General features: G+C 42.5%; 2 protein-coding genes across 2 annotated transcripts; one reads left to right on the top strand and one right to left on the bottom strand.

Moving 5' to 3' along the window:
- Positions 1 to 18,845: 18,845 nt before the first annotated feature.
- Positions 18,846 to 54,059, bottom strand: LOC147437738 (chaperone binding / ATPase activator). The gene is made up of 6 exons (XM_086487223.1): positions 53,792 to 54,059; positions 53,408 to 53,461; positions 53,249 to 53,329; positions 53,094 to 53,163; positions 52,928 to 53,007; positions 18,846 to 19,188 (listed from the first exon to the last, which is right to left on the bottom strand). Exons 1-6 carry the CDS (start codon positions 53,966 to 53,968, stop codon positions 19,054 to 19,056), a joined length of 597 nt encoding a protein of 198 aa, XP_086343349.1. The 5' UTR covers positions 53,969 to 54,059; the 3' UTR covers positions 18,846 to 19,053.
- Positions 54,060 to 67,012: 12,953 nt separating this feature from the next.
- On the top strand, positions 67,013 to 68,410 carry LOC147437737 (uncharacterized). Its single transcript, XM_086485991.1, has 8 exons — positions 67,013 to 67,020; positions 67,110 to 67,320; positions 67,480 to 67,611; positions 67,699 to 67,740; positions 67,901 to 67,919; positions 68,017 to 68,024; positions 68,271 to 68,277; positions 68,358 to 68,410. Exons 1-8 carry the CDS (start codon positions 67,013 to 67,015, stop codon positions 68,408 to 68,410), a joined length of 480 nt encoding a protein of 159 aa, XP_086342117.1.
- Positions 68,411 to 72,089: the final 3,679 nt, after the last annotated feature.

Genomic DNA, 72,089 nt, shown 5'->3' with positions numbered 1-72,089 from the left:
CGACCAGCTTTTGGCAAAGCTTTTTGCAGATGACTCCCTGCTCTTTCTCAAACCATGCCCCCAGGTTATTAGGAAGGCTCTTGAAATTGTGCAAATGTATGCTATAGCATCAGAGTCCAAATGTAGTATTGAAAAATCAAGATTGATCTCTCTCTCTCTCTCTCTCTCTCTCTCTCTCTCTCTCTCTCTCTCTCTCTCTCTCTCTCTCTCTCTCTCTCTCTGTGAGAATGACTCATTTAATCCGTCATTATGAACTGGGGAGATGGTATCTAAAGGGAAGATTTTTTGGCACCTGGGAGCTCCTCTAGGGGTGATGTAAGTCACAAGAAAAGATTTTATTGGGTTATGGAGAAGATCAAAAACTAGATGCGGAGATGGGAGTATGTGCTCCTCCCCTTTTTGAGTAGAGTGAAGGTAATCAACTCATTTATGCTTCCTTATATAGCTTTTAATGGTCTATTGCTTAAGCTAGCCAAAAGCAACTAGAAAGAGTTTTTGAAACCAGTGAAGAAATTTCTATGGAAGAACGACACTAAAGAATCGACACCCTGGAAATGGGCTAGAAGGGAGATTGTTGCGAGACCTATGGAGCAAGGCGGCCTTGCGATTCTTAACCCTAGCACCCATGCAGAAGCCCAATGTGCCATGTTTGTGGTGGCACTCACAAAGCAAGACCAGACTTGGGCTATTATGGCTAAGGCTATGATGGATAATTCTAAGTTGTGCTCGCAAGGTGGTCAATGGAAAGGGCTCGAGGTGCACGATAAGCTACTTGCTCCTTGATTGGCCATTCTTAAACTTGGGGGGACAGTAGGTGTGTTTGCTTACAAGTGCAATAGGGCAACTGAATCCTTGGAATGGGGAGAGATGTTAAGGTATTTTCACAACTCTATAACTCACTATGTAACATTTAATGCTCTAAATAGCTTGTGAATAGTGGAAATTAACTTAATATAGTGAGCATTTCATTAAGAACAAGTTCCTAATGAGCATAGAAGAGTGCTTGGTTGGAGATAGAAACATTAGCATAACACCTAATTAGTTTGGCATAACAATACTTGAAATAGGAAGAAAAATAGAACAATTGACAACTATTAAGGACCGGATTTACATGGACCGGTCCCCCCTCCATTAGACATTTGTATTATAGCTTCTCCCATTAAGAGAGACTTTGTCGACCCCTATTGCAATTTACTCATGCTGGCTTCCTATTGGCCCTTGAAAAGCTTAGCCAATAGCATTTGAGCAAGCTTTTTACTCGTGCTGGCTTTCTATTGGCCTGTGAAAAGTTTAGCCCCAATAGCATTTGAGAGGCCCAGTCAAGAGCCTTGTGACAAGTGTCCATCATTTTCCCTTTTGTAAAAGCTCAGATAATTAATTTAATTATATGAATTCCTATTGGACCTTTTAATCTTCTGACCAATAGGAATTAAGCAAATTTATGGGCTGCTTAATTCTCATTGGACCTTTTGACTGTCCAAAAGTATTTTAGGGAGACTAATTCTTATTGGTTGTTTTTTTAAGCATTTATAAAATAAGAAATTTAGTTTACACCAACTGAGCCTTCATTGGTCCACCACCTCTATGTCCATCCAATAGGATTCAGGCAAGAATTGGGGGTTTTTCTGCATGCCTGACATGTGTCATATTTGCTTTGTGCAAAGGTAAACTGATGTGTCTGTGTGTGAGAGAGAGTGTCCTATCTCTTTCCCAGCTTGCTCACACTTCTATCCTTTCCCTGTAGCCACTTTGTTGACTTTAGCATTCAGCACTTTAGTCACTAAGAACAGTTCCCATGGCCTAGTACTTTTAGAGTAAAAATTTGTAACTTTAACCTTTGGAAGCCTTAATGAAGTTAAACCTAAAGGTCTTTTAAACTACATTGATGTACTTTTCTCTTTAGCAGACCATCCCCATCTGGATCCCTATTTCCCCTCCTTTGGATCCCCTACTGAGACAAGTCTGGCAGTCTTTCCAATATCTAGCCTTTGCTTCCCTTGGTATCTCCCCATATTAAATGCTCAGTTTAATATGAGAAAATCATTTGGGAAAGTAGATATTAGGTTTTTATGACATTACCTCTCTCTTGATATCATAGTTGTCCTCGACTATGAGGTAGAGAAGATAAAGCCTAATCATTAGTATGTTTGCTAGCAGGTAGAGGATCCCTATTTTACCCTACGACATCATTCCAGAATGGATGACTAATCCATTTGGTGCTTGAGAGACTTAGCTTCTACAAGCATGTCTCCGCATTAGTCCGTATCAATCTTTCATAGTAGAGTGACAAGCTCTACTTGGTGTTTGGGAGACGTTGTCACCACAAACATGATCCTAAGCATGCATATTTCTTAACATTTGTGCACAATAAAGAAAAAGAGAGTCTTATAAGACCAAAACATTGATCATTTAGAACATATTTACATTTGCTTACTCTAGGGAATCATTGTAAGCATTGACAGGGTTTAGGTTATCCTTTAATTGTATGCCTTGCATCCATCTAGCATCTTCAAAAGGATAATTCTTAAACTTAATAAGATACCTTTGGATAATCTTACCGCCTCTCAATACCTTGTCTTTGTGTCGGAGAATGGACTCGGGCTGCAGTACCTCGTCTTGGTCTTCAATCTCCGGTGGGTCTTCTATGGTTTCTTCTTGGGGTGGCTCTCCTTGGTAAGGCTTTAACAGGCTCACATGGAAAGCATTGTGTATGAGCCAGTGGTTGGGCAACTTGAGCTGATAAGCCATCTCATTGACTGGCTTAAGAATTTGAAAGGATCCATAGTACCTTTTCTTGCCCGTCGTGTGCCTTAACCGAGCCTTGGGAAATTTAAGCAAGACCCAATCATTTTCTTTAAAGGTCAGGGCTCTTCTATGCTTGTTAGCAGCAGCCTTTTGCCTTTGATGTGAGATGGATATAGCATCTTTAATCTTTTGGAAATATTCTTGTAGGTCGCGGTTATATTCATCTGCAGCAAATATCTTCCCATGTACCTTAAGTAGACGGGGACTTTTTGATCTTCCCTCAATTACCTCAAAAGGTGCTTTTCTCGTGAATTTATGTATTGTGTTATTGTAAGCATACTCCACTAAAGGTAAGTACTTCTTCCATTGGGACCTTTGATCTACTTCAGTGACATAAGATTTTAGTAGATCAAGAATTGTTAGGTTAGCTATCTCACTTTGGCCATCCGTTTGCGGGTGATAGGCCAAAGAGAAATTTAGCCTTGTACCTAAATTCTCAAAGAGACCCTTCCAAAAATTGTTGGTCATTCTAAGATCTCTATCCAACACTATTGACTTTGGCAAGCCGTGGTACTTAAAGATTTGTGATATAAAGAGGGTTGCCATTTGATGGGCCTTAATAGTGTTTTTGTCAGGTATGAAATGCGCTTGTTTGTTGAACCTATCTACTATTGTCCATATTCCCGTATTTCCATGGATAAACTTAGGCAATCCAAAGACAAAATCCATGGATATGCTCTCCCAGGGTGAATTAGGGATTCGCAAAGGCTGAAGCAAACCAGGTTGCTTCCCTCTATCAAACTTCGTCTTTTGGCAAACCACACATTTTGAAGCATACTCTTGTATGTTCTCTTTCATGGTAGGCCAATAGAAGTACATTTCTATCCCTCTTAGGGTAGCTTGAATACCTCTATTCCCCGCATAAGGAGCATGAGATTCATACATTACTTTCTCACGTAGTGAGTTGGTAACGCATAGCCTATTACCATAGAGACGATGACCATCTTGTAGGGTAAATGGTTCCTCTTTCTTTCCTAGTGCAAGGACTGACATCACATTTTTAAAATCGGGATCGATAGCATACTCATCTATCATAGAAGATAGATCATTGTGAGTTGCTATGGAAACCGCATTCACTCTCGGTCGTCTTGAGAGTGCATCGGCTACTTGATTATGCTTGCCAGCAACGTGAGCAATATGAAAATGAAATTGCAAAAAGAAATTTTCCCACCTCATTTGTTTGTCAGGGAGCTTGGTCTACGTCATGAAGCACTCAAGGCTTTGGTGATCCGTTTGCAGAATGAAAGGAGTCCCCAATAAATAGTGCTTCCACATATCTAGGGCATGTAGAGTTGCTAATAGTTCCTTTTCATATATGCCTAGAGCTTGCTCAACTGGGTCAAGCCTTCGACTTTCATATACTATGGCGTGCCCTTCTTGGAGCAGCACGGCTCCAAGGCAATCACCACAAGCGTCGCATTGGACCTCAAATGGATTTGAGAGATCCGATAGTGTAAGCACAGGTTGAGAGATAAGCTTCTCTTTAAGCTTTTCCAAAGCAGTGTTCTCCTTGGTAGACCATGCATACTTAAAGTTCTTTTTTGTTAGGTCATCCAATGGTCCTACTATGAGTGAGAATTTTTCTATAAAGCGTCTATAGTATGCACACATACCTATAAAGCTTCTTAATTCATGCAGATTCTTTGGATTAGGCCATGCTTTTATTACTTCTAACTTTGATGGATCCATTTGGATGCCATCTTTAGAGATAATATGACCTTAATATTGAATCTCTTGTAAGAAAAATTCACTTTTCTTTTGATTTATGTAAAGCTTATTCTCTCGCAGAACTTGAAAAATTACCTAGAGGTGATGTTTGTGTTCGTCCACAGAATTGGAGTAGATGATTATATCATCAAAGAACACTCTAGTGTAAATGTGGTGTGGCCTAAAGAGCTTCTCCATCATGCGGTTGAATGTAGCTGGTGCATTGGTCAAGCCAAAAGGCATGACAATAAATTCGTAGAGACCAAACGTAGTGCAAAATGCGGTCTTTACAATGTCTTGATCCACTATCCTTATTTGGTGATAGCCACTTTTTAGGTCAGTAGGTCGATCCTTGTAGCTTATCAAATAGGTCTTCTACCCGTAGAATGGGAGACCTATTTTTGATAGTGATCCTATTTAGTGCTCTATAGTCGACACACATACGATATGTGCCATCTTTCTTTTGCACTAATAAAACTGGTGAACAAAATGGAGATGAACTAGGCCTAACCATTCCTTTTTCAGCCAACTCATGCACTTGCCACATAATTTCCTCTTGTTGAGCTTGAGAAACTCAATAAGGAGGTTCATTAGGCGGTGAGTTTCCTTATAGAAGTTCAATTGCATGGTCATCATCCCCTCATTTTGGAGGCAATTCATTAGGGATGTCATCAATAAAAACATCTTGGAATTCATTAAGGAAATTAGATAACCCTAATTCTTTTTTATTCCCTTTATTTTTATTTGGCAAAACATTAGGTTCATTTTGAGAGTCTTTTACAAATATCATGTACACAGAAATAGAGCTCTTTATTGACTTATCAAAAGCTTGCTTATGTACAAGAGGTATAGTGTTACCTGACTCATTAGCATATATGTACATGTCTTTGTCCCTAAAACTAAATTTTCCTTTCAGGAAACTTGATGTTGGCCACCATGAGATCAAACCATGGTGCCCCTAGGATTACATCCTCATGCTTAAGGGGAGAGATGAAGAAATCTTCTTTGTCCACATAGCTTTGGATATGAAGCCTCAATTCCACAATTAAGGGAGTAACTGGGACTTCCTCTCCCTTGAAAGCACCATCGGCTGATAGGGTATCTCCCATCTCAAAGACTTGGATGCCTAGCTTAGTGGCCAACTCCATGGATATGAAATTGTGAGTAGAGACATTGTCGAAGAGAATGAAAGCATCATGTTCTCTTACCTTTCCCCAAGCATGACATTCGGAGGAGATCCTTTGCGATGAGCATCTTCTTCTTGAACTTCAACTATGGAAGCTCTAGGAGTTTCATTGCATGTGTTCTTTTGTGGGCAAGTACGATAAGCATGCCCTTGCTCCCCACATTTGAAACAACGGTTATCCTTGCAATAACACTCTAGCTCTTCAGGAGAGAGTTTGTTTTTGCCTTTGTAGACTCCCTTCTCCTTAGCTTTGTTGTTGTTGAAGTTGCCCTTGGGAGACTTTTGGACATGGTCCTTCCCCTTAGGCTCATTACGGTCTTTGCTTTCCATGGGCTTAAGATTTTTCTTAGGCTCATTACGGTCTTTGCTTTCCATGGGCTTAAGATTTTTCTTAGCCCCTTGTTATAAGTGGATTCGGGAAGCCACCATAGTATGGTGTATGACCACTGAAATAGTGCAAGGCCTTTGGGAGTTGACATACTCCGCCATATCTTCATATAAACCCGCACAAAATTGTTGAATAAAGGCCAAGACTTTGTCCGTACCACCAAAGGTGCCATCGTAGGTAAGAAAAGAGATACTCTTTCCTCCCTCTTTGAACTGTTTGAGCTTGGACGACCTCGTCCAAGCGGCATAGGATTTTCTATGGCCTTTCCTTTTGAGTTCTTTGGGAGTTGCACCATCACTTCCTTCAAAAGAGGAGGATGATGATGAAGATAGAGAAGAGGGTGACCTCTTTCTCTCCTTTTTCTTTTGATACTTCCTTTCTTCCTTCTTTGAATTATGTTGAGAAGGACTATGCAATGGTCTTCTCTATTTAGGGGGTGTTGGAGAGCATTTTGCCCGCCGTCTTTGTGGTGCCATCTTTGCGGAGGTCGCGGGAGATTCACTTCTTTCTCGTTCTTTCGGTGGGGGCTCTATCGTTGAGATTTGGGATCTCCTTTGTGAGGGAGTTGTCCCATCAACTTGTAAGCTTTTGATCCCTTTGTATGGGTCCTCCTCTTCTCTCAGCGTAGAGAGCTAGCAGGGTATGAGAGTTAGATCTAGAGGAAGAAGAAGTATTCTTATGAGAAAGAAGTATTTCTCCTCAAATAATCACTCATAATAGCTTAGCATAGCTTGGTAATTAGCATGGTAGAGGAGATGAGCATGCATTGGAGCTTGTCTCTTGGTTGGATTTGCATCACAAGCCAAGAGTTTGTTGGTGTAGGTCTCCCTTCTCACAAGCTTGGAGTAGATAAAGAGCTTTCCATTAAAGCTTGAGAAGGAGATAGACTTTCTTTACTTCACACATGAGCTTGTGTAAGTGTGTGGAATATACCTTCACAAATCAGCCCCCTCTCTCATATTGGTCGACCCCTATTGCAATTTACTCATGATGGCTTCCTATTGGCCCTTGAAAAGCTTAGCCAATAGCATTTGAGCAGGCCTTTTACTCTTGCTGGCTTCCTATTGGCCTGTGAAAAGTTTAGCCAATAGCATTTGAGAGGCCCAGTCAAGAGCCTTGTGACAAGTTTTCGTCTTTTTCGCCTTTCGTAAAAGCTCAAATAAATTATCAAATTATCTGAATTCCTATTGGACCTTTTAGTTTTCTGGCCAATAGGAATTAAGCAAATTTATGGGTTGCTTAATTCTCATTGGACCTTTTGACTGTCCAATAGTATTTTAGGGAGACTAATTCTTATTGGTTGTTTTTTTAAGTATTTATAAATTAAGAAATTTAGTTTACACTAGTTGAGCCCTCATTGGTCCACCTCTATGTCCATCCAATAGGATTCGGGCAAGAATTGGGGGTTTTCCTTCATGCTTAATATGTGTCCTATTTGCTTTGGGGAAAGGTAAATTGATTTGTGTGTGTGTGTGTGTGTGTGTGTGTGTGTGTGTGAGAGAGAGAGAGAGAGAGAGAGAGAGAGAGAGTGATGTATCTTTCTTAGCTTGCTCACTCTTCTGTCCTTTCCCTATAACCACTTTGTTGACTTTAGCATTTAGCACTTTAGTCACTAAGAGCAGTTCCCATGGCCTAGGTCTTTTAGAGTAGAAATTTGTAACTTTAGCCTTTGGAAGTCTTAATGGAGTTAAACCTAGAGGTCTTTTAAACTCCATTGCTGTAATTTGCTCTTTAGCAGACCATCCCCATCTAGATCTCTATTTTCCCTCTTTTGGATCCCCTGTTGTTGAGACAAGTCTGGCAGCCTTTCCAATATCTAGCCTTTGCTCCCCTTGGTATCTTCCCATATTAAATTATCAGTTTAATATGAGAAAATCATTTGGGAAAGTAGATATTAGGTTTTTATGACACACTGTTCCCCTTGTCTCTCTAAGGCTTGAAGCATGCTTATGACCCCTTTTTGGAGGGAAGTAGTAAGAAAGATCAATAACAAAGGCATCAGGCATATAGGCCAACTTTGGGATCACAATAGTAATGATTCGAAAGTAACGGACCAACTTGCCCTTTAATTTAACCTCAGAGGGACTAAAAGATAACTGCTCAGTAGAGCCCTAGAGCAGCTTAACAGGTGGAGTCTACGGAATTGTGGGTCCAAGTTTGAGTGGAAGGCATTGTGAGTGCGCAAATGCAGTGCGTGAGCACAGAGAGAGAGAGAGAGAGAGAGAGAGAGAGAGAGAGAGAGAGAGAGAGAGAGAGAGAGAGAGATTAGACAAGATGTGGGGTGGAGATTCCAAATCCCATTGTATGAGCACTGTGTGAGAATGAGTGAGAGCTCCTTATGCTTTGTATGTATAAAGAATAAGGAGATAAATATGGGCAGTTGGACATTGACCGATGGACACGGGCAAAGCACGGTAAGGCACACCACCTTTACCTAACATTCTCCCACTAAAAGCTATGTGCCAATAAGTGGCGAGAAGACTAGCCTACAACTAGTATATACAAATAACTCTAATTAGGGTTAGAGCTATGATGACACTCTTGATGCAGGTATCGAGTGACGACCTGCATGGCTCCACAATGCACAATGCCAGTGTCAGTCACCGCACAACTGACAACTCCCACTGCAAATGTACCAACCGCATAAGCAAGATCAAGTATTGAGACCAAAAGGTCATACATGAGAGACCCAAAAGCTGACAAAACATGCACTATGTGTGTCAAACTATCCCTATCCTCAATGCCATATGCATCCTCATCAAGAATCACCTGACTATGCATCACCATGTCAGCATCATCTGGCAAAGGCATATCTACTGAGACTGACTGCAAAACCAAAAAATCAGCACCACTGCAATCACACACAGCTGTCTGAAGGACATTGTCGCCCTCAAACGTATCAGACACATCATAGGACAATGCATCGGTCTCTGCATCAACTAATGTCTCCTCAACTGATTACTGACCAATTTGTGCATCCCCAGAGATACCAATGTCTGCATGAACGTCACCATAAGACAAATGCACAACCTGCTCTCCATGCATCACATCCACAAAAGAGACACACCTCTTATCTCGCTCCAAACATGGCTGCAAATAAACATAGGGTACACCACCTCGTGTGTCAGAAATATGCAAAGGGTATACTAGACCACTCCTAGCACCTCTGGCTATCATCAATGATCCCTTATGCATCTGAAATGATTGTTCTCCAAGCGGTACGCAATGTCCACTACTCTGCAACTGACGCACTAAAATGAGACTCTGGCTGAGTCCCGATACAAAACGTACATCTCGTAACATAAGCAATGCACTGCTAGGTAAAGACATACATACATCTCCAGCACCCTCTATGTCATATGTTGAACCATCAGCAAACAACACACAACCAAGTCTCCCACTAGAGAAAGAGCAAAACAAATCACGACGTGGCGTCACGTGAAAGACTGCATGCTCATCTAGTAGAAAATGTGTAGACAATGTGCTATCCCAAGACACAAAGTAGTCTAAAGGCAAGCTAGACTCAAAAGTGACATGCCCGTCACATGCATACAAGAACACCAAACTGTGTCCAAACTGACAAAACCTGTCAAAGTGAGAGTAAACACTCGATCACTAATATATCGACCATTATACCATCAAAGAGCAAACTACGAATACACATAAACCATGGCGAGAATCTGGGAAAAATCCGATAGAGTTTTTCCTGAAAACTGAGCAAAAAGCTCAAGTACAATCTCACCAAATACGCATGACAATAGACGCTATCTCAGTAGCAAAATCCACAAATGGTCTACATGCAATGCCAAAAAGCCTGCAAACTGGCTTACTCCTGACCGAGTAGCTATATGGATGAGTACCTGTCCAAAAACACTGCAAACCTGTAAACCTACTACCTGCGAGCCATGGCTAGCTAAAACTATATCCACATAATGCATACATAGCATAAAATTGCACAAAACCGTGCTAAAAAAGCTCTCTGAAATGCCCCACACAGTCAAACAATGTGCATAAAACTGCATCCCTATGTGTAACGATCCGAAAGTCATCCCAAAGCACCACTTGCATACGCAAAAACAAGATAAATTCTCTCTCAAATAGCACCACAGTGTACCATACATAGCCAAAGATGCAAACCGTATCACTCTCTACACTGTAGGAATCAAACTACAAAACCTCGATAGATCGAGATTGTTGATAGGCTGTTGCAAAAAATTCAGAACTCAAAAATTTCAAAATTCTAATATAACCAACGCATCCGAAACATCGCAAAACCCCAGGGTAGACTCCTGGATCACATGTGTCTGAGTCCGGGTGTGAGAGATATGCCAAAAACCTCTGTTTTCGATCCAAAAACGCTGCATAAACTTGTTGATGTTGCACCTGCTGTAATTCAGAGCAGAATTTCAAAAAATGGACATCACCATTGCATCCGGAATGTGCCAAAATCCCATCCCAGACTCCTGGATCATATCCATCGGACATCAGGAGTTCCTTCGGGATAAAACATTATCTATTAGAACACAATAAAAGTTGCTAAGTTCCCGAAGATAATACAAGAAACCAAGGGGACTATCATCGCTATCAGGAAACGCATGAACTCTGATAAGTGGAACATGACTTTGTGTACCGTTATGATGGACCTGAAAGAGTATTGATGAGGACCCATCCAGTATCGTTGGGGTGGCTCCCCTGCTAGCCGATTCTTGATCAATGGAATTTTGCACACAAAAAAAATGCATAGACAAACGATTAATAGCTCAAAATCTTCTAAAATGTGTATTTTTAAGCTTTGTAAGTGAGTTTCTAATTAAAAATGATAACTATCTATTTCTATTTTTTGTACCTTAATTATTATGGCTAAAGTCTGTGCGCTTTTAATCATAAATAGAAATTAATTTCTTAAGTCTTCTAAATCTACCCTTTGCATTAAGGACTAGGTAAAACATTTCTTTCTAAAACCGTAAAAGTACAAGAGATTGTATTAAAATAAGCAAAAAGACATTTATGAAGCAATCCACAATCGTCAACTAACTTCACAATCGTCAACTAACTTGTATCCAAAAATGCCAATGATATGATTTTCATTAAAATGTGTCAATGGTTGTCCTCCACACTATCTCACAAACGGACCGCGGGAGGGGATCGACGGTTGAAGTGATTCTAGCCATCCGATGCGGGTTTGTAAATTTGGGACATTTGGTAAATTCGGGGAGAAAAGTAAATTCGGGGCGGGCCGCGTCCCATGCCTTGAACCCACAACCTCCCCACTGCAAGCCATGTGCACTAACCACATTACGTCCGCTTGCGATCAATGAAATATAGAGGATTTGAGTATATCATATAGTAAATACGGGGGATTTGTAAATCCGGTGCAAATTTGTAAATTTGAATCGCCCTCGTGTCGTCAGATCTGAAGGTCCACGATTGACGCATCCCCCGTTTTTATCCTCCACTGTTGATCCATCCTTTCCATGCCCATGTGAGATAGTGAGGAGGAATGATTGTGGCACGTATCAAAAGTGCATGCATGTAGGAAGGGATTTTGGCCCCTTCCCCCAGACACATGGTGGTAGCAGGTTCCTTCGGTGAGTGTGCCTTGGCGCTTGGCATCACAATGAGATATACGCACGCGTGCACACACGCACACATAGAGAGAGAGAGAGAGAGAGAGAGAGTACGTGAAGAGCAGCTAGGGTAAAGGGGCCAAGCTAGATCCATCTAAGCAAACACACAAATTTCGGCCTGTATTATGCACTATTTTGAGCTTTGGGCGCGCATCACATAGGTGAGGGCATCGTGTACCACCCATAAAAGCTACAGCTCGAGCGGCGATACACAGGGGACGAACGACAGATTTGCAGTGTAACAAAATTGGGGGTGAATAAAGAGCCACCCCCAAGAGGTGTAAAAAGCCAGTGCACTAGTAGGGATAGAGCCGACGATTAGAGGGTCAAGATTTATTTACGATTGCACTAACAACACAGACACTGAAGCGTTGTTGCTCATTATTGATGCTTTTATTAACTTAAATTGGGGGCCATTGGGTCTCTCTAGGGTTTTTTATTGGGTGTTTTACCCTAGTGTGTTGGGCTTTCATTTAGCAAGCTTTCATGCTCAATGCTAAAATAGTCACAGTGAGTTGAATGCGAATTCAAGCGGCACATATTGAACTTCTATACACAAGCAATTTTCTCAACCCATGGCCCACATTCGCATAACCTGATAGACAAGACTTTTGAGGTTGAAACTTGACTGAGGAAAAACAAGGCGAAGGTTCACTGCAAAAGAACGATCAAAACGACCCACATGAGGCTTGTGAATGAAAGGTCCATTCACAGGCTAAATACAATGAAGATTCGAGTGCTTTACGTGCAAAACTTAATTTCATGCCTAACTCCCTTGGAGTGCTATACGTTTCCCGCTATTTCATTATAGAGAATCTCACGAGTGTATGATTTTTGCAAAAGATTGGAGGAGAAGAATTCAGTGAGATTTTTTGTCTCTCCCTCTCATTGTTTAGTAGGTAGGGGTGCTATGTCCACTGTTAGTTTGCATTCATTCTCTCTCTCTCTCTCTCTCTCTCTCTCTCTCTCTCTCTCTCTATGTGTGGGGCGCACACGTGCACGCACACACACAAAGTCCTTTGTCTCAATTTCCATATCAAGTGGCACATATTGAGAATAAGCAATCTTCTCAACCCATGGTACAAGGTCTTTGGCATGTCTCATAACTTGATAGAGAGACTTTTGAGGTTGATTGTGCCCCTTACAAACAAGGTGAAGACTTCACGATGGCCTCAAGAAGCCATCATTTTTTTCTCTAATAAATGATTATTAGAACACATTTGACATGTTAATGGACTTTGTGTTCATGAAAAATGTGTCTCAGCGTAATATTGTGCCGTTTTCAATTTCAAAAATGTCAATTGAGAGTAAGGGGAAAAGGAAAATTTTTGCCCCAAAATAGAGACAAATAATATAAAAACCCGAAAAATAAATCTAATTTTTTAAAAATTTCTCTTAGTAGATTCAAGAAAATGAGTTTTATATGTCTAAAAAAATGATATTTCTCGAACACTTTAATGGAGAGATGAGAGAGAAAGAGAGAGAGAGAGAGAGAGAGATGCACGTGTACACACACATGCTCATTTTCATAATGAAAATATTCAAATGAATATAGTAAAGCATGAAATGACTTGAAATGTCACCTAGAAAAGTTAATGTGAGGGTAACCATTTGACTGTGAAAGAATTGTAAGGGGAAAAAGAGAATTTTTGCCCCAAAATAGAGAAAAATAATATAAAAATCCAAAAAATAAATCTAATTTTTTTTAAATTCCTCTTAGTAAATTCAAGAAAAAGAGTTTTATATGTCTGAAAAAATGATATTTCTCGAACACTTTAATGGAGAGAGATTAGAAAGAGAGAGAGAGAGAGAGAGAGATGCACGTGTACACACACATGCTCATTTTCATAATGGAAATATTCAAATAAATATAGTAAGACATGAAATGACTTGAAATGTCACCTAAAAAAGTTAATGTGAGGGTGACCCTTTGATGGTAAAAGAATTGCACGTTTTTCTCTACCATTTCCCTATGGCCTTCTTGGCCAAAAACAAGGTGAAGGTTCACTACAAATGAACACTCAAAAGGAGCCACATGGCCCATTCACTGGCTAAATACAATGAGGATTCCAATGCTTTATGTGCAAAACTTAATTTCATGTCTAACTCCCTTGCAGTGTTATTAGTTTCCCGATTGATATTGAAAATTTCGAGTTAAGCTTTCATTAAACCTTGACTTTCAACTTTGCTATTTCATTACAAAGAATCTCACGAGTATGCCCCTACGATCTTCAAAAATGCCGATTAGCCAAAATCCTTTAAAGATGCTTTCTTTGATCGATTAGAAAAGGCAAGCAGAGGGAGGCGACGAGACGACGAATAGGGAGAGGAAGGTGGCACACGGCGGGGTAGGCAATAGGCCAAGGAAGAACGTGATGTGCAGGAGTCAATGGGCCAAGGCACAATGCCTGTGAGGAAGAAAGAGCGCAGCATGGAGCTGGTAAAAAAGAAAAACTTAAATTGAAGAACGTGCTACAAGCACAAGCGGTCCGTGTACGAGTTGGTTAGAGTAATGCCCATAAGTCCTTCATGCAGGTTGCAGGAGTTTGAACCTTTTGGGATGTTGAAAGTTTTAATCCTCCATTAAAGCAAGGAAGTGGAGGAATCTATGGAGATTCCATGCAATAAGAGTTGAAAGCTATGAGTATGTGTCAACGAGCTTTGAAAAAGATTAGAGAAGAAGAATTTAGGGAGATTCTCTCTCTCACACACACACACTGTGTGCACATGCGTCTATGTTGGAGGCTGGTTGATTAATGAACGAGCACCACCTATACGCGCCACAAGAAGATTTAGAAATTTTCTCATGTAGAAAAATGGAGTCTTTTTCAGTGTTTTTCATATGATGCATAACATCATGAGCTTCTGCTCGAGAGGCACCGCATACCTAGCTAGGTCGATTGGGGGCAGGGGACAACCGGTCCCTCCATCGGGCCGGCGGTCCCCTACCTCCTATCGTACCTAGCTAGGTAGGCGGTGCCTCCCTCGCAGAAGCTCATGATGTTGAGGTAAGTCACAATGTGGCAATTATTGTGAGATTTTGTTCAAAACTTCTTGTGAGGGAGTTTGTGCACATTCTACAAGTCCAGCCGTCTTTGAGTGACAAGTCAATGCCATCTATTGCATTGTCGCGTGTCACAACCAATATGGCCTCTTCCCTCCACCAAAACGGCTCTCCATCGGGGGTGCCCGTTTAGGCTTTGAGCTTGATGTTGTGGTGGTGCTGGTGAGAGCAACGGTAGCTGAGTGCAGGGGCATGGTGGAGCTTTGGTGGGCCTATGGTGGGTTTTGTGCATCAGAAGCAACCACCAGTGCCCTACATGTGCATAGGCTATCTCTCTCTCTCTCTCTCTCTCTCTCTCTCTCTCTCTCTCTCATATCGTGGGAGATAGGTTGAGGAGATAGGGCAACCGAGCTAGCGATGAGGCAGGGCAAACTCGGGCAATTGACCCAGGTGCATGCACGAGAAACTGTCGAGATGTGAAGGCGGACAATAGGCAAGCATGATTTGCAGCAAGGGCGAGGCGATGAAGGAGTACAGAAGAGCGAGAGAGGATCTTCTAAGGTCTTACAATTTTTTAAAAGTATGTAGAGTATATAGTACGAGATTGATTGATTCCTTGGGGAATAAGCTTCTATTCAACATATATAAAATTGTGTAACTTAAGGGGATTCGAACCTAGATGCATTCAATAAGGTATCCCCGTGAGCTATGCTAAGACAGTTGGGCAAACACCCACAGGATTCTATAGCTCGTGCCTTTTACTAGAAAACCAAGATGCTCACGTACAACTTCATGCTCTCACCTTGCAAATGTGCTAGCCATGCTTCTGTAGCTGCCACCTACAGCACAGGCTTCCACCTACAGCACGTGTTCTCCTCGCCATGCCTGCAATTTGGGGATGTGTGCTTTGCTTTGCGCCACCTGCCATTTGCTGGCTCTTTGCCTCTCAATGCCTTTTTCTTTTCTAGTTCAAGAGGGTATCTCCCTAGATACCCTCTAGGGGGATACCCTCTAATAAAACCACTACCAAGATTATACTCACCTATTTATTCAAAGGATTTTCAATTTTTCGCACTTCACCGCACGGTTGTTGCATCATAATTTCGAGGGAACCATTGTGTTTGTCCGTTGCAGATATCTTCATGAAGGTCCTTGGAATGCAAAAGCTACGATGGTTTCGAGCAACTCTTGGCATACACGAGATGACATTGAGTTTGAAGAGGAGTGTTGAAATGTCAAGCTCAACATGTACTGCTCTTGGATGACTTATCACCAATAGTCATCACTGGCACGTCTTGTTGAATACGCATATCTTCGTCAGTGATACAATAGTTTGACTACATTGACTTGGTCTATTTATTAGAGTGATGGCACACTTATCCATCCAACTCACTCACTAACAGTTCACGCTAAACCGTTTTACTAGTTTCCCCTCCTATTGTATTTTTCCTTTTTATGCATGGTAGACATTGTATCTTGAGTTAGTGAAGAAGAAGAAGAAGGTTTGTCTCGATGTGTGTGTGTGTGTGTGTGTGTGTGTGTGTGTGTGTGTGAGAGAGAGAGAGAGAGAGAGAGAGAGAGAGAGTGTGTGTGTGTGTGTGTGTGTGTGTGTGTGTGTGTGTTCGCGTGCACATGCTTATTACAAGAGCTCAAGCTCTTTCCTTCTCTATCTCTTAACATGAACTAGGGTGAACTAGGCAATGAACTAAGGTAGTGACACATGCAATTTCCACATTGACATGTACGCATGATAGGGCGATGGTAAGGTTTTATCATTGAAACCATAAATCCTAGGTTCAACCGTGTGCAACGCAAGGGCGGTGAACTAGGGCCACCATTTTTGGCCCCTAGTTCACCCTAGCGATGAATCGGTGGAGATCAAAACTACAAGAAGGTGGGGGGGGGGGGGGGAGAGAGAGTTTTGACGTCGTAGGAAACTATCCCGAGAGAGAGAGAGAGAGAGAGAGAGAGAGAGAGAGAGAGAGAGAGAGTGTGTGCATGTGCACGCACCACAACACAAAATGTGCCTAATTGTTACTCATAAACACTGATTGGTGTGTCCATCATGGCAATACCAATCTACACAGTTAGCATGTAATCGACAATCCCCTTGGCAACCCAGATCCATGTACACTAGTATTTTTCTTACAAGCGAGGATTGACATTAGCTGAATTAAATTTGTATCATGAGTGTCTTTCAAGCTCCGGGGAACATTCTTTGGTTTGTGTTTTCTCATTTGAAGTGGGAAATATGGATAAGGTTTTTTTCACTGTTTGCAAAGATGACTTGATCTTGAGCCCTTCATTTCTGATTCTCAACATTGTCCTCATATGAAGAATGGAAGCACTCTCCTTGTTGCCCCCATTCATCAATGGCCCAACAATCAGTTCAACACATTACGTGGCATGGCTCGAGCTCGAATTGGTCTAGATCGCGAATGTTGACAACTACACCTAGCAACTTTTACATCTTATACTCGGAGCATTTAGCATGGTGGTTCTTCTCATCTTCCAATGCCTTGGTATCATTGAGGCCATATAGATCGTTTGAAATTGCATACTACCAATCCACATCCATGCACACCAGTAATATATGTTTATTGGACTCAGATTCATAATCTCGAGTCCGATTTATAATCTCTCTCTCCATATATATATATATATATATATGTGTGTGTGTGTGTGTGTGTGTGTGTGTGTGTGTACACACACACACACACACACACCTACCTGCCTACAAATTCTGCATCCACACACATACCTTGGCAGACATATCATAACACCATTCATAAACATTGTTGACCTTTACTTCTTGATGATCCTGCTACGCTCTCAAAATCTGAGACATTATCATAAGAGGCAATCAAATGATTGGCTAGTATACAGAAAACGGTTTCAGAGACAACATGCCTGAATACATACATGCATCTTCATGCTGGGAACAAAAACTAAGATGAACATTTGAAACAAGCTTCAGACTTCACAAGGCTCCAAAACATCCAAAAGAGTTGGGTAAAAATTTCATGGATTGTTTGCGATTCGTGTCTGCACCCCAAATATGCTTTTACCAATTGCTTGATGATACCCTCATCAGTTTGCCCACAAGTTAAGAGTTCGAGACAAACATTATACAGAAAGGCATTACACAACACTACAACGATGTTAGAACTCAACTTTTTGAGGCTTCTTGAGGCAATAGAGACAGTCAAGACCCACACTACTTCGCAAAACCACAAAAGGACACATAAGATTCCAAGCATATTCCAACTCATCTCTAAAGAAAGGGTGGATGCATTTCCCTACCGAGGCATGTCTCACAATTGGCTCCTTTACCCTATGCACAAAGGCTCAACCCTGCCTTGACCTACACTACGCACACAGATTCATCCCTGACAAACAGCACAGATATTCTCGACACCCGTGGCATAGGTAATGCACCCCCTAGTTTTAGGCACAATGATAGCATCCAAGATGGAAGTACCAAACGCTAAAATTAAGCAAGAGCATTAACTTTAGACGACTCGGTTGCAGCTCAGTCCGCCTCTGAAAGCTTGTATAACGTCATTCAATAGCACATTATGAAGAAAATCAATCTCATTTGAACACAATCCCTAACAAAGTAACTGATGGAAACTCTGTAGTTGTCACTGTATGGTTGTACAGTGCGGTTTCATAAAGAAAAACAGTGTGACCAAATTATGGTTCCGACTTAAAAACCATAAAAAACATTTACAAACTACCTCATGACTTAGGGCCATACCTAGATCTTAAGATTAGAGCTTATGAGAAATGACCTAGGGATTGGGCACAATGAGCAACGACTGACAGCCTGCAAAATTGTTTGAAAAAAGGGGGACCATATTTGTATCCGGACCACCATCAGACCGTACACCGTATGGACATATGACATGGGCATTCATACAGCATACAGAAACTTCCAAGAACCATTTCCACCCTTTCACTCAACCGCTCTCCGGGCCACTTTAATCTTTGTCATCGCAAGCCTATCGAATTGTAGCTAAAGACAGAACATCTCTTCTGACAGCTTAGATCCAAAATATTGCCCTCATTATATCTCAATGTAGTAAGATAATACGAGCCCACAAAGCAGTTTTAAGAACAGCTGTCTGGCTGAAATTCTAACACTATTTTTACCATTGCAATAAAGCAGTGTTCCGCACCTCACACACGAGTCTTGGACTTCCAAAAGCTCTGATTTAAGCTATTGATCGAAGTTCAAGAAAGGGATCACATCGTATGAATGTATGAATATATCCTGGCCCATACACACACACAGATGCCTTAGTCTATGCTAGGAAGGAGAGGTTTCAAAGCCTCATCGCGCTTTCAATTCATCCTCAAACTCTTGAAGTTTATCTCTGATTGCAGGTAGGAATGATTGAAGTTCTCGACAAAAGATAGCTTTTTCAGATCCTTCAATATCAGTACTGCTTGCCAACTCCACTTCAAGCTGCAGAAAAACATAGCTCAATAGTATTAATTTCACGACCTCCATCGCAATAACAGTTATAGAACAGTGAGACTCTCTAGTTCTTGAAACAGGAAGTTGAAATTCATTCCAACAACTATCATGACCAATAAAACATGTTCAAATCACTAGAATTTCTTGAGTACAGCTAGATACCCCATTTGAAACTTAGCAATAGATGTGGAGCATAAAGATAATCGGAAGCACTCATCAAATTTTACCCTTCACCAGCTTAGCTGTATTTTATCATTCCACCAAGCCTCAAAACTACCAATCAGCTATTCACGACAATTGAAGAGAATCTTTCATGAGTCAAAGGACTGTTCAAGCAGCTTGCAGCATTTTAAAGTCCTAAGAGCCCATCATATTTAACAATTTGGCTTGTGGTCCCATGTCAACGGAAATTGTGGGACTGTCCGTACAGGCTGCCACATCAACATGTCAATGGAAATTGTGGGATTCTGTACATTTGTTGCCACGTCATCATTCTCCACGCTGTGTGTGTGTGTGTGTGTGTGTGTGTGTGTGTGGGGGTGGGGGGGGGGGGTTCTCGCTTTATTTAATCTCTTTAGGTCACTTGGGCCCTACCAGACATGGTCCCATAAGTTGGTGGGAACTTCTTTTGCTTCTGCTTCTTCACTTAGGGTTTAGACCCCTCGGCCGAGATCTACAGGTTGGCTCCGTTCTTCAGTGGCTTGACACGTCAACAGTTTGTGACATCCCCCCTTCTTGAAAGAAAGTAATCGTCCGCGATTATAGCAGAGCTGCAAACAACTCAAGTTAGCTCAAAAAAATTCCAAGGGTCATTCAAAGGGACAATCAGTTTTCTCATTCCAAATCGAAGCTCTTGATTTTCTAGGTCGTCGGTGTCACCAGCGTGTGACTACTATCTATCCTTTTTGTTGATTTCTTTCTTATTATCTATTTACTTTCACTTTTTGGAAACACCCCTCGGGAAATCTAACTGCCTTGCATTGCATAGCTAGTGTGGAACTGTCCAGAGGGAGTCCAAGCCTGAGGGCAAGAGAGCACTAAGGTTGGACAAAGACTATGGTTAGCCAAAGTGGGGTCATTGACTAGCCAAAGTGGAATCCTTTGCTACAGAGGCTACATTTCAGTTCTAGATGTGGCCACAGTGTACAAAGAGGGTTGGATGACCTAGGAAGATACAATGGCAGCATCTCCTAAAATTTAGGGAACTGCTATTTTGGGACTTGAAAATGTGTTGGCGTCATTACCTCCGGAATGACAAGGGGAACATTTTCTTACTCTGTCGTGAAGTCAACTGGGCAGCCGGTTGGAAGATTTTTAGGCGGCAACCCCGAAACGGGAAAATGCTTGTAAATGTGCCAAGTGGCACCTTCTGGTGCACTTGCCTCATGCAACAAGAAGTGGCGCTGAATTTAGGAGGGGGAGAGCCTCATTTTCAGATTTGTCACAGGTTAAGAGCTATGGAGTGCTTGCTTTCCCTCTTATGCACAGTGCGGTGCCAGGAGTGATGCCCTGCACACTACGCACTGCCCTCTCTCTCCCCTTTGGAAGTATGTTATGCCCCACTAGTGGGCTCTTCATTTGACCAATGTACAATTGTGTGGGTTCATGCGCGATTGCCGAGGCAAGAGCCTCTTGCACAAGTACTGGATTAGCTAGCGGCTAATCCCCTCGCAGGTACAGGTGAATTCCGAGAGGTTTCACGCCAGAAATCTCGTCCGATTCAAAGGGCAAGTAGCCCTACAGGTGCGGGAGCTCGAGGACTTGCTAAGGATGCGACCGGCACGCGAAACAAAGCCCGAAACAGTAAATTACAGCCTGCTGTGTATTTTTGCAGGTTTAGGGTTTTGGCCCTAAACGGACCCTAATACCCCCAGGAAGTTCGGGGACGCAAGGGGACCGCTGTACAGGTAATCTGGCGCATTTTCAGGGCTGAAAACAGAGAATTCAGCGTGCTGCAGATTCTCGCCAGGTTTTGCAAAGTGCACGTATGCATCGGGAAAGTCATTTAATGCGTGGGAATACTGACCGTGAAGGGTTCTAGTACAGTTATGCTGCCGAAATCGGGCTAGAACAGTGGAAATTCAGCCGAGTTTGTGCGGGGCAGCTTGTAGGGAACCACAGCGTTTATTCCCTGTTTTGAACAATAAAGAAATACCGAAAGGGGAGCCTAAGTTAGGGGCCAATCTGGTGTCCATCTACTCTTACAGGTGCAATCTAGCAGCCTGTATCCCTCTCCCCTTTTGTTGTGTCTTGAAAGTACAGGTAAAATAGACGACTAATAACGGATGAAAGCTAAATCAAGGTTTGAAGTAAAGTCTACCGCCCTTTTTGGATTGAACAGGCCGGTTTCATGGTTCCATCGATAGGATTAAATCACTTTTTCCCATAGAAGTGAGCCTTGGTCAGTTTAGGCTTGAAGACACAGGGGATCATAGACCAGACACAGGGAATTGCAATTATGGCTGACAGACCAAATGATGTGACTGAAGAGGTTTCCTCTTCACAGGGTCAACAGACACATGAAGTGGGTGAGTCCTCAAGACCACCACAGACAGATGACGATATATTCAAGACCCAGTTGGCTACTGCTGTGGCTATGTTCACACAAGTAATGCAGAATCCGAGGTTTTTAGCCTTTCTGCAACCTCCTGTTCCGTCTCAGCAAGTTGGGTCACTGGATCATATTCAAAAGCCTGTTAAGGCTCGAGCACAGGTGATTCATACCGCACAGTCAATGGAAACACCTGTACACTTGACGGAGAACATGCAGTCTCCACAACCTATGCCTAAGGTGCAAGAACAGGTGGCTGAGATGCCAGTATTTCAAGTTGTACCAGTTCAGCCCGCCACCTTTCAGCAGCCTATAGCTGGTTCTAATGGGCAGGGAAGCAACTTACAGGCTATGCAACAAGTCTTCCCACCACCTTTAGTACACCCTGGCTATTTTGGAGGTGGATCGGTATTCCAGAGCATGGCTGGTCATGCACCTGGAAATCAATTTTACACGCCAAGAACAATGTTTGGGGGTGCTCAAACGATGATGCCTAACCCCATGTATGGTGTCACGAGCATGCTACCAGGGTTTCAGTGCACTCAGGGCCAATTTGGGATGCCACAAGCAAATTTTGGTATGGCTGGAATTACAAATCAGCAGCCAAATATGGCATTTCCAGGTCAAGTTAATAGCGGCCAAGGAACACAGATGAACCCTAATAGTGTTCCCATGTTTCAATCACTTCCATATGACAATTTAACGCCGTTGGAGAGGCCAACTCCGTACAAAGAAGGTGGCAAAGGTGTGACTTTCACGACCTTTACAGGGTTTGATGACAGGAAGAAGGCTCTCTCATTCCTCCAACAGTTTGACAAGGCCTATGGAGGGGGAAACTTTACAGAGGCTTCAAAGGTCCGCAAGGCAACCACTTTCTTGACAGGGAATGCGGGACAATGGTGGACAACTTTATTGCTTCAAGGGCAAGCTCCATCCACATGGATTTATTTCAAGCAGATTTTTGCAACAGCATGGTTATCTGATGACTTTGAAGCAGATGTCATGACAGAATGGCACCAGTAATGCTACCACTTGCAGAAATCTGGATGATTACAATCGGAAGTTTTGGAAAGCTCTACTTCCAGTAACTTCCTATAGGTTTGTGCCATTCACAGAACAGATTGAAAAATACTGTTGTGGCCTACCTAAAGGATTGAGAAAGTACTGTAAGAAGACAAAAGTCACTACTTTGACGCAGCTCATCGAGGTAGCAAACACTGGCAATGGTTTGCTCAAGGGAGAAGATTGTGAATTTAACACTGGCGTCAAGGCAGGATCAGGCAAGAAAAATTCAGCCAAGAAGCACGTTCCCAATGAGGCTCCTAAAGGGACTCAGGAGTCAACCAACGCAGGGAAAGATAAAGCTACGGCTGAATCAGAAAAGGGACCAGCGAAGAAATGGAAAAGATGTTTTCCTCGCAAGTCAGAAGAGCAAAAGAAGGTCCTGAGGACAGAGAACAAATGCTTTATATGTGAGCAGCCTGGCCACATTGCTTACAATTGTCCTACAAAGAAAAGGCCAGCTGATTCTGATGACAAGGAAGACAAGAAAGGAAAGAAGCCCATGGCTGGTCTAGTGCCAGATATGGTGGGCGACAAGCCAAATTCAGATCTGCAAGTGAGCTTTGCAGAGCATGGGGAAAGGTCAGGGATCAAACAGTGCTTATCTTCTTTGATCCAGGTGCCAAAGCCAACTTTATTTCCCCATGCTCTGCAAGTGAGCTTTGCAGAGCATGGGGAAAGGTCAGGGATCAAACAGTGCTTATCTTCTTTGATCCAGGTGCCAAAGCCAACTTTATTTCCCCAGAATTAGCTTCAAAGTTGGGAATCAGACCTGAAGAGATGGGGTATACAGCAGAGGCAGGTTTGGCATGTCCTGGCCATACAGAGGCTGTGACACCCATCATTGGAAAGTTGCGTCTACATATCCAGTCCTATATAGATGCTGAAGAATTTTACATCATGCCACTGGACGGATGTGATGTGTTGTTAGGTATTCCTTGGTTGTTTCGTGTACAGGGAATCATGGATGCCTACAACAAAAAGATCACTGTACAGAGCAGAGGAAAGACTCACATTCTGGATGTAAAGCTTAAAGGGGAGTCTATTCCTACTATATCAGCTTCTGCTATTACTTCTGTAATGAAAAAGCATCTTTCTGCGTACTTGGTTTTTGCACGTGAAGTGTCAGATTGTGATGAATCAAATTTATCTGTGTTATATAAAGAAAGGTCAATGTTTTTACAACAGTATAGTGACTGTTTCTCCGATTCATTACCATCTCAATTACCGCCAGAGAGACCCGAGGACCATGCGATAGATTTGGTGTCAAGCAGTAGCCCACCAAATAAGCCTCCGTACAGGGTTAGTGCGGCTCAGCAGGAAGAGATAATGGGCCAAGTACAGGAGCTGTTAGAAAAGGGGCTGATTCAGCCCAATTCATCTCCATTCTGTTCTCCAGTGTTGTTGGTGCAGAAAAAGGATGGCTCATGGCGTATGTGCATCGACTACCGTGCACTGAACAAGAATACCATCAAGAATAGGTTCCCTATACCTAGAATTGATGATATTATAGACAAATTAGAAGGAGCAGCTATGTTTAGCAGGATAGATCTAAAGAGTGGGTACCATCAGATCCGCATTAGATCAGAGGATGTGCACAAGACTGCTTTTAGAACAACGTTTGGCCTTTACGAATTTTTAGTGATGCCCTTTGGTCTCACAAATGCTCCTGCTACGTTCAATAGGATGATGGACAGAATTTTCCGTCCACACCAGCAGTTTGTTGGTACATTCTTTGATGACATGATAGTCTACTCAAAGAATGAAGAGGAGCATAGGCATCACTTGGCCATTGTGTTCAAAGAGCTACGCAGTCATAGGTTGCTCATCAATGCAAAGAAAAGTGAGTTTTTTTTGGAAGAGATTCACTTTCTGGGACACATTGTCTCAAAGGATGGTGTCAGAATGGATCCTGCAAAAGTTGAAGCGATCAAGTCATGGCCAAATTTGAAGACGGTGCACGAAGTCCGAAGCTTCTTGGGACTATGCTCCTATTACAGAAGGTTTATCCGAAATTTCGCTGAGATTGCTTCACCTTTACATGCTCTTCAAAAGAAGGCAGTCACTTTTAGATGGACACAGAAAGAGATTTCAGCTTTTAATCTCTTAAAGGAAAAGATGACTTCAGATCCAATCATTGTGTTGCCAGATCTTAGGAAGTCATTTGTGGTCCAGTGCGACGCCTGCGGTAGTAGCATTGGTGCAGTGCTAATGCAAGATGGTAGGGTAGTAGCCTATGAGAGCAGAATTTTGCAAGGGCCAGAGATGACCATGCAGGTCTATGAGAAAGAGTTACTGGCTGTGATTCATGCGCTCTTAAGTTGGAAACACTACCTGCTAGGTGCACATTTCGTTGTCCAAACGGACCATCAGACCTTGCGATACTTCTTGACACAGACAAAGTTATCTGAGAAGCATATGCGATGGGCAAATATATTGTCCATGTTCCATTTTCAGATTGTGCATGTGGAAGGCAAGAAGAACGTTGTGGCTGATGCCTTGTCTAGGAAGCCACAAATTTCAGCTGTGTCAATTCCTTATCATCATGAACTTGATGATATAAGAGAACAGTATGAAAATGATGAAGATTTTGCAAGAGTCTTCGAGCAACTAATGCAAGGACAACGTCATGAACACTATCTTCTCAAAGACGGGTTCATGATGATGCATGGCAGATTGAGTGTCACAAAGCCATTGCGACGCAAAGTTATGGAAGAGAGTCATGTCCCACCGTATGCAGGGCATCGTGGCATCGATGCTACAGCTAAAGCGGTTGAGACATTCTTCTATTGGCCTACATTGAGAAGAGATGTGGATGCCTTTGTGCGAGAATGCCTAATATGCCAGAAGGTCAAGTTTGACAGGCAAAAGGCACCAGGGTTATTGCAACCACTACCTATTCCAGATAGACCATGGGAAAGTATTGCTATGGATTTTATCTTTGATCTTCCGAGAACGCAGACAAGAAACGATGGTATTTGGACCATCATTTGTAGATTCAGCAAACAGGCTCATTTCATTCCTGTCAGGAAGAAGATAAAGCCAGATCAGATGGCACGCTTGTTTATAAGCAATATTTTCAAGTATCATGGCATGCCACAGTCGATTGTTAGCGACCGTGATCCACGCATGACAAGTTTGTTCTGGAGAGGCTTGTTTGAGAATATGGGCACAACGCTCAAATTCTCTTCGTCATTTCATCCTCGAACAGATGGACAATCAGAAGAGGCAAATTCTACTGTCCTAGATCTGCTAAAGTGTTATGTGTCAGAGCATAAAGGAAAGTGGGAGCAGTATTTGCCATTGGTGGAGTATGCATACAATAATACAGTGCATTCATCAACTGGCAAGGCACCTTTTGAGATAGTTGAAGGTGGCAAGAAAGTTCCTCCCATACTGCATACAAAGGACAAGATATTTGAAGCAAATAAGTATGTTCAGGACATGGATGAAACGTACAAGAAGGTCAAAGTGGCCTTAGAAAGGACTCAGACAAAACAAAAGAAAGCAGCTGATCGTCACCGTCGTGAAGTGGTATATTCACTTGGTGATTGGGTGCTTTTACGCTTTGAAAAGGCAAGGTTAAAGAAGATGAAGGGCAAGGAAAAACTGTTTCCAAAGCTCAGCATGCGTTACTATGGGCCTTTTCAAGTGTGCGACATAATCAGTGATGTTGCATATAGGCTGAAATTGCCTGACAGTTGGAAGATTCACAATGCGTTTCATGTGAGTCTTCTCAGACCCTATGTGGGTGATGTGCCAGAAGATATGCCAGCTGAAGATCAGCCGGAAGTCGAGAAACTTGACGAGATCTTGGTCCCTGAACAGATTTTGGCACACAAAGAAAGGAAAGTGAAAGGCAAGGTTGCTAGGCGTTACTTGGTAAAGTTCAAAAACTATCCACCAATGGATGCTAAGTGGATGGAAGAAGGTGAACTTGCAGAGTCACCAACTGAGTTATCACTTTACCTTGAAGCCTTCAATTTGCAACCTACCTTGACCCCATGAGTTTCAAAGCTACATGGACTGTCAGTGTGACAATGGCTTCTAAAACAAATGATGTACAAGGTATTTAAAGTGAGCTCAAATGAAATACCTCTTACATGAATGTTAGAGCTGTACAGATTGTCAGTTTGGCAATTGCTCTTATGGAATGTCCAAAAGTTTGGTTAGTGCTATAGAAGTGAGTATTTCTTGTCAGTTTGTCAAGGATACAGTAATTGCTTCTATTAAAGAGTACATGTGTAACTGCATTCTTAAACTGTCGGTTTGGGTATGCTCGAAAGTGTTACGGGATCCAACGTGTACTATAAGACAGTGGCAAAATGTGCAGCTACCATTTTGTCATTGGAAAGTTAGTGACTCAAAGCAATGGCAGAGTGCGAAGCTACCACTATGTCATTGGGACAGGGTTCACACGCAGGCAATACATGAGTCGACGAGATGTTGAATACACCAGGGTTGACAATGAGCATGTATGTGTCGTATATGTGTCGACAGGTGTTGAATACATCAGTGTTGACAGTAAGCATGTACGACATAGATGCAAACGAGGACGTTTGAGATTTCAAGAGGAGGGTATGTCACCAGCGTGTGACTACTATCTATCATTTTTGTTGATTTCTTTCTTATTATCTATTTACTTTCACTTTTTGGAAACACCCCTCGGGAAATCTAACTGCCCTGCATTGCATAGCTAGTGTGGAACTGTCCAGAGGGAGTCCAGGCCTGAGGGCAAGAGAGCACTAAGGTTGGACAAAGACTATGGTTAGCCAAAGTGGGGTCATTGACTAGCCAAAGTGGAATCCTTTGCTACAGAGGCTACATTTCAGTTCTAGATGTGGCCACAGTGTACAAAGAGGGTTGGATGACCTAGGAAGATACAATGGCAGCATCTCCTAAAATTTAGGGAACTGCTATTTTGGGACTTGAAAATGTGTTGGCGTCATTACCTCCGGAATGACAAGGGGAACATTTTCTTACTCTGCCGTGAAGTCAACTGGGCAGCCGGTTGGGAGATTTTTAGGTGGCAACCCCGAAACGGGAAAATGCTTGTAAATGTGCCAAGTGGCACCTTCTGGTGCACTTGCCTCATGCAACAAGAAGTGGCGCTGAATTTAGGAGGGGGAGAGCCTCATTTTCAGATTTGTCACAGGTTAAGAGCTATGGAGTGCTTGCTTTCCCTCTTATGCACAGTGCGGTGCCAGGAGTGATGCCCTGCACACTACGCACTGCCCTCTCTCTCCCCTTTGGCAGTATGTTATGCCCCACTAGTGGGCTCTTCATTTGACCAATGTACAGTTGTGTGGGTTCATGCGCGATTGCCGAGGCAAGAGCCTCTTGCACAGGTACTGGATTAGCTAGCGGCTAATCCCCCCGCAGGTACAGGTGAATTCGGAGAAGTTTCACGCCAGAAATCTCGTCCGATTCAAAGGGCAAGTAGCCCTACAGGTGCGGGAGCTGGAGGACTTGCTAAGGATGCGACCGGCACGCGACACGGAGCCCGAAACAGTAAATTACAGCCTGCTGTGTATTTTTGCAGGTTTAGGGTTTTGGCCCTAAACGGACCCTAATACCCCCAGGAGGTTCGGGGACCAAGGTGGAACCAAACGTAAAATACTGTACGTATTCGATACGTAAGGTACGCAGTCCTGTATGGATTGAGGTTTAAGGTACGTAAAAATACGCACTATTGGTAAAAAACCCTTAAAAATTAGGAAAAACATTTGAAATTTCACAAAAGAAGCCCACAAATATATAAACTATCAATCTATATGGCTAAATGAAAAGGCCTACCTGCATTAAACATCAATCAAGTGACCTACCATGGTCCATATACGAACATGGGACACAATACCCGATTTCAGTAATAGTATGACAGACTCGATACCATAATCTCAAAAGCAACATAGCATTGTAAGGTAAGAGACAATGTACATCAATGATCATACAAGGGTGAAGATCCAAAGATTGACTAATGATGATTAAAATACTGCAAATACAAAACTCAACACTACAATCATCCCGGCATGAAAATGGCATATCAATCATGACCAATGAGAATGACATAGCAATCATGACCAATGTCTGATGCCAACTACAAAAGCTCATAAACTAGCAAGGTGCAAATGCCAAAAGTTAAAACTAATACATAGCATGAATAATACTAGAAAAAACCCAATGGAGTCCTCAGTCAAGAGACTCAAGTCTCTCTCTCCGTCTCCCCAAGGTCTCCGAGAAGGGCATCATGAAGAGCATCTTGTGTAGATTGTTTTCCCCTACCTTTGTTTACTCCTGCCATTGCTGGAAATTTTTCTGCAATCAGTTGATCTTTTACAGCAGGCGGCACCTTCTTGCATGCTCCACAATTGGCTGTACATCCTATTGCCGTCAAGTGCCTGACGACATGAGTGACCGTACTGGTCTTCTGCATCCCACAATACTTGCATTGCCAACGTCGTGTACCTGATCCGGATTGCCCTGGAGTCTTCACAATCTCAATGACATTAGTGTGAATGTTCCAGAGGGGGTTGGCTTCGCGAGGCATGGTGTTTTCTTTGCAAGAAAGGCGCTCACAGACCTGCTCTGCACTTGCTCTGCACCTGCTCTGCAACTTTTACAGAAGCGCACACTCTCTGTAAAGAGCTTTACTAAAAAAATAAAACGCTACCCTATCGCTGCAACGAACGCCACACGCGCTGGCCAAATTTTTTTTAAAAAAAATACTGCACCGTACGGATGCAATCCATACGGTACGGATCCGTACTGTATGGACGTACCGTACGGATGTCATCCGTACGTACGTACGGTACTACCTTGTCGGGGACGCAAGGGGACCGCTGTACAGGTGATCTGGCGCATTTTCAGGGCTGAAAACAGAGAATTCAGCGTGCTGCAGATTCTCGCCAGGTTTTGCAAAGTTCCCGTATGCGTCGGGAAAGTCATTTAATGCGTGGGAATACTGACCGTGAAGGGTTCTAGTACAGTTATGCTGACGAAATCGGGCTGGAACAATGGAAATTCAGCCGAGTTTGTGCGGGGCAGCTTGTAGAAAACCACAGCGTTTATTCCCTCTTTTGAACAATAAAGAAATACCGAAAGGGGCGCCTAAGTTAGGGGCCAATCTGGTGTCCGTCTACTCTTACAGGTGCAATCTAGCAGCCTGTATCCCTCTCCCCTTTTGTTGTGTCTTGAAAGTACAGGTAAAATAGACGACTAATAATGGATGAAAGCTAAATCAAGGTTTAAAGTAAAGTCTACCGCCCTTTTTGGATTGAACAGGCCGGTTTCAGTCGGCTTCCCATAAGAATCTCATCCACAAATAAGGAGTCTCATTCCAAATTGAAGCTCTTGATTTCCTAGGTCGTTGGCTTCCCTGAAGAATCTCATCCAATAAGGAATTTTGTGGTTGGTACATCACAATGCAGCACAAATGCTCACATATGCATGTTACAAGACACAACGAACAGTGCCGTTGAGCACCCCTCGAGACAGACAGTCTGCGGTATGAAGCTACTCAACGACTACCTCGTCACCCCCCCTGCAAAAAGCCTAAAAAGGTCCGGGCCATGAGTTCAGAGGACTGGTACAACCAAACGCTCCCCAAACCGCAGCCTGGTCCCTTGGAGGTTCAAGCATACAACCACACGCTCCACAAACATCCCGTTTGCGTCGTTCGGAGGTTTTCTAGCATACAACGAAACGCTCTCCAAACATCTTGCTCCGTCTGCTCTTTGGTAGAACTAGTATATTTTCAAAAAAGCACACGCTTGAAGCTCTGATACCATTGTCACAACTGCCAACGGAAAAGAACATATTGAACACCTTTAAGCACTTCAAACAAACTGAGCAAAAAGAGATGCACGACACAAGACAAGGAGTGGCCAAATTCCACCCCAAGAGAGCACTAGCCCCAAACCTTGGCGCCCCTTTTGGTATTTCTTTATATTGCTTCGACAAGCTACAGCTCCCATGGCTCTAATCTGCATTTCCCACAGGTAGACTGCCAGAGTGAGAGCCCATGGGTCATATTTAAAGGCCCTTGGCCTCTAAAAGCGTTTACATGAAAAGCAGTCAAACTCAAAAGCTTATGGTCCAAAACCCAACCAGCACGTTTTGCGAAAATCTGTACAGCTACCACGTGACACTGTCAACGAAAATTGCAGGACTGTCTGTACAGGCTGCCCCGTCTACATATCAACAAGAATTATGAAACTATGTACATTTGTTGCCACGTCATCATTATCCACGATGTGTGTGTGTGTGTGTGTGTGTGTGTTCGGGGGGGGTCCCGCTTTATTTAATCTCTTTAGGTCACCTGGGCCCTATCGGACAGGGTCTGATAAGTTGTTGGAAACCTCTTCTGCTTCTTCTTCTTCAGCTGCTTCTTCACTTAGGGTTTAGGCCCCTCGGCCGAGATCTGCAGGTTGGCTTCGCTCTTCAGCGGCTTGACACATCTGCAGTTTGTGACAGGTTCTATATCGCTGACGATGATGTCAACGACAAGGTACTCATGGAATCTTTGTCGACGACGAGGTATTGATGGGGTCTATGTCGACGACGAGGTACTGATGGTTCTATGTCGACGACAATGACGACGACGACGACGACGAGGTTCTGTGGATCCCTATGCCGAGCCAAGGCATAAGGGGTACTAGGTGCTTGGGTAATGTGTCAACAACACTGATGACGACGACGATTATGTCAACGACGCTATGGCTGAATGTCGAAATCTGCTAGCGATGTCAATTGCTAGGGAGCTGCAACCATGACAAGGCTAGGCTGGAATCTCCTGGCGTTTCAAGCTGAAAACGCTAGCTGTCTTGGCTGAAAACGTTGGTCATCAAGGGCTGAAAACGCTGATCAGGCTGGTTGAAAAACGCTGGTCTTCTAGCTGAAAACGCTGATGAGAAGAAGGCTGGAAACGCTAGATGCTCTAACTTGCAAGCAATGTGTCACGTGCACATCTAACCCTACGTGTACGTGGACAAGCTACTTCATAACAGGGGTTCAGTTCAACTAGATTAGGAAGTATTCTGGCACTTTTGTGAGTCTTTTCGCAGGCCGTGCATGTCCAGGCACTTAGAGTAGATGCATATCCTCTGGTTGCACACAGCATGATCATCAGATTTCCATCAGAACCCATCAGGAGCATTTTTACAGTGCATAGACCTATTTTCCCTATTTTAGCCAATTTTCACTTACTATTTTTAAATGGCTTTTGTTGGGAACTAGGTAGGGCGATTTTCATAGCCAAGTATATAAGTAAACCTAAATGGCTTTTGTTGGGAACTAGGTAGGGCGATTTTCATAGCCAAGTATATAAGTAAACCTAACGCTAGCACTTTTGGCGGAAGAGGCAGCAGGGACCTCACATCCACAGTGCACCTTCTCAAGCAAGCCCCCCAGCAAAAGCCTAGCGTTTTCTCCAAGAGCAGAACCAGCCTAGTGTTTTCTTCAAGAGCAGAACAAGCTCAGCGTTTTGCACTTGCAGCAACCCGGCAGTAGCAAAACAGCAAAATGCCTAGCGTTTTTGCAACAAGGACCCACATCAGCCCCTCAGCGTTTTGCAAATTCCTTGAGACACGACCTCGGAAGCATCAACCTTTTCAGTTTTCAGCACATAGACATCGCAGTAAAAGCCCCAAACCTCGCAGATCTCACCTTCCTGCAGCAGATCCTCGCCGCACGGTCAGATCAACGAGTGTTTACAGTTTCAGCCCGGAAAAAGCAGATTTCAGCATCTGCGTTTTCAGGGCATCGTCGTCGCATCGTAGCCATCGACATCGTCACCGACATAGAGTCAAAATTCAGCAGATAAAGATTTGCAGATTTCAACCATTAGCGTTTTCAGATTTCAGCCAGTCTCGTCGTCGTCGACATCGTCGGCGAGTCCAAAGCATTGTAGAGATTTGTGCAATCAATAGTAGACCGCTCTCGCCATAGAGAGTGGGGCCTTCGGAGGAGGGTTTTGACAACATTCTGGTGTCGTATTCTTCTCTCTCTATCTCTCAGTCTCATGCACTTTCATTCACAATGTTCACCACTTTGTTTGTGTCCATTGCACTCTCTCACTAAAGGAACGGAAGGCTCTCCCTTCTGTAAGTAAAAGGAACACTTGAGCACAGTTCGGAGCACTCATCTTGATTCTTGAGCAAAGTTCAACATTCACTTCCGCTGCACCTTACATTGGTATCAGAGCTTTGGCAATGTTCTGTATCACTCAAGGAAAGAACCACGTAATTTTTTTGCTTGTTGCGGTCGCACGTAACCCAAGTCCTCTTGGGCGTGTCGATTCCTAATCATGTTTTTGAAGAGTGACCAAAATCCCAAGAAAGAAGGGCTTATCCAACCTCCCCTTGTCTCTCTTTTCAATCATTGAGAGCGGACTGTGCACTTAGCGGCCGGCCACTCGACGTGAGGTGGGAAAAAGCAACCTTGGTGTGAGTGCAAGGCTGCCAAGGGGTGCGCCCACGGGAAAGAGAAGAGCTTGGGTAAGAGAAGATCCTTCTCTAACGCAGATTGTAAGCTAAAGAAGAACCTCAAGAACCTCAAGACTCCAGAACCTCAAGACTCCAAAACCTCAAGACCCACAAGAACCTAAGTTCCTCGTGAACTTAAGAACCCAAGACTTCAGTATATGGTCATCACCCGAAGATACTTCGCATGAAGGTGATGAGCATGAGGGTGGTGAAGAAGAATCCCCCCCCCCAAGGAGGTTTTTCCGACCCTCCCCCTTCCCCATCTACACCACGGTTTTCACCAAATCCTATGGAGGCCTTGGTCAAGTCGATGATGGACATGATAGCACAACAAGAAGCGAATCGCGTTGCCTTGGAAGCGTGAGCGCGAAGCACGCGAAGAAAGACGAGCGGCCTTGGAGGCAGAGCGTGAGGTACAGAGAGACCTACGCATGCAAGAGTTGGTCCGATAGGTTCTCACCTCGAAACCCGAGCCGACCAAAGATGTTGGTAGTTCATCAAGTGGCGCAAGCCGAGACTCGGACTCCAACAACCCCGTCACAGAGAAGATCACGTTCAGTAAGTATGATGGTAAGATAGATGCTACGATTATTCATTCTTGGTTGCATCAATTTAATGCTTATTTTGCGACAACTAAGAAGAGAGGAAATAGCAAAGTTTTGACGCCAACTATGTACCTTGCCGGTGATGCCATTAATTGGTACCACGCATGGCAAGAGGCACAGTTGACCGCGCACCTGGAGGAAGCCGAGGAAGGCGTGCCTCTTTCCTTCAATTGGACCGCCTTCCAAGACAAGCTCAAGGCGCGGTTTATGCCACCACAGAATCTAGCACGGTTGAAAGAGGATTAGCACGGTCTCGAGCAAAATGGTATGCCAGTTATGTCTTTCTCTAATCGTGTTTTGCAGCTCGGCACCCAATTACGCAATTGGATGATAAGCGCAAGGAGGCATTTCTTTATGGACGAGTATATCAAGTTTGTTGTCGAGGTATTCGATCCAATCGATCTCAACAAGGCGGTAGAGATTGCTCTTGCACAGGAGATGAAGCACAACAAGGGAAAGCCTAAGGAAAACAAGACTTCTCCAAGTACCACACAGACTTCTCAGAATGGTAAGAACAGTAAGAATGATAAGAATGGGAACACTTCTTACCAATCTTCATCTAGACTCTCAGAAAAGAACTCTCCAAATGAACCTAAGGGTAAAGCTAACACAATTACTAAACCTAAGCTCACTCCAAATGAAAAGGTAGAACAAGGCATTTTAGGAGGATACATCAGGTCGGAAGAACAAAGCATTTATTCTAAGGAAGGTCGTCGTTTCCATTGTCACATCAAGGGTCACATAAAAAGAACATGTCCTAAGCTTGAATCTAATGACTCTAAAGAACCCACAGAACCCACTTCCTCTGTCAATGCAATAAATGAGAACACGTGTGACCCCAGTTTCTCATGATCCTCCCATTGATGAGTCTCTCATTAAGTGTTACGGTCATGTGAAGGGTCAACGTTTTGTCATATTGTTTGACCCAGGCAGTATGCATGATTTGATTAGTGACTCTCTTGTCGAAAGAGCCCGCTTGGAGATTAGCATGACATTTCCTTTTGAGGTGTCAGGTTTCTCTCCCGGTATGGACTCTCTCATCACGCAAGAGTGCCTTTATGTTTTGTTCACTGTTCAACAAGTGTCCTTCCGCAGAAAATTTGTAGTCTCTTCTCTTTCAGGATGTGATATGCTTTTGGGCATTCAATGGTTTCGTGAGCATAACCCTCTCATTGATTGAGCGGAAAATACTTTCGCTTTCAATGCCAAGAGTGACTCTCCCATTGTCATTCATAGAGAGCAAGTTGTTCATTCTTCATCTCTCATTTCTAATGTGCAGGCGAAGATTGCAAAGAATCAGGAGAAGGAGACTCTCTCAGTCTTTTCTTCTCCAAAGCACGACCCACATGATTTGCATGATAACGATAAGCATGATGATTTGCATGATCAAGATGTGATTATTCATGAGCATGATGATTTGCATGATAAAGATTTGGTTGTTCACAAGGATGATGGTTTAGTTGATACTTTGTCTAGTGAAGCTAACCTCATTGCAGATTCGATCAATCACGCAGAACCGATCTTGGCTCTCGAGTCGAGGTCCAAAGAACCTCCACATGAAGTATTATGTGTTCAAATGATTAGTCAGCACGCATTATTCCAGTGTTTCATTCGTGATGCTTTCCTATATTTTAGTCACCGTCCTTAAGTGATCCCTTTTCACAGGCATGACATATTGTACGATGAGCACGATTCACTTATGAATGAGCACGGATGTATGCGGATTACTCATGAAAAGCTGAAATGTTTGCATTCAAGAAATTCACATTCCATGTCTCTTCCTTGGCATGACACAGTATCCGAAAGAGCACAAGAAAGATTGAGCATCAAGCATCGGCATTTCCATTGTGAATTGCCACAGTTGATAGATTTGGATCAGAAAGACAAGTTTCGATTCCATTGTTTGCGTGTGTTTCATGAACGGTTTGGCACTCTGTCTATATGTTCATCTACATTGCATGCACAGTCTCTGAAGAAGACTAGAATTTTTCAAGTCACTTTACATGGGATCGGTATGTTCATGTTTTTGTGTTGGAAGTGGTTTCAAGAATTTTCATCCTCGGAGATTCTTGAAGAAGGTAGACGCATGACCTTAGACGAAGTTGAAGCATTGAAGGAGCCACAGATGACTTTGTGTCGCTTTCGGCGTGGCCCAAAGAAGCAAGCGTTGCAGACCTTTATGAAGTTCAAGTATCACACGACCCACACATCAAAGTGGGCTGGTGAAGAGTCCTTCCCAATATTCATCCAGACGCTGTTGGCGATCTCCCTCGACGCCATACAGTTCAGTACATGTACCTCACTTTGAAAAGGAGGGGATGTCACGTGCACATCTAACCCTATGTGTACGTGGACAAGCTACTTCATAAAATGGGTTCAATTCAACTAGATTAGAAAGTGTTCTGGCACTTTTGTGAGTCTCTTCGCAGACCGTGCATGTCTAGGCACTTATTAGAGTAGATGCATATCCTCTGGTTGCACACAACATGATCATCAGATTTCCATCAGGAGCATTTTTACAATGCATAGACCTATTTTCCCTATTTTAGCCAATTTTCACTTATTATTTTTAAGTGACTTCTGTTGGGAACTAGGTAGGGCGATTTCTCTTTCTAAAGATGACTCAAAATTTAAGAGTGTTCGTGACATGACAATCTCAAACCTTCTCCCCTATTGTGCTTGGGATTTGCTTGTTTTCGTAAGCGAGTTCGTGATGAAAGGTTCACCAATTCACATTCAATTTCACTTAAACGGAGCAATTAAGAATACTAAACTTTCAGCCATGAACCCTCAATGCGCATACAAGCACAAATCCCCATCAAAACCCAAACCTCTTTCATAAAATCGTGTACTCACCTCCAATTGCATAGTCGTAACATTAAACAGTTGAAATGAATACATGAGCTTCCACCTTCACGATGACCATTTTCTGATTTTACAGAGATTTAAGAGCTTCTAAATTGAAGCCCAGGCGCCACACACCATTTTGATAAGGGAAAACCCTAATTCACTCACTCACAAGCTCAGACACAAGATTGCAAAGAGATGGGACTGCACTACACATAGATTGAGCAACCATAGAAGCAATTGCACAATAGAGCAAAATTGCACGTTTTTCCACTAAAAAGCAACCTTCTCTCTCTTCCCCACAGCATTTTCAGTTGATGTGTCAATTTGTAGGCCATTTCTCCGCTTCAGACCAAAACTTGGCCATTTTCAGCTCATTTTTTAATAAAACAATCCCAAATGAAGTCAGAAAATCCCTAAGTTTGTGAGGTCACTCACATAAGCATAAAAAGCAGAGATATGCATCATTTTTCATCAATATTGCATTTTGGGTCACTTTCCATGCAATTTTGCGACAACACCTGTTAGTTGCTATTTTCAACAATTTTTGCCTACATCAATCTTTGTAGACAAGATGAGTGTGTCACCATGGAACGCTTGAAATATGTACATCACAAAATCAAATTAGGCATCTTATTAAGTGGGAAAACACGCAAAGACGCCACATCCAAGGCCACGACTCCCCGAATAGATATGTACATGATAGTGACCGTAGTAGCCACTTCAGTATATATCGCAATATGTACATGATTACTATTATTTCCATGCATCAAAAGGTGTCAAAAGTGAGGTGAATGTTTTTATTTCACACTATGTACGCGCCACGGCACGACATCCACCCCTCTGAACCTCCACATCCTCCGGCATGTGCCAACATTTTGCTTATGTAGGTTTAATCTTCATTAAGATCCACAAATATTTGGATGTCATTTTCATATTCTACAAAGTTTGGAAGATCATCCTCTGCTTCTTCATCCTCATCCGTGGCAATGTCATTAGGTTCTTCATCATCATTTTGTTGTGAATCAAAAGGATCATTATCATGTCTCCTCTTGAACATCTTGATTCTTTTGCCTACTATGGAAACTTTGAGCTCTGTTCCATTGAGCTCCCTCAAGGTATATGTAGCGTTTCCATGCACATGTTTGACAATATACGGCCCAAACAACCTTTTTGCAAACTTCCTTTGTGTGGTGTGTTGGTTGTCAAGGCTACTATCATACATTACACCCAATCACCCTCTTCAATAGGCTTTGGTCGAAGCCTATGTCTTTTATCAAAAATATCTTTATTCTTTAGTCTTCCATCCTTCAATCGAGCTTTTGCAATCTCTATGTCTTCCTATCTTCTTTCCAATTGCCTTATGCGCAATGCAAGTAGATTTTTCCTGCTTACACCATCTTCCCAAGGTAACATGTTCCAAGTAGGAACTACCTGAATTGGCATTACTGGCTTCTAACCATACATCAATTCAATAGACATGTAACCAATCACTGAGCTATGAGTTGTACGGTCAGCCCATAAAGCATATGGTAGCAACCTTGGCCATTCAAGCATTCTACCTTTGCATGCCTTAGCCAAAGCTTTGACGATAGGAGGATGTCCTCTTTCACTTTTCCCATTTCCCTCTGTATTATAAGCATAGGTCAAGGCTAGCTTGATACCAATTCTTGTAAAGAAATCCCTTGCTTCATCTGCATCTAACTCACCTCTATCAGCAATTATCTGTCCCACACAACCATAGCAGCAAATTACATCTTCAAGCAAAAATTTACAAACAGCTTCTGTAGTTTTTGTCCTCAATGCGTGCCCTTCCACTTGATTTGTCAAGTCTTCTCGTGCAAGTACCAAGTATCTCATTTGCCAAAGTCCTAAAGGCATTGTGACTAGATCGACAACCCATTTATAGTGCATAGCTAATGGGTATGTAGGATGCAATCCATCGCGAGGAATACATTTGGCACGTGACAAGACTCCACAAAATCTGCTACATCCTTATACATACCTTTCCACCAATATCTTTCTTTCACTTTGGAAAAAGTAGCCCATACACCTCGATGTCCAACATATAGGCTTTCATGAAGCTCTTTGATAATTTTGTGTTGAGAAGGCTTATCAAATACTACTCGCAATGGAGTCCGATCTCTTCTTTTAGGATGTTTAAGTAGCCATCCCTCAAGAAGTATCCATATCCTTTCTTTCTGATCCTTTTGAATTCTGCTTCTGTCACAAGGCGAGCACCACATGCCAATAGAAAAGAACAGACTGAACAGACTTTTAGCACTTCAATAACATTTGAACTGAAAGAGAGAGAGAGAGAGAGAGAGACAACACGCGACACGGAGTGGCGGAATTTCACCCCAGAGAGTATTGGCCCCAAACCTTGGCGCCCCTTTCGGTATTTCTTTATATTACTGTTGATTCGCAAAGTACAACAGCCGGGGAGCACCTGCTCTGCAATCTACGCGCTAAAAAGTGCCAGAGAGGGCCCCCAAGGCTCATATTTAAAGGCCCAAAGCCTAAAAGCATCAAATATGAAAAGCTGACCCCAAAAAATCACTTTCCTAAAATTTCGGGATTTCCCTAAAAATACGTTGCGAATTTCGGAACGTCCGTACAGGTGCCACATCATCATATTTTGATGTGCAAAGTCTTTTGAGTGTGTTCTGCTTTATTTTTAATGCCTTATGTCACTTGGGGCCCCATCGGACAGGATCCCCATAAGTTGGTAGGACTTCTTCTTCTGTTACTTATTCTTCTTAGGATTTCTAGAATTAGGGTTTGCAGGTTTTAGGGTTGGGGTTTCCAAAATTAGGGTTTCAGCAGTTAGGGTTTCTTGCAAAAATTAGGGTTAGGGATTTTGCTCTCAGGCAGCCACATCATCTGTAAGTTGGCTCCATTCTTTAGGCTTTGACACGTCCGCAGTTTATTACAGCTTCAGTCCAATCATCTTACTTTTGTAAAGTACTCAAGTAGTGACCTATGTGTCACAAACTGGTGACGTGGATGGTTGTACACACACACCCGCCCGCTGAAGTGATGACGTGGCAGGCCCGCTGATTGCGGCGCAAATCCCGGAAGGCCCACGTGGCAGGCAGCGTACAGATTCAGGCTGACATGGCAGACTGGTACGACAGGTTGTACGGGCAGTGACCAGTCTCTACGCAAAAAGCATTGGCTGATCGTACGAAAATCCTATTCAGCTTTTTGGGCTTGCTTTATTTCAGGTAATTTAGCGAGAGAGAGAGAGAGAGAGAGAGAGAGAGAGAGCTTTATTTTTTAAAGGTTGCTTTGTAAGCCTATTTTTGGGGCAGCTTTTTATGGGCAGCTTTTGGGGCTCTGCTTTTAGCATCCCTGTAACTCTTTATAAGCGTGGCTTGGGCTCCCACTTCTCAGAGCATATGGACGCAGAGTCTGAGAGTGAGACCCAGCCACTCCCTGTACTTTGTGCAAAAGATTAATACAAAAACAAATACCGAAAGGGACGCCACTCTTTGGGGCCAATATCTCTAGGCACGGAACTCCGCTGGGCCCGTGTCAAATCAATTGTGAACTGTGAACTGTTTGAAGTGAATTCCTGTCGTGTCGCGGTAAAATCTTGACTTGGAGTGACCAGGTCTGTTAAAGTGGTATCAGAGCACGGCCGATTTCACTTCTACCGGGAAATCTGATCCTTTTTACGCGGCACGTATGGATTCACACAGACAGAGATCAGTCAACTTCCTCTGCATCCGGACACGCGGGAAGAGATCACGAAGAAGATTCACACGAGGAGTACGGCCCGCCTCGGCCTACTTAGGCGAGGCTTGAAGAGATGGAGCGTCGACGATTGATCGACGATGCAGGAAAGATAATGTTGAATTTTGCGAAGGACCCAAAATTTGCAAAATTTATGACCCACTTCGACAAGGTGTATGCACAGTGGCAGCAAACCACAGAACCACCCCTTAAACCGGCACTCAAGAAACCTCCTACTCCAAAGATGTTTACAAAGCAAGAATTAGAAGAGGTGGTTGATACACGGATTTCTCAACTTTTTGACGCGCAGAACAAAGTCAAAAAGCACGACAAAAGGCAGAAGAAAGGCGCTGACTTCCCGGGTTATTTGAATCGTCAATCTACTTTTGCCTCGACAAGAAAGCAGAAGAAGCATGTGTGCGATTTGAAGGAGTACCCAATTCTTCTTCTTCTTCTTCTTCTAACAGTTCTTCCAGCTCCTCTGACTCAAGCAAAGAAGACAGAAAAGGGAAAAAGCAAAGCTTCGGAAAGGGCAAGAAAAAGGCAAAAAAGCCTAGATTTCGCCCAGTTTCTGAGAGTTCTACAGAGGACTCGTCTTCAAACAGTTCGGATTCTGATGACCACAGATTCTATACAAAGAAGAAGAATTTTTATAAAGCCAACCAGTATGACTTTCTGGAGGATAAAAGCAAGAAAGTCCGAGAGTTTAAAGAAGGTAGACAGTCAATTAAATTTGACTCGTTTTCTGGATATCGAGATGCTTCGAGGGCTTTGGCCTTCATACAGTAGTTTGACATAGCTTTCTCTGGAGGGCGTTACTCGAAGCACTCCAAGATTCGGGAGGCTACCTCTTACTTCAAGGGAAATGCTCGAACTTGGTGGTCCATGCTTCTATTGAACCAGACAGCGCCACTTAAATGGCTGAAATTTAAAAGGCTTTTTATTTCTTCTTGGTTGACTCGAGAGTACGAATGCGACATACGAACTGCTTGGAACCATCTTCGGATGACCAAGAAGGATAAATTGGACGCATATTGCGAGAGATTTTGGAGCTCTTTTCTAGCAGCCTCTTCATTTAAGAAGATCTCGTCCAAAGAACAGATTGAGCGGTTTACCTTGGGACTTCCTACAGAGATCCAAGATCACTACTTAGAGCAAAAGTCAGGTTCCATTCACAAACTGATAAGTCATGCGAAACGGGGTTTTGCCATTCATTCAGGCAGTTTGACCTACCCCACAGATGAAATCATGACGCAAAGGACCGAACAAACTTGGAACAATGAAAGTAGATAGAGGAAGAGCAACCCAAAAAAGAAAGAAAAGGATGCACGACCCAAGCTCACTCTTCGAGAGAGAGCTCTTTACATCAAAGAGGGGAAGTGTTTTGGATGCGGGGAAACGGGGCACATCTCCGCGAAGTGCCCTAAAAAGGCACCGAAAGAACAGAACGACGAGGATGAAGACAGGCCTGAGAGTTCGAAAGCAACTGAGGAACGTGGACGGAGGCAAGATGAAAGCAAGACTGGTTCCAGATTGCATGGGTACTTACCCAAATACGATTGACGAGATTAAAGAACTTTGCCGAGCATGGGGCAAAGTGAAAGACCAAGAAGCCCTGATTTTCTTTGATGGAGAAGCCAAGGCCAACTTCATTTCACCAGAATTGCCGACGCATCTCGAGATCACACCCGATCGCATGGGACCAGTAGCAGAGGCAGTTCTAGCGACAGCCGGCAAGGACGTAGCCATTACACCAAAGGGTCTTGTCCAGCCTAGTACTTCACCGTACTGCTCTCCAATGTTGTTGGTTTTGAAGAAAGACGGATCTTGAAGAATGTGCATCGATTATAGAGCTCTCAACAAAATCACCATCAAGAACAGATTTCCGATTCCTAGGATCGATGATATTCTTGACCGACTACAGGGATCCTTGTGCTTTAGCAAGATCGACTTGAAGACCGGATATCATCATACCCGAATCGCGCAAGGAGATGTCTACAAGACAGTTTTTCGGACGACTTTTGGGTTATTTGAGTTTTTCGTGATGCCTTTGGCCTCACGAATGCTCCTACGACATTTAACCGGATGATGGACACGATTTTTCGAGAGTACAGACTATTTGTTGGCACTTTCTTTGACAACATCATTGTTTTCTTCAAGGATGAGGCAGAACATAGAGAACATCCGCTGCAGGTCTTTCAAGCATTACGAGATCACAAGTTGGTGATTAATGCAAAGAAAAGTGAATTTTTCCTATCAGAGATGCACTTTTTGGGACACATTGTGTCAGTAGCAAGAGTGCAAATGGACCCAGACAAGATAGAGACTATCCGTGATTGGCCCGATTTGAAGAATGTCCATGAAGTTAGAAGCTTCTTGGGCTTGCGTTCGTACTACAGGCGGTTCATTAGAAAGTTTGCATAGGTTGCTTCCCCTTTGCATATTTTGACACAGAAAGGAGTCCCTTTCTCGTGGGGACCCATAGAGGTGACTGCCTTTCAGACATTGAAAGAGAAATTGACTACAGGACCAGTTTTGACTTTGCCGGACTTGCAGAAGTCATTTTAAGTCTATTGTGATGCTTGTGGTCGTAGTCTGGGTGCGGTCTTAATGCAAGAAGGCCATGTCATTGCCTACGAGAGCCGATTGTTCTCAAGGCCGGAATTGACAGCACAGATTTATGAGAAAGAGCTTTTGGCGGTTATCCATGCTCTTACTCAGTGGCGATATTACCTACTCGAAGCGGATTTTACTGTCTTCACAGACCATCCGAGTTTACGTTACTTCTTGTCATAGAAGCAGCTATCGGAAAGCAGATGCGATGGGCGAACATCTTGTCACAATTTCACTTCCAGATTGTCCATGTGCAAGGACAGAAGAACTTGGTGGCAGATACTTTGTCTCGGAAGCCATTGGTTCTCGCTATTTCCACAATACATCATAGGAGCTTCGAGGATACGGTCGAGCAGTATGCCACAGATACAAATTTTGCAGATATTTTCGCTCGGATACGGAATGGGAAGATAGTAGCGGGATATTCCATTCGGAATGGCTACTTGATGAGGAAAACCATGTGGTGCGTTACATAGTCGTTGAGGGAAAAGGTTATGACCGAATGCCACTGTCCACCTTTTACGGGTCACCGCGGCATTGCTACCACCTTGAAAGGGGTAGAGATACTTCTTTTGGCCGAGACTCAAGAAGGATGTAGACGAGTTTGTGCCCACTTGCTTGGTATGCCAGAAGGTCAAGTTTGAGAAGCATAAAGCACAGGGATTGTTACAGCCTTTACCCATACCCACCCGCCCTTGGAAAAGTATTGCAATGGATTTCATTTTTTTTTCTCCCGAGAACACACGGTGGTCACGATGGTATCTAGACTATTATTGACAGATTTAGCAAGCAAGCTCATTTCATTCCAGTGAAGAAAACAGTCAAGCCGGATCACTTAGCAAGACTGTTTGTGGCCTAGATCTTTAGATTACATAGCATGCCCGAGACGATTGTCTCCGACAGGACCCCAGATTCACGAGTTTGTTTTGTAAGGCTATTTGGGAGAACATTGGCACGCGGTTGCAGTTCTCTTTCCATCCGCATACTAACGGGCAATCTGAGATTGCCAATTCAGTGATACTAGATTTATTGAAGTCTTACATCTCGGATTAGAAGACTCAATGGGAAAAGTATTTACCTTTGGTGGAATTTGCCTACAATAACGTCATACACTCTTCGTAGGGGAAAGCGCCATTTGAGATTATTGAAGGTGCTACGAAGGTTCCACCCTTCCTAAGCACGAAAGATAAGATTTTTGAAGCCGATGATTACACGCGTGACTTGGGCACGGCTTCTGCGAAGGTCCGCGAGGCTTTGCAGAAATCTCAAGAAAGACTGAAAAAGGCAGCAAATCGCCATCGTCGCGATTTGAAATTGAAGGAGAACAATGGGTGCTCTTACGGTTTGAGAAGACACGCCTGAGAAGGAAAAAGGGAAAGGAGACGTTTTTTCATGCTCGTTGTCACAAACGGGAGCGCATAACAATATAAAATACATTCGGATAAATAGGATTTATCACTTATTACTGAAGCCAGAGGATATAGAGAGAGAGATAGAGAGTGAGAAGATCAACACACTACTGGGGACCAGAAGATGGGTTGGTCCCCCCCCCCGTAATAGTATCTTTATTACTGAGGAGAAGTCTATACAAGCACTTGAACCGAACGTATTACCACGTTCGTTCTAGAATAAGACTTGATGGTTCTCGGAAGCCTCAGCTTCCGATTCCTAGGGCAAAACCCTATTCCAAGAAACTTCAGTTCCTTATTCTAATTCCTCGAGAATCAAGGTTCTCGCCTTTGGATCTCACCTTCCAGACTCAGGGCATGGCATCCCTGCAACTCTTTTCAAACTCTCTTCCAGAGTCCTCTTCCCACAAAACAACTCTGCTTTTACAGACATGAAGTCCTTACTTGGGAATCTCAACTTCCGGATCACAACTTGAGAGACTACCTCTCTCCAATCCGTGGATCTACTTCCCAAACTCGGGTACGAAACCCTTGGGCTGATCTGGCTCTAGTTCCTCAGAGCGCTTTTCTCCTGCAGAGGCTCGTGCCTTCCTCTGCTCCTACTCCCTCACGAAGAGGAAGTACACCTGCAATCAAATACTCAAAGATCATAACATGAAAATCGTTACCTTCAAAGTCTCGACGCTCGAAACGCAACTCGATTCTCGAAAAGCAATTCCCCGGAACAGATCTCTACATAGAAAATTCCTCTCTTCCAATCCTACACACAAAAGAGGTGTGTTCTCGAATTCCTTCTTATAAATCAGCCCCATCTACGACATTTATGGGCTGAAAACAGAGAAAAACAGCAGCTTGTCGCGATGGAAACACGCTCCGTAGGCACTTCTTCGCGAGGGAACTCGCGCACTGGGTCTTAGCGACATCGGGTACACTTGGAACAGCCATGGGCATCACCGGCAAGCGTCTTCTTTGCGGGTGAACTCTGCGGCAGCATCTCCTTCTTGTAAACACTGATCCTTCCCTCTGAGTGAGGGCATGAGATGCTTTTAGAGCTCCCGGCCACGGACACGAATAGCTACTCGCGTAGAGATCGCGGCCATTTTTTTATTTATTTTTTTATTTTATTTTTTCATAAAATATCATTTTTTGTTTTCGATGTTCTGCCAAAAAAAGAGAGAGAGAAAACGCTGGCTGATCTGCGGCCTTATTTATCAGATGGCTGCCCACTTATTAAATGGGCGGCCGGCATATTTTAAAAATAGTCTGAATCTGTCCAAAAACTCAATAAAACCTTATAAGTTAAAAACAATGCTTTCACAACACTTCCTAGGCGTCCCTGGATGCAATCACACGCACAGTTGCAATGCAGACATCGACTTCCTCGCGAAAAAGCATCTGCTTTCCCGAAAAGCAATCCCGCTTTCTCAGAAAGCATCTGTTTTTCCTCAAAGTTTCCTCTGAACCCATCTTCATTCAAGTGCTTGCTTTTCCTTGTGCACAATTCTAACACAATTCGGAATTTCCTCTCGACTATGGATATCCCCTTTCCGATGCACCCGTCACCCACCTTGTGACGCATCAGGAATACCCATCACCTAGTCCTTTCCTACCGAACTTACAATACAATCTCCTTCGCGATTCTCTATGTCACCCAGCCTATGACGCATCAGAGATGTCCGTTCCCGGATGGTCGGATACTTCTTTCCGATGCTCCCTGTCACCCATCCCATGTGACGTATCAGAAGCACCCGTTCCTGGTGGCCTTACAAATATTCCCTTTCACAGTGCTCCTATCATTACTTTGAATGACGCACTAGGAATACTCCATACTCGGATGTCTCCAGTGAGAAAAACCCTCTCACTTAAAATTCCAATAATTCATTTAGAATTATTTTTCCTTGATGTTCCAAGCGAGAAAACCCTCTCACTTATAAATCCAATAATTCATTTAGAATTATTTTTCTGTCAGATAAAGCCAATTTAGCAACATCCCTCACTTATAAACAGTTGTCCTCAACTGTAGAGATTCAACAAAACTGCCGGGAAGAAACCGGAAAAATTCCAAATCTTGCTCAATGGTGAGTTGAGCTTGTCCTTTCTCAGTAGAGAACTTAAAAATGAAATTAAACAAAAATTCAATAATTCAATACTTACCTTACCGGATCATGTCTTTCCTCTAGTACCTCGAGGATATCCTTCACCTTTCATTAAACTTGCGAGTCGGGTAAGAACTCGTCATTCGCGTCTTTCCAACAAATTGGAAGTTTCCTCATCCGAGAATCTGTTAACTCAATTCCACCTTCTCAATCCCGAGAAGAATAATCCTCCTAGAAATCAATCTAGGTCTTTGCCATTGCACATAACCTTGCGCTATTAGTCCTGAGGATATTAAACCTCTCGTGTCCTCTCACATAGGGCATGTCGAGAGCATTAAGCTCATGTGAATCGTCCTGTGGGGCACACAAAGTGTGTCATCTTACCAAAGTAAGTTCTTATTCCGGGCCTTTGCTTTGGGTAGGCCAATTGTTCTGATCCAAAGTTTCCTTATCCGAAACTCTATTAACTTGATTCCGTCTTCTCAAATTCGAGAAGAATAATCTTCCTAGAAATCAATCTAGGTATCTGTCCTTGCGCATAATCCTGCACTGTTAGTCCAGAGGGTATTAAACCTCTTGTGTCCTCCCACATAGGGAATGCCCAAGTCATAGAGGATTAAGCTCGATGTGTTTCTTTCACAATTTGCGATCACCTTAAAGAAGGTTCTTGTTCCGGGCCGTCGCTCAACGTAGGCGGACGGTTCCAATCCGAAGATTCCTTGTGCACAGCGGCACTTCCTTCCAATTTTTTCCCTCCTGCGAGTTATTACCACCAGCAATGTTTTCCCGACGCCCATTAGCGTCTCTTCCTTACAAAATCATAAAAAATGATTCGCCTTACGAGCATCAATGACGACTTGCAAAATCTCAGGTAGATAGGATTCTAGCCATAGCATTTTCTGAACGTACGTTCAAACCCGGTTCACAATAGAGCGAACCCTCTTTGATTCTCAGGGATGTTCTCCCATATGTGGTTAAGGTAATTGTTACCATTTTAAAACGGTTGGCGAATTTTACTCTTACGAACATAATAGTTCGAATTTATTCCAGCAGCATGTAAATGCTACTTGACCTGCTCATGGAGAAACATATACCGCAACCAAAAGTTGCTACTATAATGGTAAAAGCACATAGCGTACTCAATAATCAACGACCATCAGAAAACCTCTTCTCCGTAGAGAAACTCAAATTCCTTCTACCGAACACATCTCAAATAGAGATTCTCGTGTCGGAATATCCTTGCGCGCAAAAAGGCGCTCAAGAGAGTATAACAAACTCCCGTCCAGTTCCTAAAAAGGAAGTTGGTTCATCTCATTCCGTTCAGCGGAAAAAAAATCAACTGGTAGATGACCCACCTTGGCATAGGTCTGCATCTTCGTGTGTTATCCATGTACCCAAAGGTGTACATAATTCTTAAGCTGTGTAGTTTTGATGTACCTGGGAAATTACCTTCCCTTCGTAAGATCCTTAGAGCGAAGGCGCTCAACCTGACGATCCCTTGGCTCATTCTTAGTGCAAAACCCGCTCATTAAATAAACTAGGATTTCAATCCGTGGATTCTCGAGCACAGTCCGTGGTCGTCGCTTGTTCCTTCCCTCATAAAGAGAGTGTTCATTCACTTGTGCGAAAAGCACTACCATGTTCTCCCTTATCGGGTAGAGGGTGTTGGTTCATAAGGTACTCAAGCTTAGTGAAAGCTGTTCTTGGTTGAAATCTCGGAATGGTTCCTTCCTTTCTGCCGTCCTACCCGCAATAGCAGGTAATTTGTTGGTGAACTACCGGATACGAGATCAATAGTTGACCTTTCGGATATTTGAGCAAACCAATCCATCGCAGCAATGTTTCAACTCAATTCTACTCTCATAAACACTCGAGAGTGATTGTCCTCGTTAGACACATGCATATCTCGTGCATAAAAGCAATACGCAGTTTATGAGTTCCTCAAAGATTTAACTTTGATCAAAGACCTGCCCTCTCACTTAAAGTTTGAGGGTCTTCTATTCAAAAACTTAGGAGTTAGATTGAATTCCCTTACTCCAAACTTTCTCTGGATAGCAACGTATCCTTCGAGGAGAGGTAACAAAAATTCATTGTTTCTGTGTTCAATGGTTCCCGTCCCACTGCGGGGATTAAAGTCTATGTACACTAAGGTGTACACTTTCAGCTTTTATCGCTGACTCCACCATCTGCTGCAAAGTATCTTGTAGATGCGTCTATAAAATCCGGGCAAAAGTCCTTCGTTAAATTTCTTCATCTTTCCTTCCTCAAAGAGGATCAAGAGTGGAGCTATCTTGGCAAGAATGAACCACTACTTGCTTTGAGTCACTCGTGTTCCTATTGGGCAAACCAATCCCAATCATCTTTGATGCCTTCCTCAAAGCGTAGAGGAAAAAAAAATTGTCCAAAAATTCAGCTTTGAATTGAATCCAAGTCTTGTTGTAAGTTCCTTGCAGAGCTTTGGTATACCATCAAGTACTTGCAATCCCCTTGAGGTGTTTGGTCACATGCCTCATCTTCGACACTTTTCAGAAATTGCCGTTTGCAAAGGCAACTTCAAATTGTCGAATGAAAGCAGTAGCTTTCAGGACATCTTCCTTTCCGTCAAAAGTATCAAACTTGACTGGAGTGTTCCTAGGTCTAGAGACCTTCTCCATACCCTTCCCGAGATGACGGAATTTCTTGGCTATGGTTCTGGATTGATGTTCATGGATATCTTCTGGGTTCTGAACGATCTTGAGAATTCGGCTCCTTGGATTCTCTAGGTTCTTGAGCATCATGCTCTTGTCGCCTTCTCAAAGAATCCCAAGTCTTGTGTCGACTTCTTGCAGAGAGAAAAAAAAAATCCAACTCTGCGAGCTTTTTCCTGCAGGACTTAGGTTTCCGCCTACTTACTTCTCTCTTGGCTTGTCATGGCTTCTTCCCATATCTTCCCAGAGTCGTCCTCCTTTACAGAGAAAGAGAGGAGACCATGCTCTGATACCACTCTCACAAACGGGAGCGCATAACAATATAAAATACATTCGGATAAATAGGATTTATCACTTATTACTGAAGCCAGAGGATATAGAGAGAGAGATAGAGAGTGAGAAGATCGACACAGTATTGGGGACCAAAAGATGGGCTGGCCCCCCCCGTAATAGTATCTTTATTACTGAGGAGAAGTCTATACAAGCACTTGAACCGAACGTATTACCACGTTCGTTCTAGAATAAGACTTGATGGTTCTCGGAAGCCTCAGCTTCCGATTCCTAGGGCAAAACCCTATTCCAAGAAACTTCCGTTCCTTATTCTAATCCCTCGAGAATCAAGGTTCTTGCCTCTGGATCTCACCTTCCAGACTCAGGGCATGGCATCCCTGCAACTCTTTTCCAACTCTCTTTCCAGAGTCCTCTTCCCGCAGAACAACTCTGCTTTCCCGGACACGAAGTCCTTACTTGGGAATCCCAACTTCCGGATCACAACTTGAGAGACTACCTCTCTCCGATCCGTGGATCTACTTCCCAAACTCGGGTACGAAACCCTTGGGCTGATCTAGCTCTAGTTCCTCAAAGCGCTTTTCTCCTACAGAGGCTCAAGCCTTCCTCTGCTCCTACTCCCTCACGAAGAGGAAGTACACCTGCAATCAAATACTCAAAGATCATAACATGAAAATCGTTACCTTCAAAGTCTCAACGCTCGAAACGCAACTCGATTCTCGAAAAGCAATTCCCCGAAAGAGATCTCTACATATCAAATTCCTCTCTTCCAATCCTACACACAAAAGAGGTGTGTTCTCGGGTTCCTTCTCATAAATCAGACCCGTCTACGACATTTATGGGCTGAAAACAGAGAAAAATAGCAGCTTGTCGCGATGGAAACACGCTCCGTAGGCACTTCTTCGCGAGGGAACTCGCGCACTGGGTCTTAGCGACATCAGGTACACTTGGAACAGCCATGGGCATCACCGGCAAACGTCTTCTTTGCGGGTGAACTCTGCAGCAACATCTCCTTCTTGTAAAAACTGATCCTTCCCTCTGAGTGAGGGCATGAGATGCTTTTATAGCTCCCGGCCATGGGCACGAATAGCTGCTCGCGTAGAGATCGCGGCCATTTTTTTATTTTTTTTTTATTTTTTTTTCAAAAAAAAAATCCATTTTTTTCGATGTTCTGCCAAAAAAAGAGAGAGAGAAAACGCTGGCTGATCTGCGGCCTTATTTATCAGATGGCTGCCCACTTATTAAATGGGCGGCCGGTATATTTTAAAAATAGTCTGAATCTGTCCAAAAACTCAATAAAACCTTATAAGTTAAAAACAATGCTTTCACAACACTTCCCAGGCGTCCCTGGATGCAATCACACGCACAGTTGCAATGCAGACATCGACTTCCTCGTGGAAAAGCATCTGCTTTCCCGAAAAGCAATCCCGCTTTCTCAGAAAGCATCTGTTTTTCCTCAAAGTTTCCTCTGAACCCATCTTCATTCAAGTGCTTGCTTTTCCTTGTGCACAATTCTAACACAGTTCGGAATTTCCTCTCGTCTATGGATATCCCCTTTCCGATGCACCCGTCACCCACCTTGTGACGCATCAGGAATACCCATCACCTAGTCCTTTCCTACCAAACTTACAATACAATCTCCTTCGCGATTCTCTATGTCACCCAGCCTATGACGCATCAGAGATGTCCGTTCCCGGATGGTCGGATACTTCTTTCCGATGCTCCCTGTCACCCATCCCATGTGACGCATCAGAAGCACCCGTTCCTGGTGGCCTTACAGATATTCCCTTTCACAGTGCTCCTATCATTACTTTGAATGACGCACTAGGAATGCTCCGTACTCGGATGTCTCCAGTGAGAAAAACCCTCTCACTTAAAATTCCAATAATTCATTTAGAATTATTTTTCCTTGATGTTCCAAGCGAGAAAACCCTCTCACTTATAAATCCAATAATTCATTTAGAATTATTTTTCAGTCAGATAAAGCCAATTTAGCAACACTCGTCATGCCAAATGCCCACCATAATGTAATAACATCTAACAAAACACGTGTACAAACCATTTATGCAAGAGGGTTCCAAAACTGGAAAACTTGATCTAATGGACTCGTTCGGACATGCAAGTCCTGCAAACACGCTCACAAAATTGTCGGTACTAATCCTCTTAGGATTCTAGACACTCCTATCAAGGAAGAAGGGGAAAACTAGCTCTGGAAGTCGATAAAGCATGTCCACGTGGCACACAGAGCCATGTGCACATGACTCTAAAGCCTTTGATGCCTTTCCCCTCACGCCGTGAGTATTAAAGTGAATCTTGCATCTAGGATAGAGACACACATTTTCCAATGTTCTCAAGAGGTCTCCACCCTTACTACAGCTCAACTCTCTAAAACTCATGTATTTGCAAGCTACATCCTAATAATCATGCATCCAGCATATTGCATTCTTCCAAAGAACAGTATGTTCAACATCAAGCAGCTTCCATGGTTTGGGCCTCAGCCCTTGACTCTACCTCACCTCCATAAAAAGTAAACACTTCCTTGCCAATGCATCAATCAAAAACTTGAACCTCTGCCTTTCCAGGAAAAATAATGACAATTCCATTAGCAATCAGGGCACTTTCCATTGGTTCTTTGAATCATCAATGCAAAAATGCTTCCCAACTCCCAAGATTCCCAAAGTATGGTCGTGAAGAGCAACGTATTGTACACACAATCATACATTCATGGACTTTTGGACATAGTTACCAGGAACGGGAACGCGGAACAAAATGCCATTCCTTGTTACGGGTACTCACGTTTGAAACACGGAACGGGGATTCGGAACGAGAACTTGGAATGGGAACGGGGAACGGAGACCCGAAAACGGCCATTCCCTGTTACTATGCTTTTGGACCTACATGTTCCCAAAAAAATGAGAGTACCAGAAGGGGCCATTCCAGGCACTGATGCTTAAGATGTCTATTTCTACATACAAATAAATGTAAGTGAACATATGTCCCTATGCGTTTATGTTAAAACAGTGAATCTGGCTAAGAATGCCATAGACAGAAAACACAAGTCTTCAAGCCTCAATCAAGATCTTGTAGTTCAAACCAGCAGAAAAAAAGTAACTAACTAACCCTCCAAACTTAGAGCATACAACTAACAAGAATAGAAGCCAACAATAAAAAGACACTCAAATTAGTTTGAGAGTTTTATGGCCAATCTAAGCAAAGCAATAGAATGCATCTTTTTCCTGACTGAGTCTATCAAACAATGTGCATATTGCTAATGAATTAGTCAATCAGGCTAACACAGATCTTTGAAAGCCAGCAGAATTTTGAAACCTCACGAAGCCTACAAGAAATACCTGCAAATCATCTAAGTCATTGTAAGAAGCCTCGGGAACTTTCAAAGTACCTCCAAGGTCCTTGGAGTCTTGCCAATCCCCTGCAATGAAAAATGATTTCCTCTTTGGAAGCAAGAGAACCCATGATGACAAAATTTGGGTGCCAACAAATGTACTAAACCAATACCTTTGAATTTCAAATTGATCTCGTAGCTGTAACCACACCGCTTCTTGTTTCTGACCGTCACAAGAGTTGCCTGCACATCATCATAGAAAATTTCCAGTTACTTGAGTCAATCAAAGGGAAGACGTTAGAAGTTAAGTAGGAGAGAATATACATACTTCTCCTGCACATCTGCTAACCTCTGTAACTTGTGCATAACCTTCCTTTAGCTGAAGCGGCTCCAGGGACATAAGTAATTCCTGGCATTCCTCAAATCTCAACCCACAGAAAACATTAAATTCCTACTGCTCAAAATAAGTAATTCACACCCCCCTTACCTCTAACCTGCTCGTAGCCCACTTTGTTATGCATTTCTCTTCCCATGTACCTGCCTGCAAACGAATGGTACTCAGTGTCAAGCTGCCATGTCATCAGACAATGAAAACAGAAACTTGACAACAGATAGCATAGCATTGCAATGTATATCATTCAACAAAATGGCTAACAAAAGTTAAAACCGATGGAAAAGAATAAGGCAATCAAAAGAACTTATATCGCCAATGCTGGCAAATCTAGAGCACACTGATTTGTTTGTTGCATAAGGAGAAATCTGCAAGCTTTCCTGACACACACAGTACAAGACGGTGCTGTAGGAACCCAAGAGCATTCGAATGTGCATTCATGAGGGGATGTGCCAACCGCACCATGAGCCCCCAAAGTACCTGGTTCCAAACAGATCCAAGGTTAGTAGGTTGTGGAACTTGAGCAATGTCATGCGAGGAGAGTTTCCGCGGCTGAGGGTCAGGAGCAGCCTGCTCCGTCCTCCTGCGCACCCAATACGTGTAAGAGGAGTCCTCCTTTGAGGCATCTGGAGCCGGAGCCGGAGCCGCAGCCGCCATGCCTCTAGTGTCCACGCGCGACAGACCGCAGAAACCCGCAAGCACTATGCTTCGCTGTTTGCAGAGAAAATGTAACAGTGTTAATGGGTCCAAAGAAATAATGCTGTATTTGAGAAAAGTGTCTGAACTTAGCCTTGAAGCCCATCAGAAATTCAAGACATTGATGTATGGATGTATTCAAAGATATAGTCCAGGCTGTTTTCAGCGGATGCAAAGTGTCCAAATACAATCACCTACGCATGCATCTTGAAGGCATGTGGCTCTACCCAGCATGCTCATATGGGCTTAAATATTCGATCTTATATTGTTAGCCAAGGGCTATCACAAAAAATGTCGTGCTTGGCAATGCCGTGGTTTTCTCTCGCAACATCGCCAAGCAAGCAGCAATAAAGGCTATAGAACCAAAAAGGGAGAGCAAGAGAACGAATCTCTCTTTTGTGAGATCACTTAAAGATTGTGCTAAGCAGAAGGTTTTGTACCGAGGTAGTAGGATTCATGCTGATATTTGCGATAGTGGGTATGTATGTCAAGTGTGGTGCTCTTGTCAGTGCCCAACAAGTCTTTGATGAGCTTACTATGGGGGATGTCGTCTTGTGGATATGCCCAACAAGGATAGGGCTAGGAAGTTGTGGGCTATTCTCAATAGAAGCATAGCAAGGGCCTATCTCCAGACGCAATCACCTGCGCGTACATCTTAAAAGCATGTGGCTCTGTGCAAGATGCTAATATGGACAAAAAAATTCAAGATGATGTTGTTAGTCAGATGCTATTGAAAAAAGATGTGCTTGGCACTACCTTGAACAGATGGTCGTATGTTATACAGCATGGTGAGGATGAGGAAGAGGATCAATGTAGGATCGTCACAATCTCAGTCTCTCATCCCTCAAACTCTCATGTTTTAGTCCTTGTTCGAAGTTCGATATGTATGCCAGATGGGGTGTCCCAAAGACTGCGAGTTTGTGTATGTGTGTGTATGTGAGCCTACGAATGGACAATACGGTAGATTCAGTCTACCCTACGACCTCGAACATCGGAAGTAGTGTAGGTAATTGTAGGCATGATAGAAAACGTGAATGTGACAGTCGACATGTTGGTAGAAGTCGCAGGAAGGGATGCCGATGGCATGGAACAATGTAAGGAAGGTCTAGCAGCCCATCCATCCAAGATTGTGCTTTGATGTAGTCGACCAATATCAAAGGTACACTTATATTCTATATTTTGATTTCCTATATGTGATCTCAAAAGTACTTAGATTACATCGCGTACACATTAAATAAATTACATCATTTTTATTGAAAAGATTGTAGATGAAGGTGACAAAGGCAGAAGAATTTAGGTTATGTCCAACAAAGGGATGTGCATGGACAGTACACCACGACTGACATGGCAACGTGGAGCGATACATGTTTTATTAAAATATCGGTAAAAAATTATTCCTTATACAACTACAATATTTTTACAATAAAAAGCTCTTCCAACACTGGAGGAGAAGCATAAGTCCCCCTTCAACATTGAAGGGGATAAAAGTGGCGGGGGAAGGGCACATTCCCTACGGTATTATTATAAATGTGGAGAACGGTGCCAACTCCACACCATACATATGTATGGTTTTTTCTTTTTTTTATGGGCACAAGCATCGTAAATGCACGAAATGCATCTTGTTTCGTTTTTATTATAATGTGGAACTATTTACATTCATACATCTTTTCATGCAAAATCTCGTTTGTGATACGAAGTCATAGAGCTTTTGGCGAAAGCTTCGAGGAGAGATGCATATATATAGCATATTGCGGTATGAAAGATCTTAATTGTGAGGCAAGGGCCTAAAAAATGATGGTGATATTTTGTACTTTGTAGGTATTTTTGAAGTTCAAAAGCAACTATGGTTAATATGCATTGGGTTTTTACCTCAAGGTGATTCATTACTTTGTAGGTATTTTTAAGTTCAAAAGCAACCATGATTAATATGCATGAGTTTTTAACCTCAAGGTGATTCATTACTGGTTCATAAATTGTGCTCATGTGTGTCATTAAATAAAAAAGAAAAAATTATACATGAGTATGGTGGGGAGCCCATGCAGAGTTGGCATAGTCCTCCCCAAAGATACAGAATCATAGAGGAAACATGCCCTTCCCACATTTCCAAAATCGCCTTCAATATTGAAGGTGGCCACTTTGCATTTGGCAATGTCAAATACCAAAGAGTGAATAAGTGGTCAACTGGCAAAGGTAACAAAATAACTCATAATAATCATATTTTTGAAACATTTAAGAGGAGTATCACATCAATTGTGATTTGGAATTGGTACTTCTTAACTTTATATCCTTTTTTTTGCCTAGCTCCTCTCATCAATTGAGGCTCCACTTTCATATTTTGTTATTATTTGTCCTAGTCATGAATATCTCGGATAAAATTCTTAGACATCCTTATTCCCTTCTTTAGTGTCCTCCAAAGGGTTGCAACTGTCTACTAGTATGAAGAGATCTATGTGAATACCAATGGGTAAATTGCATGATATGGGTTGCATGCAAACATACCAATAACTACCTATGATGACAACAATGTTTCAACATGCATGTTGCAAAAAGTGATAAATGACAGGCCAAGGGTAGGGACGTTATTTTAAGTCAAGGTTGGAGCATGCTAGCTTAAGGGTTTCTTGGTAGATGCTAGAGGGCACTAGATAAGGAGGTGGTTGGGAGGAAAGTGGGCACGCCAATCTTCTTCAGTTCTTGTAGTAGTATGAGAGCATCAGGTCGAGGTCCCTAAAGGGGGGAAAAGACACCATCCTTTTTTAAGCACCAAAGCATTGATTTGGGGAAAAAAGTTGTGGTGAGAAATACCTCTTGTGAGGAGGGAGAGTCGGGGTCGATCTCGACTTTTGAGGTGGCAACAATACCAAAGGGGAGCACCCTAGCGAGATGGCCACTTTTTGTTTCTACATGACCTCCTTCTAAAGCCCCTAGCTCATCATAGGAGCTCCTTTTCTCTTCATCTCATTGTAAGCCAGCTTCCATGCCATATTTTCACAAGTGGGTGCCCAAGTTTGTGGTTTGAGAGTTCCTTTTGCTAAATTTTGGAGCTTGGGGGGATTCTAAGATGGAGTCCAGCCATAAGTTTTTTACCAAACTTATGAAAAGCCAAGCAAAGGAAGTGCCAAAGAGGGCAATGTGCTCTAAAAGCCAATAGTAAGGAGGGAAAATAAGTAAACTTGTTTCTATTTGTCGGCTTTCACCAAATTATTTTATTCATGTCTTTAGAACACGATTGTAAATAGTGGGAACGGCTGTAGACTAAGGTGCCTAGGCTGGTAATTACCAAAATCAATTAATGAGGTAACTAGCACAGGGAACAGTCAGTCAGAGAGCCAGTAGAAAGCTATAAATAGGGCTCACTACTTCATTTTTGGGGATCAAATCCCTGAGCCAAAGCCCAATGCCATCGTGCATTCTTAGTTGTAAGCTATTCATACCTTTGTAATTCTCATTAAGTTGAAGGCATATTTGTCTCATTAATTACACTTGTACATAGTTGTCTGATCTGAATATACAACTCGAGTTTCAGTTCCCAATCTCAGTGTCATTCTCTTTTCCAGTTCTAGTACTTAATATCATTTTCATTTTTGGTCTTGTTTTTCAGTTACTGTCTAGTCTAATCTGAAGTCTCATGACTAGTATGAACTAACTCTAACCACCAACCTGGAATAGTTGATTGAAGGTCCCTTGAAAGTGTCCATATCATTCCATTTTGGCGATCACGATGGTAGAGCTATCAAACATCATCCATGTCACCCGGAAGGGTTGTGCGAGACAGAAGGCCAGCTACCTGATTCATGGATGATCCAACCCGTATCAGTCTAATCCAGGAAGAATCAGAGTGAGGCTCTAAGACTCAGAGAGAACTTGGCAATGAGACGGATGTGCCACCAGGGCCGAGGACAACTGATGAATCAAGGGATTCTTAGCACTCAACTCATTTCAAGAGACGACTTGACAAGTAGAGCGAGCTGAACGACGAGATGATGCTTAAACAAATAGAGGAGGGCCCAATATTATTTGCTTGTGAAAAGAATATACAATTTGAGTCTTTTTAAAAGGAGAAAAATTATATGTATATTCTTAAGAGATATTGGGCCACCTATGTAGGGGGCATAAAAGACTTGTAGAGATGGACCATAATCTTTGGTAAAGACAAGTGGAGAGTTGATTTTCCATGGTAATTTATCTATATGGGATGGAAGATGGATATATTATTTTTCTACTACTAATTTACAAGAGGCAAGAAAGTTTGGGGTAGATAGTTGGTTATTGTATGCTTAATTTTATTTACAAAGCAAAAAAGAAAAGGGTGGTAATATAAATATATGACTAAGGTGACATTTTTGGGAAGAGTACAATGTATGTGTCGCCACAAAGGTTAAACGAAGAGGGGGAATTTACTCTAGATAACTTAATAGCATAGAAAAATATATACACATATGAGGAAGAGGACGTTGAGTAGGCTGAAAAATGTTGCAAAAAGATGGTTACCATTTTATACCACTCAACATATTTGAGGAAGTTTATGTAACGCAACCTCGCAGTTTTGTCAAGAAAGGACAAGAAGACAAAGTGTGCAAATGTAAGAAGGCTTTGTATGGGTTGAAGCAATCTCCTCGTGCTTGGTATGAGAAAGGTGACACTTATTGGTCAAACAAGGCTTTCATAACAGTCCAACAGAAAGCACATTATATGTAACGTGTGAGGGTGATGTACTTCTCATTGTGGTTCTTTATGTCGATGATTTGTTGATCACTGGACCAAATGAGAGACATATTGCTGAGTTTAAGACTGATTTGAATGCTACTTTCAAGATAAAAGATTTGGGGATGTTGCATCATTATTTGGGCATACAATTTAAGCAATGTGATGGTGGTATTGCCTTGTGTCATAAAAGTTACATAGAGAAATTGCTATGTGAGTTTGGACTTGAGGATTGCAAACCTATTCCACTCCCATGGAAATAGGTTTGAAATTGAGTTTTCATGATGCTGGTGATCTTGCAGATTTCACTCTTTACCAAATGGCTGTTGGCTGTGTCATTTAAGTATGCAACACGAGGCCGCATATTCAATTTGCAATCTCACAGGCCAGCAGATTTATGCATAGCCCAGGGTCTAAGCATTGGCAGGTTGTCAAGAGGATTTTCTGCTACCTATTTCCACTCCCATGGAAACAGGTTTGAAATTGAGTCTTCATGATGCTAGTGATCCTGCAGATGTCACTCTTTACCAAACTACTGTTGGCTGTGTCATTTAAGTATGCAACACAAGGCCGCATATTCAATTTGCAATCTCACAAATCAGAAGATTTATGCATAGCCCAGGGTCTAAGCATTGGCAGGCTGTGAAGAGGATTTTCCGCAAACCTATTTCCACTCCCATGGAAACAGGTTTGAAATTGAGTCTTCATGATGCTGGTGATCCTGCAAATGTCACTCTTTACCAAACTGTTGTTGGCTGTCTCATTTAAGCATGCAACACGAGGCTGCATATTCAATTTGCAATCTCACAGGTCAGCAAATTTATGCATAGCCCAGGGTCTAAGCATTGGCAGTCCAGAGGATTTTTCGCTACCTTAGTGGCACTTTACAACTTGGCTTGTTTTATCCCAAGGGGGGATCATTGCCGCCAGACTTACATGCTTTTTTGGATTCAAACTGGACTGGTTGTTTTGACACGAGAGTGTCCACAAGTGGTTTTTCTTTCATGCTTGGCAGTTCATGTATATCATGGTTGAGCAAGGGGAATCCCAAAATCCGAGCAAATATAATCGAGCGAGGGGGAAGCCGAGCAAAACTTATAATTTTTTTGACACAAAATTGAGCAAACCATAAACTTTGCAAAACTTACAATGTTTTTTTATATCCTTGTGCAATATATTAGTTGTATATATCTTTGACTTTTATTAGTTAGAGACACTCCCTACATAGTTTCTTTACATATCAAAATAATTTTTAAATTGTTCTATCGCTAACACATGCCAAAAACCTTCCATCAACATTGAAATTAAGCAAAAAGGTGTATCGCATCTACAAATCAAAATGGAGAGTGCAACAACTAAAATACTGCCGCACGAAAATATTTGAGGCAAAAGTTAATACCGATAAGCACATATATATCACCCAAAAAACTACTTCTCAAAACCATTGCAAGGTCCACAAGCCTTTAAGGCTGCATCAGCACCCGTGAACCTCCAAGTGCTTGGACTAACTCCAATTTCGTTAGAGCAGCCTGATGCATGAACTCACGAGCATGAGGGTCAAGGCCAAGTACTTGCAGAAATATGAAGTAAATGTGCTTACATGGCATATACACAAGGCGCTTGCTTTCTCGGTTTTGAAAATCCTCGCAAGTACATCTAGGAAAATCTGACATTGTCACAGAGTATGTCACTCCCTTTGCACTTGACCCCACAGTCTTAACATAGAAAACATGTGTTTCATTGCAAACCACAATGACCTCTCGCACCAACTCTGCTACCATGGTTCTACCCACTTCAATCTTGCCATGAAACTCCTTTGTTAATCGTGATCTCCATTTGACAATCTTTCCATCTCTAAATTTGGGACGGATGCTGCTAGCAACTCTTTGGTTCAATGGAACTGTTTCATGCATTCTTGTTGCTGATGTCACTCCTGCTTGCAAAACAAAACCATTGGCTTGCAATTGCGTTACCTCTTGGGGTTGCAAATTTGTGCCCTCTGCAACCACCCAAACACCAGGAGCTAGACCTGGTGGCCCTTCAACTATGCTGTGAACCTTCCACGTGTGCATGTTATTGGAGTTACAAAACCAAATGTACCCTTCCACAAGGCCTCCCTGTTGTGAACCAGATGGAGGATATTTTCTGCGACCCCAAAAACAAGGAGCTGGCACCCCTATTTTGGCATCCATTGAACAATCATTAATGAACCGCCCACATCTATCTCCATCTTTTGACACCACACCAAAACAAGTCATCTTTCGCCCAGGTTCTGTTCTCCTTATTGCCCAAACTGACTTTGCTATATTTACTTCGGGATATGGGACATCCCTTGGAGTTTTTTTTTTGGCCTGAAGCCCACCAATTGAAGTTGTCATTGTAACATACTCTGGCCTGTGGCTATCCTCCTCCAAGACAATATTCGCATCAGCAAAAATTGGCCTCTTTTTTCTAATACTCTTTTCTTGGAGTATATTTCTATTCATTTCAGGACTATTGACACCCATTTCATGCATTGAAGAATGTGTGAGGTCAACTAGTTTCTTTCCTGTTGCCACTGAAGCAGATGAAGGTTGGTTCATGAAGCGATCTGCCAAATCTTTAATGCCAGGACCGGTGGAGCTCCCAACACCTTTCAAATAGGCATTATATTTCACACTTTGAAGCACAACTAAAGCCATATCTGCACATGCTGCCTCATACAAACTTATGTGATCCTTATAACCAACAGAGGCTCGCATACTAGCATGTTTTGACTCAGACAAGTTTGTGTTAGGGACAAATATTCCTGCAGCATCTTGTGATACAAATCTTTCCTCCCAATGAGGCACTCACACATCCCACCAAGCCAGCCATGTCTCCAACGAAGCAATCTCCCCTTCAATGGCCATTCCTGTTTTCCAAAATCTTCTAAGCTCTCCCTTACAATGCTCAGCGGCATTCTCTGTAGGTGCAATTCTCCACTTGCGGCACAAAATCTTGTGCTCCTCTTGAAATGCAGGACGGATGCACTTGCCAGTATGTCGAACCATACTTTGCTCCCAATGAAATAAACATGATCTCTCTTTGTTTGGAATAGACCTCTTTCCTCCTCCAAAATAAACAGTACGCACAGCAATCCAATTGGCACTGGCTTCATCTGCCATAAATCCCCTGAACTCTGGCTTATCAAAACCCTGTTCCTTAACCACATTGTTCAAGCATCTTCCAAAATTCAATCTGAGCATATTTATTTTCCACGCTAAACTCAGCAGTTGCAATGGTGAGCAGCTCTCGCATGTAAGGGTCATAGACATGCGTTGACATAGTCGGACATCCTTGTACACGGTGAACATGATCAAAGTGCACCCACATTTGCTCTAAATTACCTCCAGGGCGCATCCGATTCACCAAATCAACTCCACTGCCTGGTCCCTTAATTGACATTTTAAATACATGAGGTTGTACCTTTTCACCCAATTGACGTGGGAAAAGGATACTATGGATGAAAGGATATTTGCACTTGCTTTTCAAGTCAAGCACTGCCTCAAGACCCTTTGAAGTGATATTCTTTGATCTTTTTGCAGACTCCAAGCTTCGTTCCACTCTCCTTTTAATTGAAAGGGGAGTCACACTGTCAAGGAATTCAACAAATTCCAAATCTTCAATCATAGAAGTTGTTGTTGAACCTACTCCAATAAGCTTTTCCATGATAAGATCATGGGTGGTGGCCCGTTCCAATTGTTTTGCAGTCACCAAAGGATCTCGACTCGCACGATCAAGCAACATTTCATCAATGTTACTTTCAACCATCCGACTCCTCCCTTCTGAACATGGATGATTATGTTCTCCAAGATGCAAAGCACACCTAGTACAATTATGCTTATCTCTAGGCAAACAATAGTAAATAACTGCAGGACATGTAGAAACACACTCGGGAATTTGTCCACAATGAGTGCATACCAGTGTGCCATACTGAGAAGAGATCAATCCTTTAGGACTAGATTTAATAAGCCGACCTCGCCATTGAGACTCATTGGACATATTTGAACGCAAATAAAATGGACAATCAATGTTGATGCAACTATCACTACTACAAGTGACATACTCTATCCACATGTGACTATCATGTCTTTGTTCCATACCACTCATACCTGAACAATGACCAGCTGGCGGTAATTCAAAAGCAGTATACACATCATAATGAGCTGGGAGCTCATCAGTAGAGACCACTTTCTTGGCTTGATGGAGTGCAATATACAAATTGCTTTGCAATGGCATGCACTTAATCATATCAATCACACTTGCATTGATCTCTGAGATAGGTACTTTCTTGTCTTTCTTGTCGTGAGAAAATCTGCCAATGCTAGCATCAATCTGATCCTCACTTCTCATATCCACCTTGTAGAACTGGTGTTGCTCATGATCAGGCATAAAAGTTTGTTCACCATCTGATGATATAGTAGCTTCTACCTTGACTTGCGGTCCGGATAATGTTAATGGACGAAGACAGAAATTAGCATCACGAAGCTCAAAATGTTCTTGCAAAGAAGCAACTGTCAACGAATAAATTCTGGTATCCAACATAAGCACTAGCTTTTGTCCACGCTTTGGACCAAAAACTGTAGTACATCTCCCCATGGTTTAATAGTGTGCAGAGTAGAAGGTAAGAAATATTAGCAAGCATTGGCATGGTTTTGAATGATACAACGGGTGTAAATATAATAGACTGATATGCTTAAAATCCTATTCATAACCGCAAGACGCCAAGAGGATTGCATGTTCGTGTTCCCAAGAACAACAATCATAGCTTTATAAAATATATTATAATAAAAATAAATCACTTTGAGTTTTAAGATTTTCAATGAATTGTGCATAGTAATGACAAGCGAATTTCACCTACCCTCTTCAATATCCCATGCACAAATCCCAAATACCCTCTCCAACCGTATTTTAGAGTGTTTGCACACTGCTGAGCTACGGGCATGGTCACACGAGGATTAGTTAGAACCAAGCCCCGGCAGTCTCCGACAAGAGCTCATAACTTCCACCTTCGACAGCAGGTAGAGAGATGAAGATCGATGCACAGATGAAAAGCTGGCAAGCGTCAGATATGGTCGGCAAGCGTCAGAGATTTTTAAGCTTGAAAATCAAGGTCCCATGGTATTATGATTGGGAATATTTAATTTGCAAGCCCAATTTACACTACAGACTGGGATATGTGAGCACTAAGCTAATCTACCAGCATTGTGACTATGCCCCAAATAGGTAATATGGTGAGGGATGCAAATAGTTGTACATGTGCCTTCGACACACAGGTTATTTTGAGATAGATTCCAAAGTTCCATAAAACAAGGTCAAATTAGCTGTATGTGTAATCGAAGGAAAGCTCTAGCTGAGGGTCTCCCCCACTCTTGGATCAGACATACTACAAAGTAGGACTCATTTGAGATAATATATGGGACAAAGTACATTGCCTTGGAGGATTAATTGCATTTGTCCGAATTTTACAATAGTTATTTTAAGCGGACACTTTCCCCGAACAATGCAGTGAAAGTGTTACAAAAAGATTTGATTTTTTATAAATAATGCGATTTTTCAATTGCTTTCTTGCATTAAAAAACGTTATTCAGGCCCTGCGTTAGCGTCTTGTGTAAGGCCAACGGTCGTCCACACCTCTTAAAGCCACCCACCTCTCTGGAAGAAAAACACACCTGCCCGCACTCTCCTTGTATGCCGGTCACCTAACCTCCTTCCGGTATCTAGTTCGATTCCAAAAAACCGGGACAACCAAGTATGTAGAGCAAAAGGACATGTGTGGCAATAAAAAAAAAAATGCTGCTTTTATCTTTTCCAAAATAGGGTCAAGATGCGCTGGCTCTTATTAATTATACGTTTTTCTTAAAGAAGCCTTTCTATGTTGCAGACCTGCAAGTCTTGCCTTGAAAGCTGCTTGCGCTACCTCTTGCCCATCTGTTGCGCTAACCACAGCAATCTAATGCGCTAACCTCAGCCCTCTCTTGCGCCATCTCTTGCCTTCAAACCTCCTGCCGCAAACCTCAGCCCTCTCTTGCTCTCAAGTTACGCCCTTTGAGGCCATATACTCTATGTAGCAAGCAATCTTCAACCTTCAAGCAATCTTCTCTGTAGCAAGCAATCTTCAACCTTCAAGCAATCTTCTCTACAGCATATGCGCCTTAACCACTACAAATCGTCAAGCTCGGAGTTCGCATAGAAATCGTCATGGGGAGAAGGGAGTCTTTCTCGGCTCGAAAGCCTCTTGCCAGATACCTTTGTAAACTACCTGTAGCCATCCACGCCGGCGTGGATGGCTACAGCTAGTTTTTTTTTCAATGTTTAAGATGAAGTTTTGTAAGGTTTTTTAAGGCTACTAGTTTTAATTTAATTATTGACAGTTTTTAAGAGTACAGAAACCTGTCCTAAAGCTTTCTACACATTACAGGATGCTAAACTAAAGTACAGGAGAGATGCATCTTAGCCTAATCTCTTGGATAAACCAAACTACTGCATACCCTCTATTGCTTTTGTGATTGATGGTGTCTCATAAATTCTGTTAGAACTGGCTGTAGCCATCCACGCCGGCGTTGGTGGCTAGAATGAATTTTTGAATGTGTGAATTTAGCTATAGATACGCTCTCTCTTGATATTTGCAGAGTTGCACAGCTTCTCTTAGAACTGTCTATAGAAATCCACGCCGACGTGGATGGCTAGAAAGAGTTTCTAGGGACAAATGTTTTCAGAGTTTTATAGCTTTTGTTAGAACTGGCTGTAGCCATCCACGCCGGCATGGATGGCTAGAAGTAATTTTTTGAATGTGTGAATTTAGCTATAGATACGCTATGTCTTGAGATTTGCAGAGTTGCATAGCTTCTCTAAGAACTGTCTCTAGCCATCCACGTCGGCGTGGATGGCTAGAGAGAGTTTCTAGGGACAAATGTTTTCAGAGTTTTATAGCTTGTGTTAGAACTGGCTGTAGCCATCCACGCCGGCAAGGATGGCTAGAAGGAATTTTTGAATGTGTGAATTTAGCTTTAGATACGCTCTGTCTTGAGATTTGCAGAGTTGCATAGCTTCTCTAAGAACTGTCTCTAGCCATCCACGTCGACGTGGATGGCTAGAGAGAGTTTCTTGGGACAATTTTATTTTGTAGTGATTCATTCTCAGTAAGCTCCCTCAAGATGTCCACGCCGACATGGATGGCTAGAAGGAATTTCTCAAGATAAAATTTTATAATTATGCATGCTTTCTTTAAATCTGTTAGCTGCCTCTTGTTATCCATGCCGACTTGGATGTTTTGTTGGATGATCAATAAATAAAGTTTTTGATTTTTTAAATTGCCTCTAGGCATCCGCGTCGGCATGGAGTCCTAGAGGTAGTTTCAGGGAAGTAAATAAATTGGTTTTTGTTGTGTTTTGCAAGTCCTTCAATTCGTGGACGAGGTCGCAGAGGGAGACGACTCTCTTCAACTCAGGCTTCAAGTATATTAGAGAGCAGTGATCAAATAAGTGCAGTATCTGTCACTGATATGACAGAAGGTTTGGAGACACAAGAAGAGGAGATGCAAAGTCAAGACTTGGGGCTTGGCTCCATAAATGAAGTTGATGAATCTCTTGCTCCACAAGAGGCATGTTTACAAATAGTGCGTTATGTTGTAAGAGCTGAAGTAGCAATAGATACTGAGACAGGGGATGAGCACAAGCTATACATGCATAGAGGACAAGATATTCTTCAATGTACTCGCATGTTTAGTTGTTTTGATTGTCCACCGATTCCTTTATGTCGATTGATCCCCTACGCAAGGGTGAGAGGCTTAAGAGATGATGTTAGTGGATTGAAATCTGCTTTTGCAAAGGAGGGCTATATGCAAGAAAAAGGAGCTTTTATTGTTTCAATTTGGAATTGCAAGAAGGAGAAGCTTATGTTACAGGTATTTCCTTTCTCCACTTTGATCTTTTCTACTTTCTGTTTCTACTGTGTTTTTTGTTGTTCTCATAAATAGTAGTTGAGTATGCTTTTTTGTCTATGCTTATCTATTTTGCAGAGGACCTTCTTACTTCATGGGACCCAATATGGGTTGATATACATAAAGAGTTTGAAATTGAGCTTTCTAAAAGACCAAATCTTCAAGCCCTTTCTAATAAAATGTTCTACGTTTGGGAGGGTAATCATAGAACGGTCGCTTGGACGGCTGCTATTAAAGAGAGATTCTCCACTGATCGAGAGAAACATTGTAGTGTGCTTTGTACAGTTATTGACCCTACACGAGTGCCAGAGATAGCTCTTCTTAGTAGCTTGCAAAGAATGAATTTGTAAGTTTTATGACTTTCCATATATTCTATCAAAAAATGTCTATGTTATGTTTTTGACTATGTATGTATTGTATATGAACTTAGAATAGCATGAACACACATGCTCTTGTGGTCACCCATCTTAGGGATGAGCTTGTCAATTGCTCCCACATTTGTGCAGCAGATCATGAAGCTTATGTAACAGGGCTTCCAGAAAAAGATCAAAAGTTGATTGCTGTAGTACGTAAGAAATACTCGAAGGGTGTGGAGCCTTGGTATCCACTTACTCATCGATACTTGGGAAAGCTCTTATACGATGAAGTGTCTTTGGCCTAATTTTTAAGAAAGATCTCGTGTTTGGTTTTTTTGAAAATTATGTGTTTTCAATTGTGTATTGAAGGATAAAATATCCAATTAATTGAGCCAAAGAGTATGTGCTTGTTTTTTTGCAAATTATTTATTTTTAAGAATGTGTTGAAGGTTCAAATGTCCAAGGAATTGAGCCAAAGAATAGAGCAAGCTAGGCAGACAATGACAAATGAAGAGCTTATAAAAGAGGAGGAGAAGATATTGAATGATTTAGCACTCAAATATGGAGAGCGTGTTGGAAAGGTGGTTGAAATATTTTTGTTTAGGTATTTGCACATAGTGTAATAGCTGTTTAAACTTGGTTTTTTACTCGTTGCTCAAATACTGCAGTTACTAAATATTGTTGATCCGAATCTTGGACCGGATTGGATGGTTCGAGTTCTTGCACTCAAGTGGGGTCCTGATAGTTGGGCTACGCTTGAGAAGCTGAACTTGATTGCTATGCATGATGCTCCTGTCTTGAGCAAACTGTTATGGGTTTCCTTGCTTGAGGCAGACAAGATTACTAGAGCATCTTATGGTTTAAAGAAAGGAGATCATGTGTATCGCATGTAAGTGAAGTTTCTTTTGATATTCAAGAATCTTTGATGTACGATTGCTAGTTTTTTGTGATTGTTTTAGTTTTTTCTCATCTTCATTGTTATGTAGTTGGATTCGTAGAGAAGGCCTTCTACAAAGGATATTTGAGAGAGCCACAAAGTTTGTGGAGGACTTAACCAACATTGTTGGTGGTATTTTGTCGCCTCATGATTGCTCTCTTGCCTCTCACTTTGAGGAGCTCAAGTTTGAAGCACGACCCTATCTTTTTTCTTTGGAAACCTCTCTTGAAGCTAAGACAAAAGATGTTGACAAGCAAGCTATGAAGAAAGTGGACACAATACGCATGGCATCTCAACGGCTAGCCTATAGGTCAAGTTCATCATACTTTTATTTCAAGCTTTTCATAATTACAAAGTTTGTAGTGATGTTATTTTGTTTGATTGTTTTAGATTTCTATTATCCTTGGTTGGAAAAGGCTTTCTTCCAGGGATTTCATTCTTAGCTAAGCAGTGGGCACAACTATCTACTGGGGAAGAATGCATGTACTCCCCTTCCATACATAAGCTCACTACTTGGGAGATGGAGACATGCCCATGGTGGATAGACATGGCTTCTGGGCATGTATTGGCGAGAGAGAGAGAGCTTCACGATACTATGAGAGTTGGTGGCGCATCCGTCGATGTGCCTCTACCTCCTAGAGTGAACGAGGTAATAACAGGTAAATGGTTACTCAAAACAGACTGAACCATGATTTGTTGAAGAGCTTTAAACACTCTTCTTTCTTGACTTATTTGTTTTACATACTGGTCATATTGTGTTTTATTGCTTTTTCTAAGCTACAAATACTACTCACAAGGAAAAGGAGGTGATTGTTGAGACTAGAGTGGATGAAAACATGGAGCGAGAGCATGGTGAGCTATCACTTACGATGCAGACGTTTGTATGTTCATTTATTGGAGTTAATTCACTTTGTTTAGCCTCTTGTATTGCAGTAGCTCATGGGGAGATTGTTGCAAAGAAAACCATTTCTTTTGTCTACATCGTTGATATTCCCTTGTCTTCTCTGTCCTCATTGTCTGACTCACGATGCATGGCCATTTCTGGGGACTACATAGCCATTGCTGCTGATTTTAAGGCCGGTGTTCGACATCCGGCATGGATTCGTGTTCATGAGCACATGGGATCTGCACGCTTTGATGGGACCTTGTGCGTGCGTGGTGGGAGAACAGTCGCATGGGCTGCTGATTTTATTTTTTTGGATCTTCCCTTTGGTGGTTCCCACTTAGCCTCCCCTATTGTACCCGTTTGGGATGTTTGTAGTGAGGATCATGTTCGTGCAGGCATGCAACTTGCATATTCTACTTTGTCAGACTCTGGGTGGTTGTTGATCATGGTCTCTATGACAGGTTTGTGCTTCAATCTTAATTTTATACAATAATTGTTGATATTCATGTTGTATGTTTTCTATTGTGACTTTAGAAACCTCTTGCAGGAGATACCATTGGCTGGGTTGAGAGATTTTGTCGTGCATCAGAGATGACTATTCATCATCGCATTGTAGTCCTTCATCATGGAGCTTATGGTTATGGTAATAACTTTGGTGGTCGGATTGAGGTAATGCTCTTCTACATAATTAACTTCTTTGTTTCTCATTTTGGTGTGTTATTGTTATTTTTATTGTTCTAATTGTCTATGTGGTGGTGTAGTGTCATTGTTCTCTCTTACTTATGGTGCATAGGGTTGGCATGCAACTACCTTGCTTTGTGGTTGAGAGCACTCCTTTATTCAATCGACTTGGCATGCAACCTTTGGATTCTTACATGATGCACCATCTTCCAGAGTCTTCTCTAGCGAGATCATCATCCGGGGAGCCATGGCGTGGTGGCTTGCAACGAAGTCATTCTTTTATTGCATGTTTTGTGGAGCTTCTTTGTAGGCCTGGAGGTCTTTGTTTGGAGTTGGGATGTGGTACATCACCCGTATTGGCAGCATGCTTAAGCACAGGGCGGGTGTGTGCAGCAGTCGACAGTGACGACACTTTGATTTCAGATTATGTGCAACCATTACTTCGCCCTAAAAAGCGAAGCAGAGAGGGGGCCTCCACCTCTCTTGATGTTGATGATGTGGGTGACATGCCTTCGCGTGTCAACCCCTTTGATGACTAGTGAGAGTTCATCTTACACTTCATTTTCCCCCACTATTTTATGTTTCCATCATACTTTTATGCTACTTTGTCACTTTTGGTATCATTGATTGTTCAGTATTTGAAAATTATGGATAATGATTCAAACAACAATTTGAGATTTCTTATGTTTCAATGATGAAGGTTATGTATTGCTTACATGTGGATTATGAGACTTACCTTTTTCTTTTTGTATGGAAGTGTGTTGCCAGTTTATGCTGAGAGGATTGCAAAAATCATGGCTGCTGATATACGATACGATTTTGACACCCACAAGAAGTGTCAGAGGCGCAATGTTTTTATTGATGACGAGTGTGACTCTTCATAGTCATGAGATAGAACCGTAGCATTTCTTGTTGTTGTTAAAGTGTAGAGGCATGACATGTTGCTCTCTATATTCCACTAAATATTCCACTTGTTATCTTATAATCCTAAAGAAATCTCTCTTTTTTGGTTATAAGATATGACAATTGTCTCTTAATATAGTTTAGAAACTTTGTAGATGTATGAGCATTGTTGACTAAATTTAAAGTTAAAATTAAAATTATGGTGTTGAATGTAGTTGTGGATCATTGCATGGTTTGTAATAGCTTTGCTACCTGCTTGGGTTTCTCATTGCTCGACATCAAGCCTCAACTGCACAAAAGAATCTAAAGTCTAATTTTGAACAATGCTATTGCTACGATTACTTAGGGATTCTAGAAAATATTCTCATTTTGAACAGTATTATTGCTATCACTTAGGGCTTTAAGTAGGATCTTCATTCATCTTTCTTGACAAAGCCCATTTGGTTTCTTTATTCATTTGCTCGGATTTTCCTTCGCTCGACAATTCTCCCTCGCCATATGGTAGGACTCGTTGAGCAAGAAGCAACCTACTGTGGCCACTTCTAGTTGTGAGGGTGAATAGAAGGCAATCTTCACAGCTACGGTTGAGTGTGTATGGCTCAGACGCCTTATGGCTGATTTGGGTGTTGGACAGGACACTGCCAACACTATCTACACTGATAGTCAGAGCGCATTGGCAGTTGCGAGGAACCCACTTTTTTATGCTCGCACAAAGCACATTGAGGTGCATTACCACTATGTCAGAGAGAGGCTCTCAGCAAGAGAGATAAGCTTGGCTTATGTGCCAATGCAGGACAACCTTGCAGATCTTTTCACAAAGGCATTGTCGCGTAAGAAGCTCGAAGCTTTCCATAGAGATGTGGGCTTACTCCCCTTTGTGGATTGATCATTTTCTCACGGCATGGCACTTCCCTTTACTTATGTGCCAGCTCTCATTCACAACATCACTCCAGGGGAGATTTGTTACCATATACATGTGGTTGTGATGTGTGTGAACACACTAGGACCGCCGGGGCATTTTTTCCTCTTTAGGAGGTTTTTTCCCTCGTGCATTGTAAATATGCCCATCACTCTAGGGCTATCAATCTTTCCATTGCACACTAAGTAACACACTCTCTATTGTGTGCCTTGAGCTTCCTTCGTCTTCTCCAAGTTGTGTGTGTTTCTCTGCAACCCTAATTTCAACATTCTGTAAGACCTATGACATTTGTCAAAGGATGGAAAGGCCAAAAACAGCTGATATGACACCACTAACTTCAAGGCATCCACTGGGAATATTTATGAAATCGATTTTGGACTTTATGGGGCCATTTAAGAAGATTACTCCAAGGAAGAATAAGTACATTATCATGGCCACATGTTATGTCGACAGCAAGTGGGTTGAACCCAAAGCCTTACCAGATAACACTGCCAGCTCCACAACTATATTCTTGTATCAGAACATCATATGCAGATATGAATGTCCAACCGAGATTGTCTCAGATCACGGAACACATTTCATTAATGAAACCATTTAGATATTGACTGAGACCTTTTCAATTAAACAAGAAAGTCTACATCTTATTGTAGAAAGCAACAAAACCATCAAGACCATTTTGACTAAAATCGTTCAGAAGGAACCACACCAGTGGGATACCAAACTCCAGATAGCA

This window comes from Adiantum capillus-veneris, chromosome 17, assembly GCF_014529385.1.
Source record: "Adiantum capillus-veneris isolate H3 chromosome 17, ASM1452938v2, whole genome shotgun sequence".
NCBI lineage: Eukaryota > Viridiplantae > Streptophyta > Polypodiopsida > Polypodiales > Pteridaceae > Adiantum > Adiantum capillus-veneris.
Note: the sequence above shows the minus strand (reverse complement) of the source record. Positions and strands in the feature narration are given on the sequence as shown.

What these genes read in the sequence shown, in the direction of transcription:
- LOC147437738 (XM_086487223.1), bottom strand. Translation starts at nt 53,968, where the DNA reads ATGGCGGCTGCGGCTCCGGCTCCGGCTCCAGATGCCTCAAAGGAGGAC. An exon ending in GGGCTACGAGCAGGTTAGAG is followed by an intron (nt 53,330 to 53,407) that starts GTAAGGGGGGTG and finishes GAGGAATGCCAG; the next exon opens with GAATTACTTATGTCCCTGGA. An exon ending in GATCAATTTGAAATTCAAAG is followed by an intron (nt 53,008 to 53,093) that starts GTATTGGTTTAG and finishes TTTTCATTGCAG; the next exon opens with GGGATTGGCAAGACTCCAAG.
- LOC147437737 (XM_086485991.1), top strand. An exon ending in GAAAGCTCTTATACGATGAA is followed by an intron (nt 67,321 to 67,479) that starts GTGTCTTTGGCC and finishes AATGTGTTGAAG; the next exon opens with GTTCAAATGTCCAAGGAATT. An exon ending in ATGGAGAGCGTGTTGGAAAG is followed by an intron (nt 67,612 to 67,698) that starts GTGGTTGAAATA and finishes CAAATACTGCAG; the next exon opens with TTACTAAATATTGTTGATCC.